Source organism: Myodes glareolus, chromosome 10 (assembly GCF_982192425.1).
Source record: "Myodes glareolus chromosome 10, mMyoGla1.1, whole genome shotgun sequence".
In the NCBI taxonomy this organism is placed as follows: domain Eukaryota; kingdom Metazoa; phylum Chordata; class Mammalia; order Rodentia; family Cricetidae; genus Myodes; species Myodes glareolus.
In genome coordinates, this window is record NC_142035.1 from 26,644,493 (window position 1) to 26,714,125 (window position 69,633).

Sequence of the window (69,633 nt, forward strand, 5' to 3'; positions counted from 1 at the left end):
TCTCAGTGTTTACACTGTGTAAAGATGTGTCACTGTCTGTGGTTGGTTAATAAAGAGCTGAATGGCTAATAACTAGGCAGGGGAGGTAGATGAGATTTCTAGGGAAAGAGAGAGAGAGAGAGAGAGAGAGAGAGAGAGAGAGGAGAAGAAGAAGGAGGAGGAGGAGGAAGAAGAGGAGGAGGAGGAGGAAGAAGAGGAGGAGGAGGAGGAAGAGGAGGAGAAATCAAGGCGCATGGATTATGCCCAAGAGACAACAGGAGATGTAGAACAAATCAGATGTACAGAAATAGAGAAGAGGTTTAAAAAAAAGCCATCCAGAAGAACATAGATTAAAAGAAGCATATCAATTTTAGTTATAAGAGCTACTGGGGGCAAGCCTAAGCTAAAGGCCATCCATGCTCCTCATAATTAATAGGAAACCTCCATGTTATTTGTGGGCAGTGATGAAAAAGTTTGCTCCATTCCTACCTGGAGGAGGTACAGGGGAGAGGGTGACAGAGAAGAGAGACATAAGCCCGGTGCCTGCCAGGACCCGCTGACTCTTCTTCTGAGGAGTGTATTATGACTTTCTTGATTGGGCTGATGGTCTCCTGACTGCCCACTCTACTGCCAGGACCTCTCTGAGTCCTGTTCTAGAACACAAGGACTGAGAGTGCTGCTGGGGACCAGAAGGGGCGCAAGCGCTAGAGACCAGTGGCGCCGTGACTCTGAGCAGTTTTCTCTAGAGACACAGCAAAAGGAGGTAAATTCCACTTGTTAGGCACTCAACTCCTGTTCCCTCTCAGCACCCGACAGGGCCTCTACCCTTCTTACTTCCGGCGCGAACATTCTCCTCTTTCTCCATGTTCTCATCTCTGACTACCCATAAGCCCTGGTCTCATCTCTCCTGCCTCCTTCCCTGGATGCCACCTTTCCTTTTGTCTCTGACTTGGGGACCCAAGGTCTGCGGCCACCTCTCTCAGTGTTTTCTCCCTGACCAGAGTCCTATAGTACCGGATGTGGTTGAACTTGATCAGGAGCGCACACTGGGTTCAGGGGAAGTCACGCAAGACCCGTTCTCCTTGCTGTCTCTGTTCTCCACTGTGGGTACTGCCAAGGGCGACATTTCTGCCATAGCTTTCATTTTCTTCCTTTCCCAGTGGGATCCAGAATCACGTGTTCTTTGACTGTCTCTCCTCCCGTGGGGTGAAAAGGCATACTTGGACCCCTTCCCCTCGCCTTTGCCTTGTACCTGTTATGCCTCTGGGTGACTCCAGAGGGAGGAAATGTTTTATGCTTCACTTTGCCTTCCTGGATCTAATATTTAGGTCACAGGACCATTAAAGGCCAGAGGACAGCTTTGTGGAGTTAGTTCCACCTTTCTGTGGGTTCTCAGATCAAACTCCGGTCTCTGGGCTTGGACGGTGGGGATCTTTACCCACTGAGCCACGTTTCTAGCCACAGATCTTCCTCTCCTTCTGGAAAATCCTGACCTCTTTAAAGCTGTAAACTGGATCCCAAATCTTGTGGGCAAGGCTGCTCTAATATTTATGTACTTGAGGGGAGCACTGGAGAGATGGCTCAGGGGTTAGTGCCCTGGTTCCTTCCTCTTCCAGAAGATGTGGGTTCATGCCTTAGCACTCACATGGTGACTTGTCAATGTCTATAACCCATCTCCAGGGGATCCAACACCCTCTTCAGTCCTCCTAGGGCACTGCATACATGTGGTGCATAGACACAGACATACAGCCTGGCAAAATATACATAAAATATACATAAAATAACCAGGTTTTAAGAAAAATAAAAAACCTACATGCTTAGCTGATTCAAAATCCATAGGAAGTTAAACTAAGTACAAACTGGTTTTATTGTGAAATAAAGAGCGAGGACTGAGCCAATGACCTGGGCTAGAGCAGACCTGAGACAGTGAACTCCACAGGAGCAGGTACAGGGGAGCAACTGCTGAGTGAGTGGGCCAGAGCCAGAGACCTCTGCAGGTCCTGGTGTGGATCTGGAACCTCCAAGTATCTAGGCCTGAGCCAAGTCTGGGCATCAATCTGGGACCTTGGAGGGAGGAGATTGGAGCCAGAGTCCTTTGCAGGACCAACCCCAAGCCAGGAACCTCCACAGGAATGGATCCAGATCAGGGACATTTACAGAAACAGGTCTGACCTGGCAACCTAGGCCAGAGTGGGCCTGAGGCAGTGAACTCCACAGGAGCAGGATTGAGTCAGCGACCTAGGCCAGAGCAGGCCTGAGGCAGTGAATGCCACAGGAGCAGGACTAAGCCAGCAACCTGGGCCAGAGCGGACCTGGAGTGGTGGACTCCACGGGAGCAAGAATGGATCTAGACCAAGGACATTTGCGGAAACAGGACTAGGCCAGTGACTTAAGTCAGAACAGGCCTGAGGCAGCGAGCTCCATGGGAGTGGAGCAAACCCTGGGAATGCTGAGTGACCTTCAGGAACACAGAGTGACCAATTGGGTAATTAGAACTGTAGCACTGACTGTACCATGAGGAACAACCATCTGAGCCTTGGATCCACTGACACCTAGAAGATTAATCACCAGAGTCACAGACAGCCCCAATAACAGCAATTAGAGGAAAAGATGAGTAGACAAAGTAAGAACACATGCAACACCACAAAGAGCAACACGACACTAGTAAAATCCAGAGACCCCACAACAACAAGACTTGAACAACCAAATATAAATGAAGCAGAAGAAAATGACCTAAAAAATAACTTCAGGAGAATGTTTGAGACTCTTAAAGAGGAAATGAGAAATTCCCTCAAAGAAATGGAGGAAAAGACAAACAAAAAATTGGAAGACATCAGCAAATCCCTTAAAGAAAACCAAGAAAAAGCAATCAAACATATGAAAGAAACTATTCAAGACTTGAAAACTGAAATAGAGACAATAAATAAAACACAAGTCAAAAGAATTATAGAAACAGAAATCATGAGAAAATAATCAGGAACCAAAAATGCAAGCAGAATACAAGAGATGGAAGAGAGAATCTCAAGCAATGAAGATACAATAGAGAAAATAAACTCATCAGTCAAAGGAAACATTAAATTTAACAAAAGCTTAACCAAAAATATCCAGGAAATATGGGATACCATGAAAAGGCAAAACCTAAGAATAATAGGTATAGAAGAAGGAGAAGTTCAACTCAAAAGCACAGAAAATATAATTAACAAAATCATAGAAGAAAACTTTCCCAACCTAAAGAAAGATATGCCTGTGAAGATACAAGAAGCTTACAGAACACCAAACAGACTGGATCAGAAAAAAATCCCCTTGATACATAATAATCAAAACACTAAACATAATACTCCTGTATTGCTGGCGGGAATGCAAGCTGGCACAGCCTATCTGCATATCAATATGGTAATTTCTCCGAAAATTAGGAAACAACCTTCCTCAAGACCCAGCAATACCTCTTTTGGGTGTATATCCAAAGGATGATCAATCGTGCCACAAGGACATGTGCTCAATGCTGTTTATAGCAGCATTATTTGTTATAATCAGAACCTGGAAACAACCTAAATGACCCTTGGCTGAAGAATGGATAAGGAAAACAATGGAGTACTACATAGCAGAAAAAAATAACATCTTGGAATTTGCAGGCAAATGGATAGAGCTAGAAAACATCATTTTGAGTGAGATAATCCAGACCCAGAAAGAAAATTATCACATGTACTCACTCATAAGTGATTTTTAAACACAAAGCAAAGAAAACCAGGCTACAAATCACAATCCCAGAGAACCTAGACAACAATGTGGATACTAAGAGAGACTTACATGGATTTAATCTACATGGGAATTAGGAAAAGACAAGATCTCCCTAGTAAATTGGGAGCATGGGGACCTTGGGAGAGGGTTGAAGAGGAGGGGAGAGGCAGGAAGGGGAGCAGAGAAAAATGTAGAGATCAATAAAAAACAATAAAAAAACCTACAAAAGAAATAAAGAGCATTAGATATAATGTTTCTTGTTTCTCGCAGAAAGGGAAGATCACTTTGAGAGAAGACTATTTCCTCTTCCTTATCCATTTCATTCCTGATGCACAGTGCAGAAGGCAGTGGCAGCTCATTCATTTGAACAAATCCATGCACAGTATAAGGAGGTTTAGAGCTCTGGGCTCAACCTGCCATCTCTGCACTCAATGAGTCTCTGGTTCAGCCACACCACTGGAACCTTTCTCCTTCTTCCCTTGGACTTGCAGGAGAATGTAACCATTTGTTATCTCCCCTAGTTCTTCATGGGAGCGGATGCAACTTGTTTCCCAAGCTGTAATCTCAGAATTAATGTATAAAGATGTTTAGCTCTGTTCTTTCCTCCTGCCCTTTATCATGAGAGAGTTGATTGTCCAAGGTCATTGGAAGCCCCTGTGTGGCTCAGAGATTGCTGGGATGTAACATCTCAGGCTTTTGTAGGATAAAGAAAAATCTTGTAAAAGAATTTAATAATATCCAAGCATCTATCCAGTCTACCCAGCAGGAATAAACAGGACTTAGGGAGACAAAAGCCTTACAGTGTAGTCCCTGAAGGATTTCAGGACTCACTTCCTAGAAGTGAGTATGTTGGTTAGCCAGGGCTTAGTGTCCGAAAAGACTACCAGTCCCCAACTCCCACCCTGGTTACTTCAGTTGGACCAGAAAGATAGGTAATGGTGGCCGAGGAAATGAAATGTAGAGACTGGCAGTGGCAGTCTTCAGCTGGGCCAGTTCAAGGCCCCAACAAGTTGCAATGAACAATTGAAGATGGTGGACTCTGTCTGGTTCAGTTCAATTCAGCTCCAGGGACTGCCTCACCAGGAGAGCTGGCCCAGACCTGTTACCCTTCTCCCTAGCAAACTTTGCAATTTTAGGGACCCCTTAAGTCCTGTACATATTCTTGAATCATGTGTTTACTTATAACAGACTGATTTTTTGATAAAATGGGTTTCCAGGAAGAGCACACTGGTCTTCTGGAAGTTTCCACCCTAGAGGAGGCACAGAGGAGAGGGTGACAAAAAGAGATAAAAGCTCCATGTCTGCCAGGGTCAGCACCATTGCTGTTTGGCTCAGCTGGCCCTTTTCCTAGAGAGTGCATTGTGACCTCCTCGGCTGAGTTCATGAAACCCCTAGCTGTTTGCTCTACTGCTGTGTCCTGTCTGAATTCTTCTCTTTTGGGAGAATGGGAATGAAGACTGCTTCTGGAGTCTAGAGTGGAGAAAACGCAAGACTGCCTTGTCCTAGCTAGCTTTTATCATAGCAGAGCTATGATAAAAAAAAATGACCAAAAACAACTTGGGAAGGGTTTATTTGTCTTTCAGGTTCACAGTTCATTATTGCAAGATATTTGATTATACTGTGAAGTTATATTACTGTGATTGGTTTAATTAAAAGCTGAATGGTCAATAATTAGCTAGACAGGATTTCCAGGCACAGAGGATGCTGGAAAAAAAGGTGGAGATGTCAGGAGATGCAGAGGAAGCAAGTCATGTAGGAGATGAGGTGACAAGCCATGAGCCACATAATGGATATGGGTTAGTTTAAATTATAGGAGCTAGCTAAAAATAAGCCTAACTTATCAACTGAACTTTCCTAATTAATAAGAAGTCTCTGTGTGGTTATTTGGGAGCTGGCAGGAAGGATGGAGAAAGGACTCCTTACAGTCCATCATTGAGGGAAACCAAGGAAGGAATTCAAGGCGGGGCTATGGAGGCAGGAGCTGAAGCAGAGACCATAGAGAATGCTACTTACTGGCTCTCTCTCTCTCTCTCTCTCTCTCTCTCTCTCTCTCTCTCTCTCTCTCTCTCTCCTTAGCTATCTTACTTATTCAGCCTAGGGATGACATTGCCCACAGTGGGCTGGGTCCTTCTATGTCAATTAACATTCAAGAACATGATCTACAGACAGGCCCATAGACCAGTCTGATGGACGTAATTCCTTAACTGAGGTTTTCTCTTCTCAACTGTGTCGAGTTGACCACCAAGATTAGCCACACACACACCTTGTAACAGGAAGTTCTAAGGCTGAGTGGGGACATATCATTAAGATTCTGTGACGCCAACTCCAGGACGAGATCTAAGGCTGCTATCAGCAGTGGCAATGAAGGGCAGTCTGTAGTTAAGAAGGTTGTAAAGAGATTGAAGACTGGTGATCATGGCCGTGGGACTCTGTAGGCTCTGTAGGTGTAAGCCCAATTAGTTTGCTCCACATTGGTGGCAAAGCCTTAGATTTCTATAGACTTCCATTTTCTGTGTATTTTGAATGTTCAGGGAGCCAGACTACTGAGTTTTGGGTTGAGTTTTACAGGTCCTGGGCTCTAATCTGCTCACTAATGAGACTGAATCGTAGAGAGAGAATGTGATTCGTTCTAAGGTCACACAACTAAGTGGCACAACACAACACTGGGACAGTGACTGGACAATTTCAACTCTAGCTTTCTTGGCTTCAATGCCAAAGTTCTTGTGAAAACTGCGAGCCCATTTCTTTGATAGAGAATATTTTGCCATGCAGTGGTGGCAAACACCTTTAATCCCAGCGCTCAGAGACAGAGGCAGGCCAATCTCTGTGAGGGATTAAATCTCTTAAATTGTTTTAAACTAGCTCATCTAAGTTATGTTAGAATTCTGATAGCTGTGGATAGTTACCCTCGATGATGTAAGACTTCAAAGTGTGTGTGTGTTTACAAGTGTTTGGATTTGTGTGATTGTGTGTGTGGAGCCTTGTGTTTTGAGACAGGGGCTCTCACTTGCTGGCCAGTGACAGTGAGCACCAGGGCTTCCGAGTGCCTGCCTCCTTTTTCCTAGCACAGGGGTTGTAAGTATGTATCACCACGACTTTCTTTCAGATTTTTTTTTTTTTTGAAACAGCTGTGTCACTATGAAACCTTGGCTGTTCTGGGACTCCCTATGTAGATCTGGCTGGCCTCAAACTCACAGAGATCCACTTGCTTCTGCCTCCTGAGTGCTGGGGTTAAAGGCGTGCACCACCACACCCCGTTTCTGCCTCTATTATGTAGATTCTGGTGATCATACTTGGGGCCTCATGCTTGTGTGGCAAAAGCTTTACCAGAAAAGCTACCAATGTAGGACTTTGTAGAGCGTGGCAAGAAGTGTGGAGTGTAGAGGATTTTTAAATATATTAACATTTTAAATATAATATTTTAGTTGATTATTTAAAAATTTTACACACGCATATGATGAATTTGATTGTATCCACCCCTACTTCCCCTGATTTCTCTTAGATCCACTTCCCACCTCCCTACCGTCCTCCCAGCTTCAGGTCCTTCCTTCTTTGTTTAAAAAAATATACATTTTATTATTGTGTGTATGTGGGTGTTTTGGTTGCATGTATGCCTGTGTGTCACGTGCATACAGTGCTTACAGAGGCCAAAAGAAGGCGTGGGATCTGCTGGAACTGGACGGTTGTGGACTGTCATGTGGATTCTAGGAGCTCAAGTGGGTTATTCTGGAAGAGCATTCAGTGTTCTTAAACACTGAGCCATCTCTCCAGCCCCACCTTTTAAAAAACAACCCAATGAATCCTATTTGTGCCGCCCATAGACTCCTGGATGTGCAGCCGTTCACCGGAGCACAGTCAATCTAGCAGGTACCACACTCTGAAAGACAACTGATCACCCCCCTCCCCCTGCCCCAGCAGCTCTCAACTGGGAACAGCTTCTCATTTAGCGGGAGGGGCTCATAAGTTCTTTTCCCTCCAGAGTAGAGGATTCTGGGCAGAACTGACAGAAACCGACATATACTTCTACCCTGACCATCGGATTTAATCTTGCTGGTCATTGAGCGGATAAAGGGAGTGTCTGTGTAGGAGTATGTGGTCAGTATTGTGGGTGTAGAGGCCTAGCCACAGGGAAGGCAGCTGGCTCAGGGCAGACTGTACACACAGGTCTCTGAGGACAAGAGTGCCAGCTGGATACAAGGATCCAGAACTTTCTCCCACTGCCCAGTACCTTTCCAGACAGCCAACGCCTCGGGATTCCCAAAGTCATGAGGACTGCAGTGTTAGCTATGGCTCTGCTGCTGCTGCTGTCCCAGGTCATTCCAGGTAACCTAGGGCCCTTCAGCGGGACAGAGCTGGAGAGTGGGTCTGGCCGCGTATTTAGGGCCTGAGTGGGTGACCGGATGTCTGGGGCAGTGGGAAGAGTCTCAGATCTTGGGATTAGAACCTGCGAGTCAGGTTACTCCTTTGCATTTATGTTTTCTCGGTTTTGATTTTTACGTGATAAATTTGACTAAAAGGCCAAGGCTGGGCACACTGAAATTTTGGTGTGCAACAAAAGCAGCTTCTTCATTTTCTGTAATTCGTCCGAGAGTCCCCAGGAACTTCCATTCTGCTAGTAGAAGTTGGGAGTTAGATGTCCAGGGATTACATATAAACCTGGAAGCCAATTTCATCTGTCTCTTATGATTTGTGATACAAGTCTGCCTTGGAGAAATGACTAGGCCGCCAGGACTTCTTCAATCCCCCCTTTATTCTGCCCACAATAGCAGATGGATTCAGGAGACAGTGGATACATCAAGACTCAGTTAAATATGATTTATTTATTTAACTTGAATTTTCAAGGCAAGGTTTCTCTGTGCAATAGCCTTGACTGTCCTGGGATTCACTTTGTAGACCAGTCTGGTCTTGAACTCACAGAGATTAGACTAATGGTTCTAAGCCGCATGCTAAATCTGTTGCTGCCATCCTTCCTATTGCAGTCCAAGCTCCTAGTCTCGGGCAGTGTGAGAGTCTTTGATCTGAGGAGTCGATCTTTCTGATAGAGCCCTTCTTGTCCTTGGTAGCGTCTTCTGTCTCTGGTGTCACAGAATGCTTGCTTCACACTTGTTTTGTAATTTCCTGATCAAAACTAGTTTCCATGCTTCCAACTTCCAAGAATTGGTTACTAATTTCTACTGGCTGCTCAGTGTCTCTAAGCTTTGCAGTGTCCATAAACGGAGGGAAATCTATTAAAATCAAACACTCATGGATTCCTACTGATATTTCAGATTCGGATTCAAATTTACAACCTACCTCTATATTCTTTTCTTTTTTTTTTCCCGCAGTGGTGGTGATGGAACCCAGTGCCCTGTGGGTGGGAGGAATCTGCCACTGAGTTATGCACCTGGCCTGCTGGGGAAGAGGGACTATACCCTACTTCCTTATTTCACTCTCTCTTACCACAAACACCTCTGCGGTAACATGTTCTCAAGCCATGGACAACTTCTGCTCATGTTCTCAGTATACTTCCGTCTTCATAGTGTGCTGTAGGGCTCTTTCATCAGAACACATGGCCACTGAGTCTTTTATGTACTCATTTTATTTTTATATTTTTGTCATTCATGCTGACCAGGCACTCTGTCACCGAGCTCTGATGGCCTGACTTTAAGTTGTCATTTAGTTTGTGTTTCTATAAGGCACTGCGTATTTAACAGTTAATTCTCTGTGTGATTTACTGGTCTGGAACTCTTGCCCCATCAGAGTCTGTAGGAAAGGCAATATTTGTTCAGCTTCAGATGTGAACAGTTCCTTGCTGGCCTTTGTCCTTGGAAGGCAGGAGTATCTTAAATACAAGACACCAACCTTTATTCTAGCATAAAGCATTATCATCAATAAGTTTTAGTCTAGCCCTGCCCTCTCATGGAGAGGGGTGTGTGTGTGTGTGTGTGTGTGTGTGTGTGTGTGTGTGTGTGCACGCGCGCAGCCTGATTGCCCAAAACATTTTTGTTTTTTTTGTGTAATGTCCAGTGATGTTGCTACAATCACCCCGTTTTGGTTCAGCTCTCTCAGGCACACTCTATGCCCTTTTGGCATGCCTCTCAAGTACTTCTCCATTGGAGGAAATGTTATTGAACATAGTTTGATGTGTCTGTTGTGTCTCCTTTGTTTTACTTAGTAAAATTCAACACCCTTGGGTATGTTGAATCTCTTACCAATGGCTGGCACTTTCCACGGCTTATTCTTATTCGATTTTATTTCTAGTGTCTGGTGGTCTAGTGGTTAGGATCCATTCTTCCTTGTTTTTTATTAAAATACTTTATATTTTTTGAGAATTTCATGCACAATGCTTTATGTAATTTCCACCTCTTTTCTCCTCGTTCCAACTCCCACTGTGTCCCCAACACTCGATCTTGAATTTATGATCCCTTCATATGTATGTATGTGAATATATCTATATTCTACTGGATGTGGTCATTCATACAGTACTGCTCATATGCTTGCGTGTTTAGAGTTGACCATCTGTGGTAACTTATCAGGGAGCTCATCTCTGGAGAAAACCGATTCTCCCCCTCTCAGCGGCCAATTATTGCCTGTGGCTCTTCATCTAGAGGGTGGGGCCTGGGGAGCTTTTCCCCATCCACACTGCCATATCTATTGGTGAGGTCATGCAGGGCTTGTATGCAGCCATATTGTTAGGGTTTCATGGGAATAGCATCTCAGCCATGTCTAGAAGACAGCAGCAGCCAGTGGCCTGGTCCTCTGCCTCCTACGGTCTTTCCTCTTCTCTCCTGTAATATCCCCCAAGTGTTGGCTGGATGGGTACTATAGATATAGTAACTGGGCCAGACTCCCTATGACCATTAATTCTCTGTGTTTTGACCAGTTGTGGGCTTTTCTTCTTTATTTCAATATCCTTTCAACTTTGCTTTCTCTTACGCCATTAGCTTTCACTTTTGACTAATGTGTTCTTTCTAGTTCAGTTTTTTCCTCGTAAAATAACTCAGACTGCTCAATCTTTGATGAGGTTCTATCATTTCACAGCTAGATTTATTTAATATTAATGGTTTTGCACAAATTAATTAATAATTAGTTTTATTTTACATTTTTATTTTCATTTCTTTTGAGACAGGGTCTTATGTAGCCGGAGCTGGTCTCAAACTCACTGTGTGTCATTGAAGATGCCCTTAAACTCCTGATCCTCCTGTCCCCAACTTTTGAGTGCCGAGATTACAGATGTGGCCATCATTCCCAGTCTATGTTATGCTAGGGCTGGAGCCCAGGGCTTCAAGCATGCTAGGCAAGCCCCAACAGAGCTACCCCCTCTACACTACAGCAGAGGCATCTCCATTTTCTTGAAGAAAAGAGGGAACAGATTCTTAAGAAGGAAGCCACCATCTCAGGGTCTACCAGCTGATTTGGGAGACAGACAGATTTCAAGTCCAGGGTATAGATTTTGATGTTCGTGTTAGTCTCATAAGACACTGTGCTGTTAACTCTTGCCATCCACTACACTCCCAAGGGAGCGTTTATGAAGGCTGAGATTGGGATGCAGTGCCCACAGAGAAAATGAGATGGTATGGATGGTATGACCTTCCTAAACCCCTAGAGGTGACAGCTCCTTCCATGCCTTCTCTCTGCTCTCTACCTGGAACCGTGAGTCTGATTCAGGTGTCCTTGTTTTCACCCTGGACTAGGGAACCCTGAAAGGTGCTGGAAATCACAAGGTGCCTGCCGCGAAGAATGCACCAAGCACGAAAAGTTCTACATCTTGTGCTGGAGTGGCAAAATGTGCTGTGTGAAGTCCCAGAAGGTGCCACAGCTGTCCCAGGATTTGGATTAGCCCTGTAAAGCCCGAGGTGACAAAAATGAAGGTGGACCCACCCGGAGTCTGACCTCGGCTGTTTCCCGAGCTTCATTAAAGCAGCACTGTGTGACTTCCGTGTTTGCGTCTTTGTGTGCGTAGCCAGACGTCAGCAGAAGGCATGTGGTAAAGGGTGCATCTGTGCGGTTAGTTCACCTTTCCTAGGAGCTCCGTGTCTGTGGGGCTAACAAACTGCGGGGCAAACATATTCAGAGCAAGTGTCAACTTTACTGGTGCAGGCTACCTTTTTGTGTTGTTTGTAAACGATATATTCAAGAACTATATACATGGCATTTACACTGTATTAGGAATTATAAGTAATCTAGACATGATGTAAGTATAATCATTCCTTGTGGTCTATGGTTCTGCAATCCCCGAAAATGCCAAAATATGTGTACCCCCAATTCTCTCACATATAGTATTATACTGTTTGTGTGTAACTTATCCACACCCCCAGGTGCTTAATTTGTTACATATATTATTAGTGCACATTGATTTGCAAGATAGTGGACTTTATTGTGACATTTTCATCTGGCATACAGTATGTTTTGATCATGTTCACCCTCGCTTATTTCTTACACTTTTCCCCGAACCCCTTTTACTTCCCTAATAATCCCTTTTCAATATTTGCGTCATTTTTATTTTCTTCTTAAGATTCCACACATGAGAGAAAGCATGCTTGTCTTCCCAAGCCTGGGTTGTTTCACTTAACAAGACAATCTCTCCTGCTTCCCATTCTCCTTTAAATGGAATGGTTTGATCCTCATGATTGACAAACACTTCATTTTCTATGTAGTCCACAGCCCCACCCCCACTTCCTTACATTTGGTTTCTGACATAAGGTCTTACTCTGTAAGTGAGTTCGGGCTACCCTGGAACTCACTCTGCAATTCAAGGTGCCTTGAACTTATGGCACGCCTCCTGCTTCAGCCTCCAAGGAGTGGTGATTGCCAGTATGAGTCACTAGGCCCGGCCAGTCCACATACTCTTCATTCATTCCTACGATGTCTTCGTGACTGGGCTACCGAGTGCAGGGCTGTGATAACCACAGATACGCAGGAAGCAGTAACACTTGCTGATCTGTCTTCCTTCGGACTGTGCTCAGGACTAGGATTTTTTTAAAATATTTATTTATTATGTGTACAGTATGCCTGCAGGCCAGAAGAGGGTACCAGATCTTATTATAGATGCTTGTGAGCCACCATGTGGTTGCTGGGAATTGAACTCAGGACCTTTGGAAGAGCAGGCAGTGCTCTTAACCGCTGAGCCATCTCTCCAGCTCTCTAGGATGTTTTTTTCAGCTCTATTTATAACTGTTTGCAGTAGTTTCATATGTATTTCAATGAAAATGTAATTTATATTCTCAGAAGCAGGATTTAAGAATTCTGTTTCCCTTTCACCCTCTCCAGGATTTTTATTTTTCTTCAATGATTGCATTTTCTTTTGGGGGAGGCGATGTTCAAGACAGGGTTTCTCTGTGTAATAGCCCTAGCTGTCCTGGAACTCACTTTTTAGACCAGTCTGGCCTTGAACTTACAGAGATCTGCTGCCTCTGCCTCCTGAGCATTGTGTCACCACCACCATCTGACTGATTGCCATTTTTAATACAGAACGGAGAGATGTCTGACAGAGGATTTGTATCCAGAATATATAATAACTCAAAAAGAAGAAAAATTACCAATAATTACATGAAAAAAATGACCAACATCTTTAGCCATCAGGGAAGTGTAAACTCAAATCCCTTGTGTGTTCTGTCATCTCTGTTACTTGTCAGGCCCGATGGAATGGAAACACACAGAAGTGGTGTAGAAATGACCGTATATATAGCCAGGAAAGCTGGATCTACTACATATTAGGGGCAGCGCAAGCTTTTAATCTCAGCCATTCCGTAACATGTCTTTAAAGGGTTAATGAGGTCGAAAGGTCAAGTAAAGTCTTGAGTACTTACACTGAATGGCGTGGTGATGACTGACACCTGCATTGTGAAAGGGTTAGCACAACTCGGTTAAAAAAGGGTTTAGGAGACAGTCAGTCATGGAGAGGAAGACATCACTGGCCAAAGGGCCTCTAAAGTCCACAAGCAGTGTGAGGTGAGTGTTGATATTCACTTCCTTCTCCCCGAGGCAACTGCCTCGTTTTTTAGTGTGGGACACCATGGAATGACGCCACTCACATGCAGGATGAGCCTTTCTGCCTCCGTTAAGGCTCTCTGGAGACTCCGTCAGAGACACATCCATTATTCCTCCTCAATGCCCCATGCTTCCTTAATCCAGTAAAGCTGGCTCTCAAAATTAACCCTCCCAAGTATACTGCTCATCCACCTGACAGCCAAACCCACAACATTCCATCTCTGGTCGTCAAAGCCTCATGACCATGTCATAAAGCAAAATGTGTTTAGTTTATCTGCAAGAGTCCCCGCATCTGAACCCAAGGGTGCTTGCCATGCCTGATGACCTGTGTTTGATTCCTAGGATCCACACGATAGGAGGCAAGAAGCAACTTCCCACGGCGGACCTCTGGCTTTCATGCTCGAACTTAGCACAGGCGTGCACATAAACAAACAACAAAGAAATAAATGTAAATTAACTTTTGAGCAGACTTTTCTGTCCTTCAATTTGCAGCTCAGCTGGGGTTGTGGCTCCATGTTGTCTTGCCTGTAATTTCCTGACTGAAGAGTTTTGCTGTTTGGTGCTGACGCTGTAGCAGAAGAGCGAGCTCTGGAGAGTTCCCCTGTCAGCCACCTGGTCTGACCTTGGTGATTACATAGCTCACTAGCAACAGCAGTGTCGCGGCCACATCCAACCATGAGAGGACCAGAGTGCAACCCTGCACTAGGCTTAGGAGCCCAGAATGACCATATAACGAAAACCCCGAGAGTGGCTGAAATTCCAGCTCTGTATGCCTGTACGCGGGAGAGAACTCTGGAGGCGATCTCTAGTTGGTGTTTATTTAACAGCCATTTCTTGAGTATTTTTCAAAGGTTATGGAGCTTATTTTAAAATGCTTGTTTTGCTGGATGTGGTGGTAGCCCTTGGGAGGTAGAGGCAGGAAGATCAGGAATTTGAGGCCAACAGGGCTACTGAGACATTGTCGCAAAACAACCAGACACGTGAGATGACTTGTTTTAGGACAGGAACTCTCAAGCCCTTCCCCTCCCCAGCATCTTTGTCCTGGGCCTACAGGTAACTGGATATAAGTTGATTGTCTGCTTCTCTATTTTTTCTATTTGCTTTTACAGTGGCCGCGCAGTTTTTGTGGGTATGAGTTAGAAAAGTCGACCCCTAGAAGAGGGAAGCATTATCTGCCCCAGGAGGTCAGTGGCTGATTCTGGGGAACAAGACAAAGGAAGGATTAAGGAGTGAAGTCTCCGGATGGGGAGGCTGAAGTGATAGGAAGCCACGGGAGACCTGGCCAGAGGGCCAGGGAGTGTAAGGAAGTGATAACCTTCGGAATGCGCCCAGATAAAATGTTAGCATCACTGTCTCCCATCTTCCACGGGGCCCCAACAATTACTCTGTGTCCACTCCAGACACAAAAGACGGGGGTGGGGGGGTGGCCTTGACTTCAATTCTGGGTAAGCAATCTGAGCCTTAGACTTTCAAAGCTTGAAAATGTCCAAAATGAATTGGAAGATGTGCAGTTAGGAGTCTGTGTCTCTGGCACTGGGTCTAAACTATGCTCATGAGGGACGTAAGCCAGGGGGACACTAGGGAAGGAGAGGGACCAGCAGCAGAGACGCCGAGGAGTCAGGAAGGTGAGCTCTGAATGTTAGCGGCAGTGGTGGTTAGCTTCCAGGGCCCTGGCTGTCCTAGGAGGCTGGTCTTGAACTCACAAAGACCCACCTGCCTCAGCCTCCTGAGTGCTGGATTAAAAGTGTGGGGCAGTCAGGTCAAAGTCTTTAGCACCTTCTGTAGTGGGAGACGAGTGTTCTTTCCACAAACACACAGAGGGCAGAGAGACTCCCAGATGGAAAGAATGTCAGAAGCCGAGTTTGAAGAGGAGCCATGACCACTGAGCAAACAGTGCTACCAGCACTGTTTCCCTTTGCCCGAGCCAGGCCTGGCATAGATGCCTTGGGCACAACAACAAAGGCTGACTACTGGGGTACCATTACTCTTGGGGAACTTTCAGACTAATGCTTTCTAAAATGTCACCCCTTGGCCGCATGTCTCATTGCACCCTAGTCCTAGCCAAGGGTGACCCTCCCACTTTTGCCATGATGGGTATGAAACCCAGGACCCTTGGCCTTCCACGCACTAGGCACTGTTCTGAACTACGACTTCGGCCCTAGGCGGCAGCTTCTCTCACTAAAGACAAGGTGTTCTTGTCTTTAGACCAAGATTGGTGTGTATTTTTTTCTTACTTTCTTTTTATTCATTCTTTGTGTCTGTCACATCATGCCTCTCAATCCCATTCATTTCCCCGTCCCTTCGCATCTGCCCTCTACTCTTGCAACCCCTCTCCCCGATAAAATAAAAATTTAAGAGGAAAAAAATGGCAAAGAGGAAAAACCTCGCCATGGAAGCTGCGGTGTGGCACAGTGAGTCACGCAGTAAACGGTTTTGTCCCTGTATCTTCACCTGAATGTGTTACTGGTCTGCTTCGAGTCCTCTGGTTTCTGCTACACTATTGTTGCTGGGTGCTAGCTGGGACTCCTCTTGGGTATCCTGTTGTTGCCCTGTGTTGTGGAGATCCTGCAGCTTTGGATTTCCACCAGTCCCTTCATATGCTTCAGCAATTACAGATGGGGTGGTGGTTGGGGTAGGCCAACTCATAACCCTGGTTCTGGTCCTGGGTAGGTGCCACGTTGGTCATCCCACCAGCTCTCCCTTGACCTCACCACCAGGGTGAGCTCTCCAGCATTGCCCCAGCTAGTTCACCCCTTCCTGCAATAAGCAAGGGGTGAGGCTAGTTCTCCTGCGTTCACACCCTCAGGGTTAGCTCCTACACCTGGGCTGTCAGGGTCAGCTCTGCTGTGCTGCCCAGGTGGGGGCTGCAGCTGGTAAGGGGGAGAGTCAACTCCCTCGCTCACCACAGGTGGTAGGGGCAAGGAAGTAGGGTGTCGTTCCCTTGCCCTCTCCACCAAGTGGCAGACGCAGGGGGTGTGGTCAGCTGTTCCACTCTCCTACCCTCAGGGCCAACTCACCTGAGCCTCTGCCAGCTGGGTCAGCTCCACCACGCTGCCCAGGTGAGCATCAGGGTCCACTTTCCCGAGTGCTGCAGGTGGCAAGGGGTGAGAGGGGCGAGGGGAAGAGGGCATCTTTCACCCATGCCACCACACGGCACACGAGAGGGGCATGACCTGCTCTTAAGATTGGGGTGTATTAATAATACTGTGAACGTGTGTTTACTGTGTTTTTTTTAAAATAGTGTGGAAAAGGGACAAACTAAGAATTTAACAGAGGGGCTGAGGATGGCTTAGTGGTGTTCGCTGCTCTTGCTGATGTCCTGGATTCCAATCTCAGCATTCACATATGAGCTCACAACCCTCTGGAACTCCAGCTCCAGGGGTTCAGACACCCTCTTCTGGCCTCTTCTGGTGCCAGGCAAGCACACAGTGCACGTACATACATTCAGGCAAAACACTTACACATATAAAATAAACACAAATAAATCCTTACAAGACTGTCATGTAGTATCTGCCTGTGATTTTTCTCTGTTTTATTTGAGTAGGCATAGTGAAAACATCATCCATTCCTGCTCTGTCTGAAGGAGAAGTCAGACCTTGTGTTCTGAGTGGCCTTCCTTTTTTAATTGGGAAACTGAAAATGTGTGTGTGTGTACGTGCGGTGCGTGTATGTGTGCATGTATATGCGTGCGTGCATGTGCACATGTTCCGGGAGCAGCCAAGACTGCTCCTTGCCTGCCCACTCTCTTCGTTAGGAATACCTAGGCACAAGGAAGCCATTTCAGGTGGATGTCCTCTCAGGCATGACCGCCTGATCAGGGATTCTCAAAGAGGAATTGTCTGCTTCAGGTTATCCTGTGGACTGTGGCTGCATCTGTAGGGGATGCCCTTGACTGATGGGGGAAGGCCCATTCCAAATGCGGATGGCATGGTCTGGTAACAACCCAGATTGAAAAAGGGAAGGGAGAAGGAAGGTCGTTTGCTGTTGACTCCTTTGCTGACATTGGAACCAGCTTCTTCTGCCTCCAACACGGACTGAAGACCAGTGATTCTCCAGAAACCCATGAGGCCATTGGTACTAGTGGTCACCCAGCCTCGTGGGACAAGCAACTATTGGCTTCTCACCCTCTCAGCTGCCAGGTAGTTGGTTCCTTGTATTTTGTAACTCAATATAGTAAATCCACATCTAAAAGACAAGCTTGCATATTTGCCCTTCTCTTTGGTTTCTAGAGCACCCCAGTTAAGACATGGAGGCTGGGACTCCCTGAGATGAGCGAGGGGGTGGGTTTGACTGTGGACGGCGGAGCTGTGGTGAGAGGGAGCAGCCTGTGCTTTGGTGGAACTTCACGGACAAGCAATCCTGCAGCCTCTTAGAACCTCCCAGGGAGCAGTCAGAGGGCCTTAGCCATACCCTGATTCCGAGAAGCAAAGAGACAAACACCAAAGTTGCTGCATCCCAGCAGACTTGGTTCTAGAAGCTGACGAGTGTCAGCAAGGGCGTGGAGAAAGGACAGAGAAGCAGACAGGTACAGAATCGCCGGGGGCAGGTGGGCCTTGAGCACTTGGATGGAGTGGCATTAATTACCTCAGCAACCTGGAATCTCAGCACATTTATTACCCTTAGCACAGGAGGAAGGCTTAGCTAGGCTTGGTGGGAGGTCTCTGTAGGCGTGCAGTCTCAGAAGGTAAACTTCTAGGAGGAGGAAGCTGCAGTTGCAAGTCTTTCCATGTACTGGTCAATTTTGTAAACACTTCTGCTTGGACCAGAGAAAGGCTTTGCCTTTCCAAGTTTCTGGGGGTCAGAGGTCTTGGTCCTCTGACCAAGTCTGTGTCAAATAGGGAATGTATATTCACTCAGGCCTTCATCCCATCTTTACCCATCCACTCAAGGCATTCTTGACTCCCTATCCACGGTCATGGCTAAGGACTGGGATCCATGTTCCTAGACAGGGGAGGTCCTGGGAGATCAAACTGAGAACAGACGTGCATGAATCCAATAATAATGAACAATAAACATCTTACTGGGTTAAAGTAAATAAAATCAATATAGCATTTTCTAAGAGGTGAGGGTGATGGGTTACTCTTAGTGTTTCTCCTACTGTTTTGAAGAATTACAGAAAAAAAGGCCTAGAAGTGTGGCCAGATTGGTAGAACACCTGTAAACTATGTACCAGACCCTGGCTTCAACACTACACACACACACACACACACACACACACACACACATACACACACACAGAGAGAGAGAGAGAGAGAGAGAGAGAGAGAGAGAGAGATTTGTAGACAAAATACTTTGCTCTGAGATCTGTGTCTCTCATGGAGAGGTGCTGATGGAGGGTTGGTTCAGATCCTGGCCTTTCCATGATACTCTCACCATGGTTTCTGAAACCTTGGCCATCCATGTTGTCTCCCCCTGGGCCACAGGCCCCACAGGACCTCGGACAGATAGAATGTGCATGCACAGAGGGGAAGGGTCTTTGTCAGAGACTTCAATTGTTGCGTTCTCATCTCTTTGACATTGTTGTTGACTTAAGGGCTTTGGTGAGAGGAGCCCGTGAAATCAGGCTAAAGTCCGTTGCAGGCCCGTTTGTGGGACCTTGACAGTCAACGTCCTCTCTTCTCCTCCACGTGGGACTCACAGCTGCCCAGACTGGATGGGCGGAGGGTGGGGAGGCCTTCAGAGCCAGCCAGGCCAGGCTGTTCCTGTGTGGGAGACTTTTAAAGTTGGCCCCTGCACTTTGTTCTCATTCTGTCTCCCACAGACACAATGCAGCAATCACTATCAAGTTGTTCTCTGGCCAAAATTCACCTCCTCCATTATTGCCCCAGGTCTTGCCTCCGGTGGCAGCCCCTGCTCCCCACATTTTATCTGCTCCTCCTAACTTTGTCTCACTTCTCCAGCTCAGTAGGAGAATTCCCAAGCCTCTGTCACATTTCAGAGTCACAGGGTATAGTGGAACCAAGGTAGTGGACACCATGTCTAAAGGTCTGAGAACAGAGGTGTTTGCAAACACCTACTCAGTCACCGGCTGTGTGTCTCCACACAAATCACTTGGCAGTATAAACGCACACAGCCACATCCAGCACATATGTCACACACAGGATAGACCTCAATATGTACCATTTGAGCACACACACTTACATGTGCATGCATGTGCACGCGCACACACACACACACACATACAAGCACACATGCAAGCACACAGGCAAAATGTAACTTAAAAATTTAAAAAGAACATAGCAAACCAGGAGGCAGACTCTGCTATCCCCAAATCTAGTGAACTGCTTGGCCCTTGGAAGGGCTCTGTGATCACTCTCATGGCACCAGCCAACACAAGCTATTGATTTTCTATGATCATTTACTCAGTGGAGTAATAGTTACATTTATTAGACTTGCCAATGCTTATTAAATATTATTCTGTATATAAAGCCAGGTTCTAAATATCCCTAGTTCTCCTCAGTGTTGGTCCTTTTATTAAGTCAGACTCTGACTTTTAACAAGCTTTTATTGCCCAGACTAAAGGAAAATATTCTCAGCGTATTCCAGAGCTGGCTTTGGTGGGAATGGGTTCTGGCCGATGGACTGAAAACAGCATGTGCCACTTCTGAAGATTTCCTTCAAAGAAATAGCATCACACTTCACCACACTCCACGATGGTAGGGACTGGAACTGCTCCAGCAGGTGAAACTGAGAATATGTAGAAGGACCCAAGCTCCCTGCTGTCTGCGACACTTCTGCACTTACCTGCACTGCGCACAAAAATAGAAAAAACAAAATCAATGTATATGTTTTGGAATTGTTATTTGGGAGGAAGGCCTATTAAAATAGCTGGATTAATATCTGAATATGACAGGTGAAATCCCATGCTAGGGTTAGAAACCATAAAAATCTGTTCTCTGTTTCTATTATAAAATATCAAACTCTGGAAAGCAAATTCATTAGAACCACCATTTGGGAGACAGAAACTCTTTGATTAGACAACCGCATCTGTTCCATCTCACTAAGGGCCTTGTGGTGGGTGACATCCCAGTGGTGAAGATCACATGGCAGAGCAGCAATCCAGAGATGACCAGTGGTCAAGTTCATTCTTGTTATAACAACCCACTTTTTTGGGATCTAAGCATAGTCCTTTGATGAAGGCTGTTTGTTCATCCCCACCACCCAGACCCAAAATAATCACACAGAAACTATATTATTTGCAATACTGTTTGGCCAATAGCTTAAGCGTATTTCTAGTTCACTCTCACATCTTAAATCAACCCATTTCTATTATTTTATATATTTTACCACAAGGTTTGTGGTTTACTGGTAAGGTTCATTGGTGTTTGTCTCCTCTGACAGTTACATGGCATCTCAGACTCTGCCTACTTTCTCCCAGCTTCAGTTTAGTTTTCCCCACACCTAGCTCTATTCTGCTCTGCTGTAGGCCCAGGCAATTTCTTTATTCATTAACCAATAAAAGCAACACATATACAGTAGGACTTCCCACATCATTTCCCCTTTTCTGTCTAAATAAAAAAGAAGATTTTTAACTTTAACATAATAAAATTACATATGAAAACAGGTATAAAGCAAGAATTAAGTTTACAATATTTATATCTATTTTGTCTTTTATCATAACTAAAGAAAACTATAACTATAAATTTGTTAACTCCACCAAAGACTGCAGAAAGATATAATATTACCTAAGTTAGCAAGCAGTGCAGTGTAAGCAACTTCTAAAACTCTAAAATTGACAGAGACATCTCACTGCCTGGACAGTCACCCAAAGTTCTTCTGTACCATTGGGGTATCCATCTTCATCCTACAGGCCTATAGTATCTGGCAGACTTTTCCCCAAATCAGGAAATTTCAAAGAGAGTTTCGCCTATAGTGATAGTTTGTCAGTCACTTTCTTCTGTGTCCTGCAGAATGTCTAGCAGACTCTTTCATGAAACAAGAACTCCAGAGGATTGTCTCACCTTTAGGCAAGTTCAGCAGTCATTTCTCTGTGGGTCCTGCATGTCCAGTTTATACAGAATAACATTAAGAAGTTCAGGCAAGAGCAGTTTCTTGCCCAAATATCTAGCCAACTTCATAAGAAGCCTCTTTGATGCCCGTCATCCTCTTGAAGTAGCAGTGTGGTTGCCTCAGCCCTAGATACTGACTCTGCCTCTCTGGGCCTTTCAACATGTCAGAGGTAATTCACTGTTAGCTCTGGGATCACTGGGAGGCAGCTGCACACGCCACCTCAACTCTGGTAAGCAATTGGCTCATGCTGCCACCAAGTAACTTGCAGCATGCTGCCCACAAACCCCATTTAAGTGCTCAGCCTCCTGAAAGAGCCAGAATCACCATTTCTTATGCTGAATCAGTAAGCCTTCTCTTAAAGGAGTCATGGTGCTCCTGCCCACCGCCAACAGAGACCATCCCCCCTCCAAAAAAATGTGGCTACTAAGAAACTGCTTAACTCTGTTCTTTTGTGTCTAGAACTCCTTTCCAAGATCTCTCAGTTTTTATGTGGATGTAGTCAGCCCTGCGTTGGGTGCCAATCTGGTGACAGAGGCTGTTTGTTCATCCCTATTGCCCAGACCCAAAATAATCACACAGAAACTGCATTAATTACAATACTGTTTGGCCAATAGCTTAAGTATATTTCTAGATAGCTCTTACATCTTAAATTAACCCATTTCTATTATTCTATATTTTACCACAAGGCTCGTGGTTTACTGGTAAGATTCTCCAGAGTCTGTCTCCTCCTGCAGCATCTCAGACTCTGCCTGCTTTCTTCCAGCATTCAGTTTAGTTTTCTCCAGCTAACTCTATTCTGTCCTGATATAGGTCCAAGAAGCTTCTTATTTATTAACCAATAAAAGCAACACATATACAGAAGGATTTCCCACATCAGAGTCCCCCACATCTTCTAGCTGTGAAATCCTGTGATCTTATTACCTTGCACTAATCCGTGCCTTGGTGTGTGTGTGTGTGTGTGTGTGTGTGTGTGTGTGTGTGTGTTCAATGACAGGTGTCTTCCTCAATTGCTCTCCACATTATTTTTCTTAGTCTTTTATTGAACCTGGAGTCATTGATTTGCCTAGACTGGCTGGCCAGTCAGCCCTGGGGTCACTTGCTATGGCTTCCCCAGCTCTAGTATTACAGATGTGTGCCACTGAGCCTGGCTTTTATACGAGTGTTGGAAATCTGAACTCAAGTCTTCATGTTTATGCAACAAATATTTTACCCACTGAGCCCTCTGCCCATCTCTAGGTGGCCCCACCTGTTACAGGCTCTACTATCTCCCCACACTGAGGAATTTCCAGCCCGTGACTTTCTGAAGAGCACAGCTAGAGCCAAGTTCCTGGCAGCTCCATGAGAGAAATGAAGATGAAACATGTACAATAAAAATGAAAATCCCACAGGACTCGATGAAGGCCACAAGAGAACTGATTCCATTTCAGAGCAGCCATGTCTGGAAAGCCTAGCACCCGTGAGAGACACCTGCATTAACAGGCAGTGACAGCAGCCATTTGAGGAAGCTCAGAGTCCCGCAGAGGGAAATGCAGCCTGAGGCCTTGGTATAGAACATATGGGAAGGTTTAAGATTTCATGAGACAAAAATCTGTGGTGGAGGGAAAAGAAGAGAAGAAAGCTAAGACTGAAAAACTCTTTTTTTTTTCTTTTTTCTTTTTTTTTTTTTTTTTGTATTTTGAGACAGGGTTTCTTTGTGTAGCTCTGGCTGTCCTGGAACTAACTTTGTTGACCAGATTGGTCTCAAATTTATGGAGCTCCGCCTGACTCTGCCTCCTGAGTGCTAGGATTAAAGGCATGCGCCACCACCGGCCAGCTACTGAAGAACTCTTAAAACTTAAATGTTTCTTGACACATGTTCATCTGTTAATTAATGAACTAATTGTGGGTCTCAAAAGTCCAAACATCTTACTTCACTCTCGTCCTTCCTTGAAGAAAAGTCATGTCTGGCACAGGTGCCAGTCGCTTTCCCACACTCTCTTGCCATGCTGAGACATTGGCTGCACACTGTGCTTTGGTCTGGCTGACCTTGGACAAACCCCTCCTGTTTTCATCACTGCCCACGGCCCTTGATAAAAGGAGGTTCTTCCTTGCCTCGGGGAACGCTGCTCCTGTCCTGCAGTCCAGCTGCCTTCTTCACCCGGGTACTGCCACCATGAAGCTGTTGCTCCTGCTTCTTGCCATATTTGTGGCAACAGAGCTGGTGATGTCAGGTAACGTGGGTTCTTTTAGGGTCTGGGGTCCTGTCTCTGGGTTTCTCTCTTTCCTTCACTCTCACAGGGTCAACGCTTAAGTCTTTTCCCATTTCACACAGCTTCAAAGGGTAACCCAAGTTCTTGTCGTGCATTTTGCGTTCTCTCTCTCTCTCTCTCTCTCTCTCTCTCTCTCTCTCTCTCTCTCTCTCTCAAAATCTGTTTTACTAAGTAGCTGCCAGGGTCTGGTACCTTGCGGGCAAGAGTAGAATTCTGGTGAGTACTTAGGAGATGGATGAGGAGTGAAGGATTGGGTTCGGGTTGGGGACTTGGTTAGGGGTAATTCCTGCTGTGGGAACACTCGGGCTAGGGTGACAGAGAGTCAGCATGAGCTGGAGGCGAGGATCTGGATTTCCAGGTGGCCTGGAATAAGATGGAGAGGGGAGATTTGGCTTCAGTAGAGCTGCTGCTGGCCTTGGACTGGACTTGGGCTGAGGGTGGGGTAGGCATCTGGTGTGCTGGGTGCTCGGGTGCAGCTTGGTGGCAGGGAGCTGACTGGTGACTTGATGAGAATTGGGTTTGGGCTGGAGTGAGGCCTCAGGGAGCATTGAGCTGAGCAAGGTAGGAAGCTGACTGGGACTTGAGTTTTAAGTAGATGAGAATGAATCAAGGGGACTGGACGCTGGGCTGAGGTCAGAGCTGAGGTTTGCTGACTTCTGTCACCCGCTGTTGAGGAGCTGGCTCTGTTATGATGTAATTGAGTCTCCTCTGTCCACTAGCGCCTAGATGGACATTGTCCCTTTCCCATCATTCCCAGGTTCCAGGTGGAACCCTCATTCACACACACTAATTCTGGAGAAAGGACTAGGAAGTTGGGGAGGGGGCAGGGCAGGATGATCGATGGGGAGAAACTTTGAAAAAAGCTTTCCCTTGGCTGGATGGGTGGTGCATGCCTTTAATCCCAGCATGAGAGGCAGAGGCAGGTGAATCTCTGTGTTTGAGACCAGCTAGGAGCTGAGACCCTGTCTCAAAAATAAAAAAGAATTTTCCCGAAAGCTTTCTCTCCCTCTCATGGCCTGCTCGCCTTTCCTGGGACCCGGGTCAGCACTGCTCACTCAACTGTGTGTCTCTTTTTCCCCCCTGTTCCCCTGTCATCTGCTGCTTCTTGTCTGTCATTTGGGCAATACTAACACACGCCTAACAATTGTTCCTGTGCCCCAAAGATGCGTGCTGGAAGGACGGACACTGCCGGGTGATGTGCAAGGACGGGGAAGACAGTGTCATACGCTGCCAAAATCGCAAACGCTGCTGCGTCCCTTTGCGTTACCTAACACTCCCTACCATGACCGTTGATGGAGTCCTTGGCTGGACCACTCCTACGACATCCTCAAAACTCCATAGAAAGAAGAGACGTCCCTACAATTGGTAGAAAGGATGTTGCTTCTCATCCTTTAAAACTCACCACATTAAAACTCACAGAACTGACTTTTGTGTCTGTCAGTCATAATGGATTGGGGTGGGGAGATGGAAGGACAGAGTTCAGAGGCAGTGGAGAGAAGCCATCAGGACTGGACCTTGGCAATGGGGTGAGAAGCACAGTGTTGAAGATGGTGTCACCTGCCAGCCCCAGGAGTGGCTATGGAGACATAAACTGAGGGAGCACAGGGTGGACGGAATCACAACCTTAAAGGGACCTTAGATGCCTAGAGTATTGGTTCATCTTGGGAGGGAATAGGTCAAAGGTGGCTGAGTGGAACCTAAATCTTTGGATTTCCCCGGAAAGACCTTGTAATGCTCAAGGACTCGTAGCCCAGGGATCAGAAAGTTTCCAGATACGGAGAGCACCTGCAGCTTGTCCACTCAGGGTGAGCTTGTCCATTTTTAGCTTGCTCTCACTCATTCATCTCGGCTCTGTCTCTTACCACTAATGCATCCTGTTTACAACCCTGCCAGAGCTCCAGCATCTTGCTTTTGGAAAAGTTGAACAACAACATCGTTTAGCTTAGGGTTACAATGAGCAGGGCGGCGGTGGCATAAGCCTTTAATCCCAGCACTCAGGAGGCAGAGGCAGGGGGATCTCTGTGAGTTCGAGGCCAGCCTGGTCTACAGAGAGAGTTCCAGGGCAGGAACCAACTCTACAGAGAAACCCTGTCTCAAAACAAAACAAAAAGAAAAGGAAAAATAGAATTAAATAGGCAGGGTCCAAGGGCTTGGTAAACACCATCTGTGGCCATCTTGTCAGTTTCTGCAGGCCTTTACAGAGTAGGCACCGTTGGTCTTCCTTGGCTCTGGCACGGGATGGCAAGGGACAGAAGTCCACACCATTTGGATGGATTAGCATGGGTGAGACTAGAAATGGGGAATTTAAAGATCCTGTTGGAAATCTGTGGGACTGGATGTCTTCACATCCTGGTCTTGGGGCCTCATTTACACAGCACAGTTGTTCACCCCTGAGCTATGTTGTAGATGAGGCCAAGGACAGGGGGCGGGTTTGAAGCATGACACATGCCATCAAGATAGATAGGAGTTCTATGATACAGAAAGAGAATGTTCTAGGAACACAGCCCCCTCCCCCATCCTGCCTTTCCTTTAGGCTTCCTCTAAGCTCCTCCCCACTGGGGGATGAAATATGGGGCCAGTGATGCCCACCCTACCTTCAGGCTTGCACTTTGCTCAGTGGGGCCTGGTGCAGTCTGTCCAAAGACTCTTTGAGGCTACTTCCTAAAGCTATGAGGTCTGTTCCCTAGGTTCAGCCACAGGACCTTCTGGGATGTGCCACTAGACACGGGGAGAAATGTCAGCTACGTACTGTTTCAGGGGCCATGGCCAAGCTTCGGCCACAAGTTCTCATGAGCTATTTCTTGGTGGATGCAGATCCGAGGATGTGGGGGAGGAACGCTGGGTTGAGGGTGGGCATCTTCCCTAAGGCTGCCATGTTTCTACAGGAACTCTGAGGAGTCCAAGAATTATGAATCTCAATGGGGTCATCCCTGATGGTTGCTTTACTAAAGAACATAGAATAGATTTTACTTACATATTTCTCTTGCTGACTTGATTCATCACTTTTAAGTATCCAGACATATGGTGTAAGGGCTTTTATTTGTATTCTTTTCCAAGATTTTGATCTGATCTTTGTGTGTGTGTGTGTATATGCATATGGCGAATGCGTATATGTGCAGGTGTGTGAGTGTCCATTTGTGTGTGTGTGTATGGTGAGTGCATATGTGTGAATTTGTGTTTGCGTGTGTTTGTGTGCACATGGTGAATGCATGTGTGTTGTGCATATGCGTGGGTGCACATTTGTGTGTGCATGCACATAGTGAATGCATATGTGTGATGTATGTGTTTCTGTGTGTGCACATGGTGAATGCACAAGTGCGCCTGTGTGAGTGTGCATTTGTGTGTGTGCACGTGGTGAATGTACGTGTGTGTGTGTTTCTGTGTGGTGCACATGGGTGAATGCAGATGTGTACATGTATGTGAGTGCACATTTGTGTGTGTACATGTGGTGAATGCACATGTATGCATGTGTGTGAGTGTGCATTTGTGTGAGTGTGCATTTATGTGAAAGCAAATTTGTGTGTGTGTGTGTGCACATGATGAATGCACATGTATATATGTGTGTGTTTCTGTATGGTGCACATGGCAAATTCAGATGTGTGCATTGTGTAAGTGCACATTTGTGTGTGTACACATGGTGAGTGCACATATGTGCATTGCATGAGTGTGCATTTGTGTGTGCACATGGTGAATGCAAATGTGTGTATGTGTGTGAGTGTGCATTTGTGTATGTGTGTGTGTGTACCTGGTAAATGAAGATGTGTGCCTGTGTGTAACTATGCATTTGTGTGTGTGTGTGAACATGGTGCATGTGTATGAACTCACCCACAGGTTGACATGTCAGGTGTCTTCCTTTATCAGTGTCCACATTTTTTTTGCTAAATTATTTTTAGGTTTTTCAATTTTATTTTGTGTGTCTGTGCACCACAAACATGGCAAGTATCCTCAGAAGTCAGAAGAGGGCATTGGATCCCCTGGAAGTAACAGATGATTGTAAGGCAGCATTGTGGGTTTGAACCTGGGTCCTCTGCAGGAGCAGCAAGTGATCTAACCACTGAGCCATCTCTCCAGTCTTTGAGCTCATATTTAACCAGAGCGCTGTAATAACCCCAGTTTGTGGGTTAGAGAAGTGGTTCGGTGGACAAAGGGCTTGCTGTGCAAGCTCACGTCTGGATCCCCGGGACCGCACAAGGCTGAACACGCTGGGCTGAGTCTGTCGTCTCAGTGTCAGGAGGCCAGAGACAGGAGGATTCCAGCCAAAACCACCCAGGTCAGGTTCCACTGAGAGACCCTGTCCCAAAACACAAGGTAGACAGCGTCTGAAGACAACACCCGAGGTGGACATCTGACTTCCGTATGTACACACTAGAGAGACTGTGCTACGTGCTTCTGCGGGGTGCAGTTTAGGATGAGCAGGAACGAGCCATCAGTGCTCTGAACACGGAGGGATCACGGGTTTGGCTTTTTTTTTTTTAATTTGGCATATGATTATCCTGATTCTGATGAGTGATTTTAATCGAGACCTGGGCGTTTTATGTAGTATAAGGTTCTGGCCTATGTTCTGACATGGAGGCAGGAGCGGGGAGTGGCTTCTCACTGCCATAGCAGGCTTGGAGGTTTCAGCTCTAAAGTCTGTGTCCTTTGGTGCCACCCTAGCCAGGAGGGGCATTCACTCTTCTCTGTGTCCTTCAGGGGCACTGAGTGGTCTGGTGGCCCTGGAAGGTGCTGCATGACCCTTTGGGTCTACACCAGGTGTATATCTGGGTCACGTGATCGCTCTAGTTTCCGCTGTTCAGGAAACCTCCAGCTGGTTTCCACAGTGGCTGCACCAGTTTCATTCTTACCAGCAGTGGGCGAGGGTCCCCTTTCTCACATTTTCTTGATGGCTAGCTATGGATATTAAATGCTTTCAAAAAGACTCAGTCATTTATGTTTCTTCTTTTGATAACTGTCAGTCTGCAGAAGTTCATTGGCCTATTTATTGAGTGACAGTTTTGCTTTTTGGGGCTTGAGGGTGCTTTGAAAATTTGGTGCTTAAAATTTTTTTTTTTTAAGATTTATTTATTTTATTTTATGTTTGGGGGTGCTTTGCCCACATGCATGCCCAGTGCCCATGGAGGCCAGAAGAGGGTGTTGGACCCCCTGGAACTGGAGTTACAGATAGTTGTGAACCATCATATGGGTGCTGGAAATCAAGCCTGGGTCCCCTAGAAGAGTAGCCAGTGCCCTTGACCACTGAGCCATCTCCCAAGAAGCTGGTTTTCCCCACTCTATATATTCTAGATCGTAGCCCTCCATCCACGGTTGAGCTGATGCAGATGGTCCTCCGCTCTGCTGACAGTTTATTTCGTTGTGCAGGAGATTTTTAATTTAACCCCATTTGTCAGTTCTTGGGGTTATTTCCTGAGCTGTTCGGGTCCTACTGAGGAAAATCCTGGGTCTGTATCCTCAAGTGTTTTCTCCTAACACTTCTAGGGTCTCTAGCTTTACATCGAGGTCCCTGTTCTGCTTAGAAAGGACTTGTGTGCAGACTGAGGGATTCAGATGTAGTCTTCATCTGTGCAGCTCCAAACTCAGGGCCACCAGCACCAGTTACTGAACATGCCTCCTCCTCCCAGCGAACATTCGGGACCCCTTTGCCAAAGCTGGGTGTGTCTAGCTGTGCAGGTTTGCTTCTAGGTCCTCTGTTCTGTTCCGTCCCCCCGCCCCCATCTGTTTCCGTACTGTCTTCCTCACTCTGACATCCAGAGCCTTGAGCTGAGTGTAGCAGGAGAAGTGGAAGAAAGGATGCTGATGCTGCCTCTCTTGGCTGTGATGCTCGCTGTCACCTTTTAGGTCTTTCCTGTGCTCCTGACTTCCCCTTTGTCACAGGTGAGCAGAAATTAATTATCATCATTATTTTTTGTTTTGTTTATCGGCCAGGCAAAAATACTGTCCTCCAATGCATGGGTAACAGAGGCTTCTGTAGGTCCTTCTGCAAGAAGGATGAGCAGCCCTACTTCTACTGCCGAACTTATCAGACATGCTGCCTCCAGCCCTACGTGCGGATCAACCTTGCCGGCGTAGACGACAACACCAACTGGTCTTATGAGAAACACTGGCCAAAAATACCATGAATGCTGGCAAACACCACGCACAAGCTTCCAGAGACGCCCTCTCTGCTCTCCACCTCCTTATTAAAGTTCATGCACTTGCCGTTGCTTGCCTGTCTTTCCTCCACTGGAGAGAGATTGGGTTTTGCAGGGGGAGATGTCTGTCCTGTCCTGGAAGCAACCTTGTGGGAGAGGGGTCCGGGTTCCTGAAGGACTTTCAGAGAGGAGCCTGAGCAGCCACCGGAGGTGGGAGAGTGCCTTGGAGACCAGGGGGGGAAGGATTTGGGATGAGCCATGGCAATCTATGCCATGTAGGACTCACAGGCGGGATGGGCTAGGTGTGTAGTCTTGCGGACGCAGTCAGTTAAGCCTGGACGAACTTCTAAGCAGAGCTGTTGGATTTGGAGTAAGCTGTCTGGTCATGACCTCAGGTTGTGAGGCTGGGATGGGTTTGGTGGTTACTACAGAAGGAATTTGAACAATACGTGCCCTTCTCCATGATTGTTAAGACCTTTTAATTCCTAAAATTCTAGAGGGCTTTAAAAAACTATATTTCTAAACAACTCATTCTTATTGTGTGTGAACATGATGTGTGTCCGTGTAAGAGTGTCCTGTCATGTTCATGTAGTGAGTGGACGACAACTCTGCATAATTGGTTCTTTCCTTCCACCTTCATGTGGGTCCCAGGGATTGAACTCGGGTCATCAGGCTTGCAGTGAAAGTCCCTTTACCCATTGAGCCACCATGCTGGCCATAATGCTTACTTTTTATGTCTCACTTTCCACTGATATCTTGTTGCTCTTTCTTTAATTCTAATTAATGTCAATAGGAGAGTTGCTCCCCAAGGCCACATCTTTCTCTACTTCTCTGACTGTGGCCTACACCAATATGCAGCTGGCTTTGGTATAGCTTCTTTTCGGGAGCTGGCTATGATCCAACCTCTATTAGATTGCCTGTTTGGAAGTTCCAGAAGTGTGCCTCTAGGTAGCACTTCCGCCATTGCTGCCTTCTTAGGAAGGCTAAGGTTGCTTGCTCTTTGTGATGCCCCTTTTACCTTTGTTTCCTCCTGAGTTTAGAGCCTCCCCTACTCCACCCCTGTTATCTAGGGAGCTTCATTTTCTCTTAGCTGGTCCTTGCAGTCCTCTGGGGTTACTTCTCTTTTCAAAGAGTTAAACTCTCTCTCCTTTCCTAAGAAAAGGTTGGTACTTCTACAGCCATGATGGCTTGCGAATACTCTGGAACGTTCTCAAGTTTCTTTATTGCTCCATGGGAAGTTTCTTGAGTGACCTCACCTCTGAAAGCAGATAGTCCCTGCTGGCATTGTGCTTTGTAGTGCCATCCCAGTAGGCTCTGAGTTTATTGGTGGAAACATTTGAATGCTTTACACAGTGGTTTTTTGTTTTTTGTTTTTTTCTTTTTTAGAATTACACAATCAGGAGGGGGTGGTAGCTCATGGGTGTTTCAATGTCTTATATATACAACATAGTCCGTCACTCTTGGGACACAAACGAGTGACCTCTGAGACGTCAAGAACTATCATAGACTCCAGAGATAGAGCTCTCCAGCCACCTCTCTGGTTTTTTTGTTTTGTTTGCTTGTTTGTTCTTTGTCTCCACTCCAGTCTCTCACATCTAAGTATTTTTAATATTTCCCTGTATATTTATAAATTCCGAGTTAAAAATCGAAGTCCATTGTAAAGGCTGCAGAGGCTGTAGAGTCTTCAGGGGTTGCCTCAGTGGTCCCGGTGGTCCAACCGACAGCGACGGAGACCTTTCGCTTGCGCTCCCTAGTGTCTGGAATGCAGCAGACTCTGCGATATTTACACGTGTCCCAAAACATTTCTCCATCTTTGCAGTTTTTCCTGCAGCTCCCCAATCCGTTCAAGCATTTTTTCTCACCACCATAGGCTAAATAATCAAAGGAGAGACGGGTCATTTGAAGTTATTGTTGCTTCGTGACTGTAGATCCGGCATTCCACAAATTACTTTGGGCGGTGGCAGAACTGCATCCCTAGGCTCCTCCCCGCAGCTCGGTAGTCTGTGTTTTCTGCCCACGTTTCACTTTCCCCAGAGTGCGATTATCACTCAACAATGAAAGGAAACTTGCTGATTACAAGGCAATGGGGACAGCCATTACAAAACTCCCCAGACCTGTGTCAAGCTACCCACATCAAGAAACTCACCTGGGGTTGCTGAGATGACGTCACAGCCCTTGCTGCTAAGCCTGGTGGCCCTGAGTTTGGCCCTCAGACCCCATCCATGGAGGAAGAGGACTGACTGGTTCCCACGTTTTTTTGTTTTTTTTCCTCTGACCTCCATGAATACACCGTGGCGCGCACACACATGTGCTCTTCTCCTCCCCCCAGTAAAACTAAGTAAATAAATACACACGAACAATTATATTAAAAATTTCACCTCATGACGGCGGCTTAGTTATTTGCACTAGGCTGGCTAATTTCTCCAAACACATTAAGACACTGTAAAACCACGCTCACGTGCACATAGCAAATATTTGCGGTTTTAGGGATAATGCAATGCATTCCTGCACAGCTACACCAGGAGCATTCGCTGGAAGCGTGGACTGGCGCAAGGATTTGACTAGCGAGAATTAGACTAGTCAGGAGGCTTTCCCCTGGGATCCTCAGGCTGGGGCTCTAGAACTCTGAGATGCGAGATGCACTCGAATAGCTAAGTGGCTTATTTTATGAGACTTGCGTCGTCTTTGTTCTAAAATGAGAAAGGTGTAAATCTAGTTTCTTAATACAGATTTAAAATTTTTAAAATGAAATATGAACCAATGTTCATTGAAAATAAATTAATATAGCACCATCAAGTAGGATTCAACCCCAGATGCCAATAATGTTAATGTTAGGAAATCTACTAAAGAAACAACTTTTGTAGAATGAAGGAGGTAGTCATTTAATTATCTAGATGCAGAAAAACAAGGTAAATTTTTCTTAATTCTTTTTGAGACAGGGCCTCATTATGCAGTTCTGACTGGCCTAGAACTTGCTAAGTAGACCAGACTGGCCTCAAACTCACAGAGCTCCCATTTGCCTCTGCTTCCCAAATGCTGGGATTAAAGCGTGAATCACAACCAGCTGGATTTTCCTCAGTTTGGTGATGTTTGTACATCAAATCCCAGAGCTAGTATTATCTGATGGAGAAACTTCCATTTCTATTGAGAAGTGGAAAACGAAACAAGCTCTGTTATCACTACTGTCCAAATAATAGCAGTGGACTGCATCACTATTTAGAGGAGAGGAAAAAAGTGCATAAGAATTAGAAATAGAGATAAAATTATTACACAGTAGAGCAGCCATGGCTCTAATATCTTAAAAACAAATAAACAATTGTAATTAATTTGATTTGTAGGAATTTGCAAGAATTAACAGTGTTTCTGTGCACGAACAGAAGCAGGTGCTCTTCATAACTTTATCTTTTATCATTTATTTATTTATTTTGGTGATAGTGGTGGACACAATTTCAATATGTAGCCTTGGCTGGCTTGGAACTCACTATGTAGACCAGACTGGCCTCGAATTCACAGAGGACCCCCCCCCCCCACGCCTCTGTCTCCTGAGTTCTGGGATTAAAAGTGTACACACCAAGCCCTGGCTCTGAGGCATTTTCTTTTAAATTAAGATTGCACACGACTTCTCTGGGGTTTCTGTTAAGACTCTAACCATGAAGACATGTTCTCTCTCTCCCATGGAATGACATGATTGTTATAAGGACTCATTATTTCCCAATGTAATCCACACATTTAGTGTAATTCCCTTCAAATTCTAGTGGGAGTTTCGGGAGGCTCAAGTATTTCACCTCAAATTCATAATTAAAAATAATGATCACTGGCAGCCAAGGTTATATTTTTCTTTAAAGTGAAACAGAAATTTGCCCCTCTTGACCCTGACTCACTATAAAGGTATGGTATTTGACACACACACCATTGCCAAAAGAGTAAATAGCCCAAGCAGACAGGATAGCACACTCGGATGCCTGCAGTAAGGAGTCCCCGGAAGGGAGGGAGACAGTGTAAACTATTCCACATACTGTGGAGAGCCGGGAGAGCTAACCCAGTCTTCGGGGAAAATAAAATGGATTATTTACCACATCTGGCAGCTAAAGGTCAAAGTGTGGAAAAAGAGTTAAAATGTTAGAGAATAATGACAGAGGATCCTTTTGGGTGTGAGGATCAGGAGGCGCCTTTTACAAAATCCCAGACACTGCGTATGAGACACTGTGTGGTTGAACTTTGGGCAAAGTCCATGTCCTGAGAGGCGACAGATTGCAGACGATACGTCCAGTGGCTAGGGCCGACCAGGGCATTTAATCACAAATACGTAAAGAACGCCTGCCTGCATGCTGCATCAGGCACGCATGTTAAGCAGCCGGCTACTGGAGGGAGGAGAAGCTGCTTCTGTTGACTTTGCGCATCTACTGAAACACTGAACCGTTGTTTGCTGAGTGCCTACAGTGTGCCAGGCACACCGCTCAAGATGCAAGAGCTGGCAACTGCTAAAGACAAAACAGATCAGACATGCCCTTCTCGTGGGTAGTTCAGATTTTATATGATGATAGGAGAAGCATGTTTAACAGTTAGCTGTAGATATGCATTGTGGAAGGAAGACGAGCAGATGGTGGGGGTAGGCTATAAGTGGTTAGCAAGGAAGAGGGGAGACTTCTCTTGAGAGGATGTGAGAGAGGGAGTGTAATTAGGGGAAGAGCATGTCAGGCAGGGGAACAGCAAATACAAAGACCCAGAGGCAGGCTGACCTTGAAGTTTTCCAAAGATCAGCAAGGAAGCTGTGGTGATTGCGAAGTCAGTTAGATGGGGAAGTAATAAGGCTGAACTCACAAGGGGACTGAAGGTCTTGAGAGGAAGCCGTTTGCAGGGGTTGACCCCTGGGGAATACACACAGGTTGAAACAACAGGGTGAGACACTTTTATCCGTCAGACCTGTAGAAATAACACCAAGTGCGGTGGCGATCATGATGAAGGGTCCTGAAGATGGGCCTCACGCCCTGTACTTGAGAGGCTCAGGAGGTCCTCCTGTCACCAGTGACTGATTTTTGTCATTTCTGAAGTAGGGGGGTGTCCAGGACAAAGAAGACTTTATACTCCTTCCTTGTCCCAACTCTTGCCTTCAAGGGTCTGGCTAGAGACACCCCAAAGTGTGTCATACAAAGTTCCTTCTCTCACTGCGTGCCCGAGTTTCTGGGGCCATGGACTGCTTTTCCATCCCCATCAGAATGCAGGGCAGACACAGCTGGGTCTCCTAAAGATCCCAAAGAATTCTCCCTGATTCTGTCCTCTGCCGCAGCTGAAAGTCACTCAAGGCTCCGAAAGCCAGCGACTCCTACTGGTGGGGTCCTGACGGGTCTATAAGGGAGGAATTCGTGAAGTGAAAGAAAAAGTCAACTGACCTTTAGCATGACCGTTTCTCTTTTAGGAACCTATCCTAGGTAAACCCTTATATATACCCACACGGGGAAGTATATCATACACTCCTTCTCATGGGTGGCTAAAGAGGTTCTAAATGATTTCATATAAATTTATGGTTTTTTGATTTTAGGTTTTGTTTATTTGTTGTTTTGTTTCTTTGTTTGTTTGTTTGGTTGGTTGGTTTTTAGATATAGGTCTCACTCTGTAGCTTTGGCTGTCCTGGAACTTACTGTGATGTAGACCAGGCTGGTCTGGAACTCACAGAGATCCACCTGCCTCTGACTCTGCCTCCCTAATGCTGGGAGTCAAGGCGAGCACTACTATGCCCAGCCATGGTTTTTATTACAATAGAATTTTTTGAATTTGTAAGGAATGAGGCAGAACTCTAGGTAGTCACAAAATATGAAATGAAACAAGAACGTTGTATAATCATGGGGATGGTATATTTAGTTTTTTGAAACAAACTTGCAGGTCACTTTAACGAGTTTACCAAGTTCTGAGATCTGCCTTGGGAGATTTGTGCAGGAGCTTTCCAGAGTGATAGAGTCAGGGTTCCAGCTGTGTCTTTGGGTAACCTTTTAAAAAACAGTGGTTATCACGCTCTAGACTTTCAGGGTACAAGGGAGAAGAAAGCCAGCTCTGCCATCCACGTAACAGCTCTGCAGACGTTTTGAAGAACAAGAGAAGACAAAGGGTCTCCTGGGAAAGCAATAGAAAGACATTGAGAAGACCAAGATGCCATAAGGCTGTGGGTTTGGGAGGTGTTTCCTAGAGTTCCACAGGCCAGGAAGAGAACGGAGGAGGATGAAAGTCTAACCTTGTTCTTTAGGTGGACACGTGGCGCGTGGAGGAACTCTGGCTGTGGAGGCTTCCCTGAGGATTGCCTGACTGACCTCCATCCCACCCTTGCAGACACTGTTTCAGCGAGGAATGTGGTGCTGGCTGTGTTAGGAGAGCAGCCGCCCACTGTCCGCCACCCACTGTCCCCCAGAGGCCAGGGCCCATTAGACCTTCACTGTGGTCACTTCCCTGGCTTCTGTTACCTGGGATCACTTGGGGTAGAAGAGCAAGGACAGGAAGAGCCAACAGCAGAAGCCTCATGGTTCTCGGGAAGCAGTAGGTGGGAGATCCAGGCATCCAGAACGCTGGGCACAGTGTGAATCCGATCAAGATTTTTATTGGGTTTTTCTGGAGTGGGGGCAGAGGGGTGAGCACTGAGCCAGAGAGAGATGTAAAAGCGTATCCAAGCAAAACATCAGCCCCTTGGCTGCTATGTGGACTGAGCATCTGAAACAGGCCCTGAGAGCATGTGCCAAACCTGTAAGTCACAGGCCTTGAGCTGTTCAGTAGTCCGGAGAGGGAGAACTCACACTGGGACTCTATCCTCAGCATCTCCAGCCCTCTTGGTGGCCCGCCCCTTACCCATCGTCGCCCTCACTCTAGTCTAAGTCTGCTCTCAAGAGCGCTCTCCTCCAGCCAGGTGGGTGGCACACATCTTTTGTTCTAGCGCTTAAGAGGCAGAGGTAGGCAGATCTCTGAGTTAGGGGCCAGCCCAGTCTACAGAGAAAGTCCTAGGACAGCCAAAGCTACACAGAGAAACCTGTCTCAAACCCTTCTTCATGCCTCCCCCATCCCAAAAGACCTCTCCTTCTCAGTGTCTGGACAAAGCCCCTGATACACAAAGCACATGGTCAGCGGAGGTTCATGGAAACCAGAGATAACAGACATATGTTCATATAGAAACTGAAGAGCTCACCTTGCCTACACTCCGTCGGGGAAAGACACTTGATAGTAGAGTTGGCTTACAATAACGGGTGAGGAATTCAATGTATAGTGTGACTCCAACAGGTGGCCATACAAAGTTACCCGCTGTTGCCAAGAACACTCCCTGTCGAAGGCACTCATGGTAACTTTGGGTGTTATTGCTGACACGGGCACCCTGGGGGCACTGGAGGTCTGGGCATTGTTTGCAAAGGCCCCGACTGTAGAAGGCCGCAGCCACATTCTCCATCATCAAGATGGCGCTGACATCCGGCTTCACCGCCAGGTGAACGCACACGTGTTGGTATTTTTCCATTACTGTCCCCGCCTATTCCCGAGGCATTTACCTGGGATTATGGACAATTGACCAATCCAAGAGTGACACGTCCGAAGCAGGGTCTGTTTCCTATATAAGGGATGGGTTCCATCATATCTGGGTCTCCGCCATATGGCTTATGCTCTAGCTCCCAAGAGGATTAAAGCCATTTCTGCAGAAGGATCCTGTGTCCCGCGTGGTTCTTGCAGGCGAGGCCGAGCGCGGGGCACCCGACATCTAGATATGACTTTGGGATACAGAAGACTGGTCTAGCCTTCAAGATAGCCTAGACCCATAGCCCTACAGCCACTTCTACCGTGGCACTGTGTTTACCACAGGGCTATGGAGGTGGAGGCGGGGCTCGTGTTGCTCTTGGTTTTGAAGATGGTGTTGAACTTCCTGCCAATGGAAGAGTGGTAGGTGGGTAGTTCATTGACATTATAATTAATTCAACTGTGACCTTGGTGGCTCGAGATTGAATTACAGAAGCAAAACGCCTCAAGTACAAACCGAATCTGGCCACCTCAATGGTGGTGGTAGAAAAAAATGACCACAGAGATTATGGAGTAAGAAGGGTTTTGAATTCAGTGTAGCCCCCAGAAAACCCTGGCACACTCAGGCCTTAGATCTTCCAGAAAGAGTAGTCAGAGAATCATGAAGACCACCCTTGTAAAAACTCAGACTCAGATTTAATAAAAAAGATTTTTGTTTTAATTTTTATTTACTACCTGTATTTGTGGGTGCTTGGGTTTGTACACAGGGTGCAGTGCCTGAGGAATTCAGAAGAGGGCATCAGGTCTGGAGCTGGAATTACAGGCAGGGTGACCACCTGACACAGGTTCTGAGAATTGCGGTCTCTTTGAAGAGCTGTAAGTGCTAACCGCTGAGCCGCCGCTCCAGCCCCCAGACTTCAGATTTAATTGTGCAGCTTGGTGGGACTTTGGGGCTAGCTCATTCTACAAAGTGTGAGACTCCTAATTCCATGGTTTGTAGAACTTTAGTGTAAGCGTAATACCCCAACTCAGTTTTATCATGGGAAAACCAAAGCTTTAATGAAAGACGAGGCCCTGGCACACAACGGGTGGGCTGAATCACATGAAATGGAGAATTTGGAATCTTTGCGGTCTAGAAACCAGTCAGTTTGCCTGGGAGCTTTCCTCATGACTTCCGGACCTAAAGTCAGCCATGTAAATTTAATGGTTATTCTCTTAGACCCATTCCAACCACGCTGGGGTCAGAACTCAGCATGCTTACCCATCTGGGTTACAAAGTCTATCAACTTCTGTGTGAGAAGAGCTGAGACTGCTAATTTCTTTAAGTATACCTTGCAAAATATGTGTGGGGCCAGATTCTACAGTTTGCTGTTTTTTTTCTTTTTTGTATAGTTTAAAATATTTATTAATTTACTTTATTATTATTATTATTATTGTGTGTATGCATGTGTATGTATGAAGCAGAGACAGAGACGGAGAGAGAGGTGGGTGTGTGGGCACATGTGTCTTGGTGCACGTGTGACGGTTCGAGTCCACTTTGTGGAGTCAATTCTCTCTTTCCATCTTTATTTGGAATCCAGGGATCAAACTCAGATTCTTAGCCTGGCCAGCAAGCACCTTTACCCACTGAGCCATCCCACCAGTATGAGTCTACTGGTTACCACCCTGCCCCCAATTAAACAATAACCACCATATGGGTTTTGGAATCAAGACCCACAAGAGTGAAGCCTGGAATAAATTGAGGCTTTGTTCTTCGTTCTGGTTCATGTTTCACTGGATCTATTCAGGCACCTGGCGTGGTGTTTGGGTAGACACGTCCCTCCTGAAGTCACTGGCTTCTGTTCTGCCACACCTCAGTAGCTGCTTAGAGAATTCATCAGCAGGGGCGATGGTGTTTCCACAGAGACAGTTTTAGCACCGGATGGGATCGAACTTGGCAATTGTTGAGTCGTTTCATCCCTGTAAGTCCCCCAGCCACTACACAGCTATGGCAAGGACTACATGCTGGCCCACACACCATCCTCCCACACCTCTTTTTATGTACACAGATTTTGAAAGGGTAGCTCCAGCCCTCTCCATTCCTCTTCTGCTCATCTTAGTAAAATGTGGCCTGAATGATCAGCCTGTCACTATATGACTGCGGTCACTTCTAAATCCTTCATGGTTGTGTCTTTCCAGCATCCTCTTCTGCAATTTGAGGGTGGTGTGGTGACTGATTTCACAGCACCGTTTACTCCCTCCTCAAGCCCTGCCTGTCTCCCTCAAGTCTATAGCTGCTCTCTCCTAACTTTTTGCTAGCTTTGGGATGTTCCTTTTCAGGCATCTTCTGGGGAGATGTCCTTGATATCCAGCTACTTCCTCTTTTCCCACCCTAAGTGCCCACCTTGTGTTATTGCTGGTCCAGTTTGGGAGGGGAAGTCAAGTTTGCTTTTAGCGGTTTTCTAAAAGCCAGGCTCTTAGCGGAGTGCACAGACTCTAAATCCCTGGATAAATACTTAGAAGTTGGGCTGTTGGATCACTCTGTAATTTGATTTTTACCCTTAGTTTTGCTTTTTGCTCCTCCCCCAACATCTATCTGGCTGTTTTCTGTAATGGCCATCCTAATTTAGACTCCCAGCTGCAATGTGAAGGATTTGCCAGCCCCCCCGGTTTCTTTTGAGTTTATATTTGTCTTATTTCTGACATTAGTCATTTCAACAGGTGCAGTGACATCTCAGAGTAGTTTAACTCTCATTTCTCTGCTGATTTGGAGCATCTTTTTTTTTGTATGCCTGTTGGCCAGTGTGTGTTCTTTAGAAGAACGTCTGTTGAGACCCCTTTCTAGTTTAAAACCCACATTCATTGTTTCCTTTCTATACAGAGTTCAGTCTTTTATAGTCTGAGAATCGATCCCTTCTTATCTGGTACATCAATGCAAATACCTTCTCCCAGTCTGTAGCTTGTCACCTCAGGCTTCCGGATGTTGTCTTGACTGTACAGAGGCACTCAGTTTGATGTAATCCCCTCTGTCTATTTCTGCTTCTGTTTCCTGATATTTTGAGGAAAGTTTAAAGCATCATGGCTTAGACTAGGGGCTGTGTTTCTTTCTACCATGCTTTCTTGCAGTCATTTTGTAATTTCAGGTTGATGCTTAAGCTGTGTGGGGTTGGTCTTTGGGAGGGATGGTGAGGCAGTCGGACTTCATTCTTAGGCATCTGTCTATATCATCTGGATCTCATGTCTATGTTTAATTGTATCGATCTCCAGTTTTCCTGTGTCATTTATTAAAGAAACTGAAGGACATTTTGTATTATCTTCCAGCATGTTTTCTGTCTGTCTGTCTGTCTGTCTGTCTGTCTGTCTGTCTGTCTCTCTCTCTCTCTCTCTCTCTCTCTCTCTCACACACACACACACACACACACACACGACTGAATAGAAAGTCTCACACAGGCCAGGTAAGAGTTCTGTCACAGAGACATTCCCAGCTCATTTTTCTTAAGCCAAGTGGGCAGAAGGATTTCCCAGGCCCATCTCACTTGGGCAGGATGTAAGACAGAAGTCTAGGGTGAAAGACAATCTAGTGATACATGGGATGGACTAATTATAGGTATTTTCCATGTTATGTAAAGAACTCTTTGTGTCCTGGTAGTTGTGGGTAACAACAACCAAACACCTAGGAGTTTCTCACATCAAACTAGAAAACAAGGGTAACACAAGAGTGTCCTTAGTGACTTCCCCATTACCCCTTGAAAGGCAGACACTCAGATGGGGAACATGGAGCCACAGATATGGGGTACAAACAAGGAGGCCCAGAAGAAATGGCTTGTCTTGGGTGAAACAATTTGGTATTTATGTTTGAGGAAGAGTGCCGGAAATTTTCTATTTCTATCTAACTCTTGGAATGTTCAGCACTGGTTTGTTACGTGCATTGGCACCTCAAGGCCTGCCACCAGCCCCGAGAGAGAGCAGAGAAGAAAGACAGCAGAGAGGAGGTCACACATTTAATGTGCCCATGGGAGAGACTTGAGCTGGCATTCCCTGCTCTGCAGAGGACCAAATTCTTTTCAGCTTAACCCTATTTCACCATTGTCCATAAAGGCCATGACCGGCATGGTTTTGTGATAGTCCTTGAAATTCTGCCTAACCGTTTTTGCGGGGGGCTGTGGCAAAGACTCCACCTTGCTTGAAGTGCAGCAGTAGTCCCCGTTGATGCATGGCTTCTTCACCTGCTCCCCAAATCTGCAATACTTCCTGCAGTGTCCTCTGATGACCCAGCAAGCTTTGCGGCACCTGCAGACTGACAAGAGCAGAGAGAGGCCATTAGCCGAAGCTATGGGTGCTCATCCAGAAGATCCACTGGGTCACTGCCTCAGCTATCGCCACAACAGCCCCGGACTCATTAAAGAAGATCATGCAAGCATCGCAAAGAAAGGTTGGGTTATGCCATAGTCTCCAAGGTCTTACCACCAATGCCAAAGGAGCTCACTAGCTAGTGGGAACTGGGGTTACTCGGTAAGAAGCTGTGGGATCCTGTAAATTATGTGCACAATAGACTACCGTCACTCTGTGCCAGCTGAGTTATTTTCACAGATACAGAATTCTAACTTCAACATGCTCTATGATTTTTTTTTAAATTCAAGACAGAGTTTCTTTGTGTAGCCTTGGTCCTGGAACTAGCTTTGTAGACCAGCCTGGCCTCTGTCTCCTGAGTGCTGGGATTAAAGATTTGTACTACCACTGTCTGACTAGGTTCTACAGTTGTTGTCAGAAGCATATTACTAACCTTTGCTTCAGGAAGAAGGAAGCTTTGGAGGTGACAAGTGGGTTTATGGTGCTGTGGTGGTTTGAAAAAAAAATGGTCCCCATAGGCTCGTATGTTTGGATGCTTGGTTCCCAGTTGATAGAACTGTCTGGGAAGGACTAGGAGGTGTGGTCCTGTTGGAAGAGGTGTAACACTGGGGTTTAAAAAGACCACGCCATTCCTAGTTAGCCATCTCTCTTCATAGCTGTTTTCTCAACATGAGTGACCTCTCAACTTTAACTCCAGTCCTATGCCTGCCTGCCTGCCTGGTGCCATGCTCTCCCCATGATGGTTGTGGACCAACCCTCTGAAACTGTAAGCCCCCAATAAGCTCCTTTGTCTATAAGTTACCTAGGTCATGGCATCTCTTCTCAACAATAGGTAAGTAATCAAGACATATATAGACTGCAATGATAATCTTACACTCGCCTTTGAATCCACCTGCTAGCACATATTAATACATACTGCTCCATTGTATCAATCATAGCTTGATAAAGTGACTTCAAATATGAGATGGCAATATAATTAAATCAGCATGGGGTACCCCAGAAACACAGCTGTAGAAAAACATGCAATGATCCCCACTTTAAGGCTTGCTAAATCATAGATTGCTGGGAGCACCCCTAGAGAGGTTTGGATTCAGCCAATCAGAAATGGACTTGCAAATTAGGCCTTCTGATGATTCCACAGATGATGGGGGCTGGGAGAATCTGTGTGCTGTAAATGAAAAAGATGCTATAGCATCTGTGCAAGACCATCTTCCCAACAGTAAATACTTAATTGACGGCACCCTTTTCAAAGAGCCCAAGGTTGAAACAACAACAGGTCTGTGAAAGGCTTGTTGGTAACCTCACAGGAAACACCTGGGTGGTTCCAGTGCCCCCAGATCTCATGGAAGTTGTTATCAGCACCCCATCTGTCAAAAACCTGTCTGTTGCTGCCCTGGAGAGATGACTGAGCAGTTAAAAGCACTAGTTCCCAGCACCCACGTGGTGACTCATGATTGACTATAACTCTAGTTCCCGGGGATCTGGTGCCCTCTTCTGGCCTTCCATCCACACACTCAGGCAGAACAACCATCTACATAAAATAAAATAAATAAATCAAAAATTTCTTTCTAAAATCTGGCTGTTGATTATTAAGTGAACCTAAATGGACTTTTTAATGAAACACATTTTAATTAAGAAAAATGAAATAAATGAATCGGAAAACACATCCAATGTCATTGTCCATTTGCAGCACCCGAATGTTGTATCCTCAGCCACAAAGTTTTCTCAGAGTCACAGTGGTTTCTTATCGACGTCTGTCCCCCACACAAAGCGCTGGCTTCACACTAGAGACGTCTTTCACAGTGATCATGGACTCTGAGTTTAGCAGTCTCATTCCGGCTCCTTAGTTCCTTCCCTCCTTTCACTCTCCCTAGAGTCTCCTCCCTTCCCTTGGTCTCCCTCAGCTTTCATAGCATCTGACAGATAGAGACAGTTAGTTTATGCAATTATAAAAAGTTGTAAGACCCACACACGAGACAAAACGTGTGATATTGTTCTATTTTGTGTATGACTTCACAAGATTCCAGTCATTTTCTGGAAAACAATGTGATTTGATCCCTTGTAATAGTTGTAGACTAAACTCCATGTGTATATCTGCCACACTTTACTTACCTTCTGACAGAGATCCAAGCTGATCCTGCAACCTGGCTGTTCTGAGCGACTGCATTAAAACACCCCAGTATGGATATCTCTGGCGTGCTGCTTTAGAGTCCTGCAGGTGTGTATCCAGAAATGGTGCAGCTGGGCCATGTGCTAGGTCGGGTTTTAGTGTTTTGAGGATTCCTCTTATTGATTTTCATACTGGCAGCATGAACTCATCTTCCCTCCAACAGTGTACATGGGTCCCCTCGCCCGCATCCCTACAACATCGCACCAACTCATCTTCCCACCAACAGTGTAGATGGTCCCCTCCCCACATCCCTATGGCACTGGTTGACATCTGTTGTCCTGTTCTAAGATGAGATGAAATCCTGAACTGTTTTGTTTCCCTGTGGCTAAGGATATACAGGGTTTAGAAAACTGACCTCTTGGAAAGCCGTACTTAACCAGCAGTAGCGTCTATGACTACCTCAGCAGGTATGGTGGTGAGCACCTCTAATCCCAGACTCAGGAGGCCACAGCAGAGGCATTTAGACCCTGGGATGAGCCTGCTGGGCTACATCCATGTGCTGTTTTTAAAAGGAGGGCACAGAGCTGGGTAGGCAGGGAAAGGGGATCTGGGAAGTTAGGGGAAGGGGAATGAATACGATCAAAACAGGCCATGAAAATCCTCAAGGAACTAATAAAAAATTACCTCCCTCCAAATTTACTGCCTTTTGTAATCTAAGAAGAAATACATATAATTTTAATTAAAAAATGTCATTTAAATGTTAGGATGAAAATAGGTAAAAGGAGGCAGCTAGAGAAAAATCTATATAAGTATGTTAAGTATAGGTCTAGCAGATACAGGAACTTGTGCTTATTCCCCCAGTATTTAGGGGGCAGAGGCAGATGGACCTCTGTGAGGCCAGTCTGGGTTACAAAGAGAAACCCTGTCTCAGGAATAGAAAGAAAGAAAGAAAGAAAGAAAGAAAGAAAGGAAGGAAGGAAGGAAGGAAGGAAGGAAGGAAGGAAGGAAGGAGGGGGAGAGAAGGAGGGAGAGAGGAAAGGAGAGAAAAAACAAAACAAAGCAAAAAGAAATAAAATTTGTATTGAGCTTTGAAAGCTGATTAAAAATATAATAGTTTACTACACTTTGGAATGCAGCAGGCTGGATCACCAGAATGCCAACAAAAACCAAAATTTGACTTTGAATGGAAGCATAACAGACTTCCAGAATTGTACATGCATGATGAACACCTTCTCAGGTCACCTAAAACACTAGGAAGGGAATAACTTCTTCCAGATATGTAGGTCTCAAAGGAGTCTCTGAAAAAGTACTCATAAAAACTTAAATCATAAAGTTACTCTTGACCTAGCAAGTTCACCTCTAGAAATTATTTAGAAAATTTCACCCAAGTTTGCAAAAACTCATTGTTAGTTTTTGCTCGCTTTATGAAAGATCTGGAAATACTTAATTTTATCCCCAATAAGGAATAGATGTATACACTTTCAATAATCTGTATGATGGAATAACATATGACTTCTAGAAGCATCAAGGCAGATATGCATGTGCCAACTACAATGTTGAGTATGTTTGCCAAGGTAAATATTTTTAAAGCAATGGACTTACATTTTTACCAAAAGGAACTCCATTCCCACACATATTTATGTGGATTTATGTGCACACCAAGAATGGGCTTTCATATATGAGAAGAAGAGTATCATCTCTTTTCTAAAAACCATCCAAGTCTGTACAAACAGTAATTCCAAAACTATGACCATTTCCTTATGAAACTGTATTGTAAATCATTAACCAAGCATCAGACGTCTGTGGCTGAAAAGATGCAGTGTGGTCTACATTCTCTTCCACATGACCGCTCTGTGGACTCTTTCATCCCAGAACAGAATGGGGACTTCATGGGAAGTAATTATAGAACCCAGCATCTAAGGAAGGCTTCAGGGCGCACCGTCAGAGAAGACTGGGAAAATTGCTGAAGTAAGACAGCCCTCTGGCTGGATCATCGGAGCACTGATTGAAGCAAAGTAGTAGGGGAAAGAGCTGGATATGAAAGGGTTTTCTTAAAAGACACTCTGCCCAATCCCACAGCTCCAGAGATGCTCGCCAGACACACTCCCAAGCATTCTGCTCAGCTCACGTAGTCTAGCAGATTTCAGCCACACCAGAGAACCATGCCCACAATGGATGGAAGGAAAGCAAATATCCTACCAGCAACTCCACCAGCCTAACTCTCTCATCCTTTTCCTTGGTTCTGTTTACCTGGAAACAACTGGAACAGGATAAAAAATACCATAAGAGTCAGGAGCAAGTATTTCATGATATTTGAGAAGGATGTGACACATCCAAGAGTCCAGAACATTCTGTGATGGGGCTCTGGACTCAGGTTTTATTTACTTCCATGGGGTGGAGTCCAGAAGGTGAGCTGTGAGTGATGAATGATGCAGAGAGAAGTATTAAGAGCATTGGTTCTTGGCAAACAGCCGTAAGTGGTTGTTCACTGCTCAACACAGTTTTTTAAGTACTTGGAGGGAAGGTAGAGAAGGGAAGAGACGTTCAAAAACATCATGGACGTATACACAGAGAGGCCATGCACACTAGAAAGTCTTCCTTGCATGTGTGGGCGTGTCATTGTGTATCAACATGTGTGACATTGCATGGAGACAGCTGAAGATTCCTTGTGGGCAGAAATTGTCCTATTGCTATCTTTCTTGGGATAGAGATGTCAATATAGGTACCTCATGAAAGAATATTTTAACGACATGAATGAATGTATTTTTACATAGTGTTGGGCAATAGAAGCCCAGAGTGTGTTCTTCCTGTAACCATAGCTGAATCCCCTGTGGCCAGTCTTTCTCCAGCCCCTCTTGCCTTTGCTCTTCATAATTTCTGGAGACTAGCCTACTCTCCATGCCATGAGGTCAGCCTTTTATACTCCGCATGCCATTTTCCATCACAGTTGACTGGAGACCAATTTCTCCACATAGTCTAGGGGGTTTGAATACTTGGCCCTAGTTGGTGGAGCTGCTTGGGTGGGCCTCAGAGGTGTGGTCTTGCTAGAGGAAGTGCATCACTGGGGAGGGGCACACAATGCCATTCCCAGTTCACTCTCTGCCCTGTGTTTTGGAGCAAGGTGTGACCTCTCAGCTTCCAGCTCTGGCCACCATGCTTGCCTGCTGCTCCACTTCCCTGCCATATTAGTGATGGAGTCGAACTCCCCGGAACCACAAGCCCCAAACAAAGCCTTCATTCCATAAACTGCCTTGGTTATGGTATCTTACCACAACAACAGGAAAGTGACTAAAACCACACCTTTTACTTCTTCAGTTTAAATGAGTGGAAGATCCTGAGATTGTAACATGTTGGATGGAGACTTTAAAAAAGGAGGAACAGGAAGAGATGGCTCAGCAGTTAAGAGTACTGACTGCTTTTTCAGAGGACCGGGGTTCAATTCCTAGCACCCATGTGGCAATTCACACCTATCTACAACTCCAAGATCTGACAGCCTCACACAGACATGCATGCAGGCAAAACACCGATGCACATAAAATAAAAATAAATTATTAAAAAAGAATTTGTGTTGTATCTGTGCTTCTTCCTTCGATACACCTGGGATTTGGTGAACCCTTTCCACCTAAACATTGACACTTCTCTTCAGTTGTGGAAATCAGTTTCATTGACCATTGTGAGCCTTCTCTCCCATTTCGGTTATTGTTAGCACCCCTTGTCCTTCCACTCACTGGGAGTTTAAACTGACTGTACTGTTTTGAGTTCTAGAAGATCTTTCGTCTGCTCTACCTGTACTTTCTTGAAAGTCATTGTCGCGCCAACATCAAAACTTTCATCTGGTTATTCTATTAGTCTTGCTTCATCGAGGATACAGTAGGAGTGAATGGTTTTGTCGGCACTCCCTGATCCTTTGGGGAGCCGATAATCACAGGACAATAGTTTCTGAAAATACCAGGCAGGTTCAGGCACTGTGATGGGTGAGTTGATGCTGGAATTTGCATCCTGAGCTGAAAAGCAGAGATGGGTGGTCACATGCTCTCATCCTAGAGAGACAGAGAGACAGAGCTACAGCCTCCTCATCTTTGGTCTCGTTCTTCATCTCATATGATAATCACTCTGGTACAAATCAGGGTGAATTGAGCATCTAGAACAGATGGCCATCACTACATCCCCTGGGCTAAGGGCTAGGATTCAGACCCATACCATCTGCCGTCAGAGGTTTAAGACACTGCCACACTCTCTGTGACACACACTTTTGAAAGAGAATGCCAGACCCTTGCAGGGCATCATGTCCCCCCAACAGCCCCGGACCTTTGTTTCATGAATCATCCCCCCTCTTTTCTGGTTTCGGCTGCTCTCTACGATTTCTCTCCCTTTCTCAGAGAGGTTTCCTTCTCTGCTCTTCATCCTTGTCTGACATCTCAGGAGCCCAGAGTTCTTGTACCCTTAAGCACTCTGTGACAGGTTTCAATAATTTCTCTGATAAGCGTTAGCTTCCACTTCAGTTAATCAAATAAGGATCTTATTGTGTTGTTTGCACAAGTGGCCCAAGATACTGCTCTTTGTCTAGCAGATCATGGTGACAAGTTCACAAGAGCAGCTGTACAGAGTACAGAAGTGGACCTCCATCTTGTACAGAGATGCCAGAGATTGCTCCTCTTTGCCGAACTCCTCTCAGTTAGGGGAGTGAATAGCCAGGTGTGCCTTCACCTGTGTGATGCCTTACCAAGCCGAGGCTTCTGATACCTGGGGCACAGCAAGCATATTGAGCATCTACTGCTGTTTTGTTGAATTTAATTAACCATTTAGCTTATTTCTTTATCATATGTGTGTGTGTGTGTGTGTGCATGTGTGTGTGTGTGTGTGTGTGTGTGTGTGTGTGTGTGTGTTGTGGCCAGAGGCCAACTTCGGGTGTCATTTCTCAGGATTACTATCCACCTTGCTTTTTGAGACAGTGTATCTCACTGTTCTGGGGATCATCAATTTGGCTATCTTAGCTGGCCAGTGTACCCCAGGGCCTCTCCAGAACTGGACTTAGAAGCGTATGCCATGACATCTAGCTTTTTGTGTGTGTTCTGGGGACCTCACTTGCCCCACAAGCACCTTCCCCACCGAGCTGTCTTCCTGTCCTCTCTACTGTAGTCTTATAACCCATACCTTAGTGACTGAAAGAAATGGGCTGTAAGTAGACACTCACATCGTTCCCATTGTCTGCGGCTCAGGGTGAGGTGTGATTGGGATGGTTGTTTCTGGCTGTGGCCTTTCATGAGGTTGCTGTTAAGAAATCAGCAGAGGCAACAGTGACCTTAAACCTCAGGGGGAGCGGGAAATTGCTCTTTCGTGTGGACCATAAATTTGTGTTGGCTGCTGGTGGCCGGCCTCTCCTCTCTACCTGAGAATCAGGTACCAGATTTCCAGGGAGTGAAGAGCTTTACAGACTTTGGGATGGGAAGGGATTTTAATGGGCTGCAGGGATGGGGGCGTGGCTGGCTACAGGAGATGGGTAATCTCATCAGCATGAATGGATCTAAAAATCACCTAGCACATTTGTAAGGCTTGTCTCTGCAAGGACATTTCCAGAGAGGTTAATTGAACAGGAAAACCTAACCTGAATGTGGGCAGCATCATCCCATGGGTTGGAGACCCAGCTGTAATAAGAGAAGAATATAGAAGAATCCAGTGATGTACCAGTATCCCCCTTCCTCTCTGCTTTCTGTCCGACAGGTGAGAGCCTTCCTACCCCACCGCCCAATATCATGAGGGTCTTCCTAAGTACTTAGGGCAAGAAACCATGGACCAAGCCCTCTGAAGTTGTGAATTAGATTAAACTTTTCTTCCTTTAAGGGTTCATGCCAGGTATTTTGGTTAGAGTTTTGAATAGCTAAGTGATACTTTCTTTATCCATATCCATACTGAGTGGACTTCCATTGGCTCCATCAGACAAATGCAAATTAAGCCTGCTTTAAGAGTCCACCTGGCCCTAGTTAGAATGGCCATGATCAGGAAATCAAATGATAGCCAGGCATAGTGGTGCATTGTGAATTCAAGGCCACCCAGAGCTACATGAGAATTACTCTACCATAAAGAAAAGTTAAATCATAACATACACAGGAAATATAAAACATCATAACAGGAAAGCAGGTGGTACTGGAAATTATGATGTTAAATGAAACAAACCAGGCTCACATATACACCACTTGAGGAACCCAGCCCCTGCTCCAGTGTGAGTGTGTGTGTGTGTGTGTGTGTGTGTGTGTGAGAGAGAGAGAGAGAGAGAGAGAGAGAGAGAGAGAGAGAGATGAAACTAGAAAGGGAATCATGGGAGTGGGGGGGGGAAGCACCTTAAGGGTTGGGAATGAGAGGTAGTGGAAATGCTCGTGACAGCAAAGTAGAAGAGGACACTATGGGGAGAAAGGGAGCCACCTAGAGGGGCAGGTGACACATGGGAGGGCAGTGGGGGGGCAATCAATTTAGAACAAAGTAGATAAACACAGAATGGACCCAATCAGTTTGCAGGCCAACTTCAAACAGTAGTAAACGAGGGTGCAGAGATGGCTCCGTGGTTAAGAGCACTGACTACTCTTGCAGAGGACCTGGGTTGGAGTCCCAGCAGCCACATGAATTGGCAGGGGGAGATTATAGGGCATTTAGAAGGTGCATGCATGTATATGAGCGGTACACACCTACATGTGCACACATGTATTTGGACGCCATAGTTCATGGTGAGATCTTCATCTGTTGCCCTTCACAGGGTCTCCCACTGATTCGGCTAGAATGGCTGGCCAGTGAGCTTCAGGGAATCCTCCTGTCTCAGTCTCTCTAGCACCAGGATTGGAAGTGTGCACCGTCACACCAGGCTTCTTATGTGGGTGATACGGATCTGAACTTGGGTCTCAGGCTTGCGTTGGAAGTATTTGCCAGTGGAGCCAAGCCCCAGCCTCCCACCGGTTGTTTTAACCCTTCAACTTCCTCATCCAGTTGCTTTTTGTCTAGGGCCAAGTATTTTAACCAGCAGAAGAGAGAGGCCACAATGATTGATACCTGAGGCAACTATGATCTTTTTGATGCTCAACTTGTTTTGATTTGAACTCAAACTGATGCTCAGATGGCTTGGGACAGCAATTCCTTTCAATCTGCTCCCTGTTTCCATTTACCCTGACTCACATATATTCTAGAAGGTTCCATCTAAAGTAACAACTCTGCTTCATCAATATCATGAGTAGGGTGGTTTGTCTTCATTATGTTCAAAAGCGGTTATTGATTGGTATTTTCTTACTTTCTCCATGAATGCAGAGAACACAACACCTCCTTTTTTTTTTCCAATGAAGTTTTGATAGCTTCTAACCACCTAACAACTGATGCCATTCAATAGGCTAACCCTAGCGAGCAGTACAGAGCTGAGCTCAGTAAGTCGTCAAAAGAGGGCAAGATTAATTCCTCTGGGGATCTGAAAACACTAACAGAGCAATTTCTCCAGGAATCTGTGAAGTTCCCGGGGATTCTAAACCGCTGTAGCTGTTGTCGTTTGATGGCTTTTGGTCTGATGTATGTTCTGGGGTGTTTGTATTTGAGCATCATAGTGGCAGGAAGGGAATCCTGTTTTGTTTTGTTTTATTTTTTTTTTCTTCCTGCAGTAACCCCTCTAGGTTTGAGTGATGGTTGGGGTAGGATTTTATCTGCTCCCAGGTAAATGAGTCTTCTTGGTCTAGAGTTAGGGAGCAAAACCCACAAGTGCGCTGCCTCGTCCAATGTGTGGAGCTGCTGCCCCCTGGAGGTCAGTTTCGGAATCACAGGACACTCAGGTTAAGGTGCTGCCTCTTGGAGTTCTCCTTGGTCTCAGAAAGGAGTTTCTATGCGATTTTGAACTTGTCTGAGTTTATGTTTCCTTCTGTTGTTTGACTGTGAGGCTTTCTCTGTGTTTAGACCTGAGAATTGAGAGATAGAAAGTAGGACGCGCGAGGAGTGTGTAACCCAGGTCTCTGTCTCCCTGAGACTGCCTGGGCACCGGACATTGCAGACGCCTTTTCTCTTTGACAGCTGCACAGAAATGTTAACTCCGCGCCCAGAACGTCCTTTCCAGACTGTCTCTGGGTTACTAGAAAGGGATAAAGGTTTGATTGACTCAGACAACACACTAACACATTCCTGATGTTATAAGTTCATAGGAAAATTCTCCTGCCCGGGAAGGAGGTAAGCAATTGAGTTGAGATAAGCTTTTTAACATGCAAATACAGTAAGTCAATTAAAGAACTAAGTTTTCAGAGGCAGTCAGGTGTCTGCTTGAAAAAGTGCTTTGCAAGTAAAGAAATTGCCAACCAGTGGTGGGGCACACCTTTAATCCCAGCACTCGGGAGGCTGAGACAGGCGGATCTCTGCGAGCTCAAGGTCAGCCTGGTCTACAAGAGCTAGTTCCAGGACAGGCTCCAAAAGCTACAGAGAAGCCCTGTCTCGAGAAAAAAAAAGAGAAGAAGAAATTACATTATTATTTGAAATCATATAATCCTTTACTATATCAAAGCATCACAGTACTAAAATAAACACTTTTTAAAACTTTGTTTGTTTGTTTAGTATGCACAAGTGTTTTGCTTGTGCATACATCTGTGTACCACAGTGTGCCTGGTGAAGAGAGTGTCAGGTCCCCTGGAGCAGGAGTTACAAATGGTTGTGAACCGTCATGTGGGCGCTGGGAGTCCAAACTCTACAAGAGCAGCCAGCGCTCCTAATGGTAGAGCGTGTCTCCAATCCTTAAATATATACTTAAAACTCAAAGTGTTTTTTTTTTTGAATAGGTGATGTGGTAGGCTAACCTGACACCACAAAAGGTGGGGAAGATGATTCAACTTTATCTTTCATGGAGAGCTTCCTTCTGCTAGAAATTAAGACATTTTATGATCTTTCAGAAGTAAAATAGCAGATATATAAATAACGAATGAGTGCCGACCCGATCGAAATCTCCAAGATCTTCAAAACCATTTTAATGGCGTCTACTTGAAAGAGATTTCAGATGAGAGAGAAAACTCTAATACTAGTTAATAACCTCACCGTGTTCCTCTGAGGGGACACGAGGAACACAGACGGGCCATCGCTAGGTTTATGAGTAACTGTAAATGCCATCACGATCTCCCGTGTGAGAATGCATGGTTGAGAGATCGTTAGAGCGATAGTGAGTTCCTATTAATTCTCCCAAGCAGGGGAAGTGTTTTTATTTTTATTGTTTGATGAAGTGTGGGTTAAAAGAAGTCTATATTTGTTCTCTTTGAATTTGTCTCGTGGGAAAGAGAAACACAAGTAAGAGGTTTTTACTTTGCCAGAGACTTTTAAATTGTTCATCATTTTGCAAACTGGTTGAAGTAAATCCCCAGAATTCTCATAGCGGGCTTGTAGATTGGACAGGGTTTTGTCCGTTATAATAAATTATCAGAGTATAGGAATATAAATACAAACATAAACAGGTTTTTGAGTAAACTGCATCATGACTTCAGTATATGGTGTTTATGAACTTGGCTCTCATAACCCTTAGGCAGTATTTCATCTATACGCACGTTATTAATTTGGGTATTTATGCCATTGGGTAGAGGTAGGCTGCTGCATTGTTTCTTTGCTGTTTTGAGTTTTGTTGTTCTCTTTTTCTCCTGCTCTGCAGCCCCAGCTCTCCTTGAGCTTGCATCTGCCGTCCTCATTGTACCTGCTGAGTGCTGATTCCATCCGTGAGCCACCTTGCCACCTCCGGGTGCAGTTTTATGGTGTCCTTTTTTCTCTGATAAGTTATTGTTATGAACAGGCATGGCTTGACAGAGATCCCAGTGCTCGGGCAATTTGGACTGACCCTCCACTGTCCTTGGTGGAATTTGCGGCACAGCTCTTGCCCGTGTCTTTGACTCCTTGCTGTTAAGGGCCCCTCACCGAAGGCTAGAACTGAGACAATGTAACAATTCTTATGCAGGCTGATATTATAAGAATAAAGCTTATGGTGTTTCCCTGGGAGAGTTAGCTGTACAAGAAATTGAGTCTTCTATAGAATTTACTGTTTAAGTGGTATTAGTAAACATAAGACAGACAACCTGGCACAAATCATTAAAGAAGAGAATTTCAGGGAAATTTTGAAGCTGGCGAACTATGAGTGAATCATTAGGTTTTTGTGTTTTGCCTCAGAAACACGGAACTAGCACAGACAGGAAAAGATTCTTGATTATAAAATTAATGACAGGCCTTGGTACCCTCCTGGAGGTAAAGTAAGAAGATTTAGGAATCTTGATGCTTCTTTACCTAGAGACTAGATTGAAACAGGAGTTTATGATAGAGACACAAAGAGAAACATTTGGCTCAGCTGGCTGCCTGGGCAGTCTTGTCAGATCAGACTTCTCTGATTGCAGGAGGACTAAAGAACAGAACACAGTATTTCAGAGGTCAAGGGAAAGGATGGCGGACTTACGTCAGACATAAAAGGAAGAATTTAAACAAGGGACTGAGGAATTAGATTTCCATGGAAAGGTCAAATATTCATTGTAATAGATCAATAGAATAATATAGGAAAAGTTTGCTATAACAGGTAGTAGGAAATGACTTCTGATAAATAAACTTAGTCAAATTTAAATAAAGACATCCTGTCTAGCATTTCTGTAACTGCAAGGCTTTAGGACACCAGCTTAAAGGAAAAAGATACTTTTAAAAGAATTGGTTTTATCATGTTAGATTTTAGTTCTCATGAAGTTTGTTAATTGCTCATATTGCTTCTTTTACTTTGAATATGCTTATGCATTCACAGAAGACTTTAGAAAAAGTATGTACCATGAAAAGACTTTGTAATCAGTGATTAAAGTATACAAGGAAATGATTTTGTGTGTAGGTAAAGCCTGTGAGATACAGGTTGTCGGAGTCGGTAAAGCCATACTGAGATGTGCTTCCTCTCTGTCCATCTCTGGTAAAACAAAACTCAGAGGTGTCACATGTCTGATTTCTGCATTGCTGCTCTTGCATCCACCCATCCTCAGACCCTGCCCTTATCTGGAGCTGGACTCCAGCAACTGGCGCTCAACATAGGATCTAAAGATGGGGTAAGATCCCGCCTCACCTTTTGGTGCAAGAAGGACCTCACCAAGGTTCTCCACCCCAGCCCCATATAAGGAAAGGCTGGGAGAGAAGACTGTGAAGTAAATTCTATAAACTGGGGCAGACTAACTCCTCTGAGAGACAAACATGTACTGATATTCTTAAAAGTTTCCTGAAAAAAGAAAGGTATTAAAGTTTAGGAACACAGTTTGTCAAAATTTTCAGTTTGTGCAAAAGACTAGTCCTTGATTTTCAGACCGATCTGTGAGCCACCTTGCCAGCTCCAGGTACAGTTTTTATGGTGGCCTTTTTTTCTCTGCCAAATTATTATTATGAACTTTGATTTCATTGTCCTTTAGAGTTAACTTAAAGATATCCTCTAAAATCTGTCTCTGATTTAAGATCTTCAGAAGAATTGGGTGTTTTGACAATTGGGCCAAGCTCTACCTTGATAATTTTAAAGCAATGTAAATGCAGAGAAACAGATAAAGTAACAGCTGCAGTGTCTGCTTAGATTCATAGGCTTTGGAAGACTTATGTATTCTCACCGAAATACTTTTATCTTATTACCCAAATTACCTTTCTCTTTCTTTTTTTCTATCTTTTTTTGATTTTTTTTTAATTTTTTGAGATAGGGTTTCTCTGTAGCTTTGGAGCCTGTGGATTCCTGGAACTAGCTCTTGTAGACCAGACTGGCCTCAGACTCACAGAGAGAGATCCACCTGCCTCTGCCTCCCAAGTGCTGGGATTAAAGGTGTGCCCCACCACCGCCCAGCTCCAGGTTCTCACAATTTTAACAATTAAAGATAATCAAGTTATCAAATTACATTTAAATGTGTTTGACAAAGCATTGGTTTCAAATATAATTTTAAGCTTAAGTGATGTTCATTCATAGTTGATTAACTATATACAGTATATGTATACATAAAAGATATTAAAACTATTGATAAAATTTAGTGAATAAAGGAAAAAAACTGATAGAAGAGCCAAAATAAAGTTGTGTCTGGGGCTGGAGAGATGGCTCAGCAGTTAAGAGCACTGGCTGCTCTTCCGGAGGTCCCGGGTTCAATTCCCAGCACCCACATGGTGGCCGCAGCATCTGTAGCTCCATTCTCAGGGGATCTGACACCCTTTTCTGTCCTCCTGGGGATGGGGCGTGCATGTGATGCACTGACATAGGTTAAAACTAAATACCCAAACACATAAAAACCGTAAACATCTTTAAAAAAAAAAAGAAACACTGAACCTATGAAGTCCTCATCGCGAGCAGGGAAATATCCCACAGTGTACCGGGCTTTGTACAGGCCAACAGAGCAACCGTGATGACTCTCATCAAACATACAAAGCATTTCACAATTTATGGCTAATCGCTGTGCAGGTACCCCTGAGACCCTGACCAAATCTGGGTCTCCCAGGTTTCCCTCAGCTGAATTGTGGAGGCAGTTTTGTCCCATTCTTTGAGAAGCACTGGCTGCAGGTTTCATTCAGACAAGAAGTGGCAGCCATTTTTTTATTTTTATTTTTTTTATTTTTAGCACGAGGGGCGTTTCCTAGAAACCGTGAGTGCTGTGGCAGCCAATGGAGTAGATGCTTCAGTCCTTCTGGGGACTCTAGAAGGCGCACCATGCCATAGTCTAAGAAGGAATCCTCTTGGTGTGACCTTTTAGACCTGGTAGATAATCTGAAGAAACCGTGAGTAGTTACTGTGACCAAGATGTGCATTGTCCGACTGGAAGAACAAGCCTCCTGCTCCATCTCTTTTATTTTTTTTATAAGGTTTATTTATTTCTATTTTATGTGTATGAGCGTTATGCCTGGATGTATGTCTGTGCACCATGTGCATACCTGGGTCTTCTGGGTTTGAAGTTACAGATGATTACCAGCCACCGTGTGGGTACTGGGAATCGAACCAAGTCCTCTGCAAGAACAGCCAGTGCTCTTAACTATTGAGCCATCTCTCCAGCCCTCCACAATATTCTTTTTGAAGCCACACAATGTGCGGTTCATTCATGACATATAGACCAGACGGGTTTTGGTTTTGTAGCTGATACTGACTTTTAACCCACAATTTCCAAATTCTCACCTCAAATGAGCATCCTGAGGGAAAAACAACATGACGTTAATTATGAGACCAATCTCTAGGACGGATTCGCTTATGAAAGCAACAGGAGCAATGAGGATGACGAAGACAGGACTTTAGGAAGTCTCGAACGTGGAAGAAGGAGAGTAGGGGATGAAGTGCAGGTGGGCTCTGGAGGGGTGGGCTGGGTCAATGGATTCCGAACAACTGAAGACGTTTTCAATAAAGAATAGAAAGAAGTCCAACTAGGTTGAGCTGATAGATTGCATGTCTATCTTGCATGAAGCCCCAGGTTTCACTGCCAGCAACACAAAAATCAGGTCTGGTGGTACATCCCTGTAATCCACAGCTGGAGGCAGGGAGATCAGAGGTTTAAAGTTAGTCTCCCCTACCAGTGAGTTCCCTGGAAGAGGAGAGAGCAAGAGGGGGAGGGAGGGAGAGGGATAGAGAATGTTAGCCTGTACGCACGCACGCCACGGACAACTTTGCTGATAGGTACTCTCCAGCTCTTATGTGGGTTCTGAAGATCAAACTCAGGCTCAATCCTGACAAGCGTTATACCGTGTGGAAGAGTTTGTCCCCCCACGTCGTTTGTGCTTTCTTATCTTTAATATGTACAGTATTGTGAGGATGCTGAAGAGATAACTCCAGCAGCAATGCATACTCTGCAGCCTTGACCTTCTAAGAGACTACAAAACTCCACCTCTGCTGGTTTCAGTGGAGCGCAGCATGTTGGGAAGAGTATGGAGAGGAAGCAAAGCTGCTACTGCAAATTGAAGTGTGAGATGCAGCGCTACCTAGTGGCCACAGAGAGGAACGTCGTCAAGGTGACCGGTTTTTTTTTATTATTATTATTCATTTTACATACCAACATCAGTTTCCCCTCCCTCTCCTCCTTACGTTCCCCCCACGTTCCCCTAACCCATCCCCAATTCACTTCTCAGAAATGGTAAGGGATCTAGAGTCCGTAAGCTCCCACGAGCTCGGGTCAACTCTTTCTGTGGGTTTCCCCCGTCGTGATCTTGACCCCTCTTGTTCATATAATCCCTCCTCCCTCTCTTCTACTGGACCCCTGGAGCTCAGCCCGGTGCTTGGCTGTGGCTCTCTGCATCTGCTTCCATCAGTTACTGGATGAAGGTTCTATGACGATAGTTAGCTCTCCTAACCCCAAAATGACTCCTTCTATCAAGACATCGCTTTTACTGCTCTCCCACTCCGCCCCTCCCCCAACTCGACCATCTTGTTCACTTATGTTCCCATCCCCTCGCTCCCCTAACCTGCTCCCCCCCCCCGGGTTTACCCAGGAGATTTCACCTATTTCCCCTTCCCAGGGTGATGCCTGCATCCCTCTTAGGGTCCTCCTCGTTACCTAATGTCTCTGGAGTTGTGAACTGTAGTCTGGTTATCCTTTGCTTTACATCTAATATCCACTTATGAGAGAGTACGTACCATGGTTGCCTTTCCGGGGTTACCACTCTCAGGATGATTTTTTTTTCTAGTTCCGTCCATTTGCCTGACAAATTTCATAATGTCATTGTTTTTCTACAACTGAGTAATACTCCATTGTAGAAATGTACCACATTTTCTTTATCCTTTCTGCTATTGAGGGGCATCTAGGTTGTTTCCAGGTTCTGACTATTACAAATAATGCTGCTATGAGCAAGGGTCCTTGTGATAGGACTGAGCATTCTTTGGGTATATGCCCAAGAGTGGTAATGCTGGGTCTTGAGGTAGATTGATTCCCAATTTTCTGAAAAATCACCATTTTAATTCCCAAAGTAGCTGTACAAGTTTACACTCCCTCCAGCAATGGAGGGGGTGTTCCCCTTATCCTTTTCCTCTCTAGCATAAGTTGTCATCAGTGTTTTTGATCTTAGTCATTCTGACAAGTGTAAGATGGCATCTCAGAGTCGTTTTGATTTACATTTCCCTGGTGACTAAGGATTGAACATTTCCTTAAATGTTTTTCCGGCCATTTGAGATTCTTCTGTTGAGAATTCTCTGTTTAGATCTGTACCCCATTTTTAAATTGGGTTATTTATTATTTTGATGTATAGTTCATCCACCAATATCAGGTAGGCTTCATCCCAGAGATGCAGGAATGGTTCAACATACAAAAATCTGTCACTGTATTCCATCATATAAACAAACTGAAAGGAAAAAAACAAATGATCATTTTATTAGATGTTGAAAAAGTCTTTGACAAAATCCAACACCCCTTCATGATAAAGCTCTTGGGAAGATTAGGGACGCAATAATATACCTAAACATAATAAAGACAATATACAGCAAGTCAACAGCCAGCATCAAATGGAGAGAAACTCAAAGCAATTTCTCTAAAATCAGAAACAAGACAAGGTTGTCCACTCTCTCCCTATCTATTCAATAGAGTCCTTAAAGTTATAGTTAGAGCAATAAGATAACAAAAGGAGATCAAGGGGATACAAATTGGAAAGGAAGAAATCAAACTATCGCTATTTACAGATGATATGATAGTATACATAAGTGACCCCAAAACTCCTACATCTGGGTTTTCCATTGTTAAAAAAAAATCACATGTTTATTTCTATATTTCAAGTTTTTGTTGTTTTGGTTTTTCGAGACAGGGTTTCTCTGTGTAGCCCTGGCTGTCCTAGGACTTGCTCTGTAGACCAGGCTACCTCAAACTCAGTGATCCACCTCTGCCTCCCAAGTGCTGGGATTAAAGTCACGGACCTCCACCACTCATCTGTAATATGAGTTTAAAGCCACATTTCCCTCCACTGAGGCAATCAAAAGATGCTGTCCCACGATAGTATCTGTGATATTTTATCTTGTCTGGAAGATGAAACATCAGAGAGATGCACTGGCTCTTCCAGCTCCTCCCTACAACAAAGAATAACCAAGCAAAATGACCCCAGAGAGTTCTAACCTAAGCCCAATGCTGGGCACATTTAAACTCTTAATGATTATAAAAATATGGGTACAACTGTATCATTTGATTCCTGTCTTAATGAGGAAAACGTATGTTGTTCAAGATAAAGCTAAATCCCCATGTGTGTTCTATGTGTGGGTGTAGTGAGGGACTGCGGGCAGACCTGCTTTTCATCCTGCCCGGCTCCTGCATGGTTAGCTTAGCCCCAGAAATAATAACACACAATTGTATTCATTTAAGCACTGCCTGGCCCATTATCTCTAGAGAGTTAGTTACTGACTAACTCTAGTATCTTGATATTAACCCATTCCTATTAATCTGTATCACACCACGAGGTGCGGCTTACCGGGAAAGATTCAGCATGTCTGACCTGGTGGCTGGCTCCATGGCTTCTGCCTCATAGCCCTCTTCCCAGCATTCTGTTCTGTTTACTCCGCCTACCTAATTTTCTGTCCTATCAAGGGGCCAAGGCAGTCTCTTTATTGACCAATGAAAATAACACAATAGACAGATAACCCTCCTCCATCATGTGGGGCCCTGGGGAAAGTCAACACAGTCCTCCTGAGCCCGTCCCCCTGCATCTGTAACTCCAGGCACTCAGGCCTGTGCCTGGTCCTCCTGAACCCATCCCCCTGCATCCGTGACACTGGGCTCTCAGGCCTGAGAAAGTCTCCAGAAAGACTCTCACAGCTAAAGGGGGGCAGTTTTTCATTTCCAACATTCTCCTCTAACAGTAAATATATGTTCCATTTCAAAAAGCTAGAAGACGGCGTTCTGAGTGTTTTCACCACCAAAGAGATAGTGATTGCTTGAAAATGGATGGATTTGTTTCCCCTGGCTTAAATACTGCACAGAGCACCGCAGCATCGGAACATCTCATGGACCCTAAGAGATGTACTATCTATGTGCTTTTATGTATCAGTTAAAAATACACCAACTCACCCCCAAACTTTCCATGATTGCTTATGCCTAACTGGAAAGGACAACTGCATTTTTAAAATGATTACGCTGTTTTTGTTTTTTTTTTTTTCAATTTGACAAAGGCAAATTGGTGCAGCCCTTATACGGAGTAGTTTTCAGGGCATTTGGAAAAACTCAGAACAGCTATTGTATGATTCAGGAGCCCAAGTCCTGAGAATTTACCCAGAGAAAATGCAGCCAGTATCTTCAAAAGACATTTATTCTCTCACGTCATAGTGGTCAAGACATAACAAACATCCTGCATGTCCATTGCAGGTGATCCAATAGCAAAACCCTGGGAGCGTGTGGCATGGAGTAACAGATACGATCAACTCGAGATTATCCATCCATTAAAAAGAAAGAGAGCCTGAATCTGTGACAACACAGATAAACCCAGAAGACAGCGTGCTATGTGAAGTAAGCCAGGCAGAGCAGAGACGAAAACCTCCTGGTGTCCCCTCTCTGTAAAATCTATTGTCAAGCAGACTACACAATTGCCAGGGAGGGGGAGAAAGAAGTGGGGAGATGCTGGTTGGGGTCACAAAGTTTCAGCTTTGCAAGATGAAAAAAGTTCTCAAAGTCTGGAGACGGAGAATAGGGGCTATAAGCAAGATTGTGGGCCTGCAGTGTGCTGGTGAATCTGAAGTAGTCTCATCCCCCCAAAATGGAAGAGGAAAAGAAGAAAATGGGTCCCATATGAGTCTTTAAGTGTGCTGTTGTCTGGATTGTGGGAAACATTTTGCAATGTATGTTAGCATCAAACTTTGGGTTTTTCTTTTTCAAATTTCATGTTACAGTCCAACTACAGTTCCCCCTCCCATCCCTCCTCCTGCTCCCCACTCTCCCCCAATCCACCCACCCCTATCCATTCCTCCCAAAGGGTAAGGCCTCCCATGGGGAGTCAACAAAGTCTGCAGAATAAATTGAGGCAGTACCAAGCTCCTCCCCTCTGCATTAAGGTTGGGCAAGGAATCCATCCCACCATAGGGAATGGGCTCCAAAAAGCTAGCTCATGCACCAGGGCTAGATCCTGGTCCTACTGCCAGGGGCCCGTCAAACAGACCAAGCTACACAACTGTCTCTCACATGCAGAGGACCTAGTGCGGTCCCATGGAGGCTCCACAGCTGTCGGTCTAGAGTTCATGAACTCCCACGAGCTTGGTTCAGCTGTCTCTGTAGAGCATTAAACTTTGTAAAGCTGAAGAAGATGAAACCAGTCACTAAAGCAGTCTATATAGTAAGATTTCATTCCAGTAGTGCATTCCAGTATGCACCGGAAGAGATGCCTGGTAAGACGTAAGTAACATGTGCTGGCTGGTGAAGTCTAGACAATAGGGAAAGGTGCATTCATTTGGCCTTGGCTGTATTTTAATATATACATTGCATTTTTAAACCACTGTTTAAAAATTACTCGGGAATTAAATTTTAGATTAGAAAAATAGCAATGAGATGTAATTAAGCCTAGATACGGCTTGAGCACAACCAAACCATTGAACAAAAGTTGTCTGCAAAACTAGAGGCACCCAAGAAAAGGAGGAACAAAACCTGAGTTGTAACTCTTTCTAAATGTAAGTAAAATGGACAGATTCCTGACATTTCCCCAAGAGAAGAATGAAGACAAAGTTAAAAACAACAGAAAGCTGGAAATAACTAGATAACCACCAAAATAAAGAACCGCAATCTCTATGATGAGTAAATATGTGTAAGAGAAGAGCAGGCTGCAAAGAGAAGCCATCCACAAAGCATTACCCTGGAAGAGACACAACCCGCCCCGAGAGGAGAGGCCTCTGCTCTCATCCAGCGCCACACCCGTCCAGGACTAGCACTGAGTTCTGGCTGGTTCGGGTGAGAATAGTCTCTCTTGCTCATATATATATATATATATATATTGCCCTAGCACAATTATTAATAATACTCATTTATTCTCTATTATGTCCTGCTTACATAAACTGTAGATGAATTGTGTGATCACCTCAGATCTAGCAGACTTGGAAGGAACGACTAATTCCTGGGCTGAACAAACTGTCCCAGAACACGGGGAAAGTGCACAAGCTGCCCAAATGAGTGTAGGAGGTTAGTGTTCCTGCGATTTCTGAGACAGATAAAAACAGAGAGGCCCCAGGGCAGGACCTACCACCACTGGTCTGCTGAACAGAGTACTATCAAACCTCGGTCAGAATTTGTACCTCCATAGCCGCAACTGACCAGAACAGAGAGAATCAGCGACCAGGGAGTCTCAGTCACAAATGGGACTATATCAGGACCACCCCCAAGCCTCGGGAACCAGGAAGAGAGAGGGGTTAGAGAGGCTGAGGACAACTGACGTGCAATAGTGTCACACTCGAGCACGCAGTAGTGCGGCTGCTGCGCAAGATCAAGTAGATCAAGGTTTTAGTACTGGATTGGGAGGGGCTCCGGAGTCCCCGAGTGAGAAGCTATCGAGATTAGGTGGATTCTCCTGCGGGGGGTGAGGTGGGGGGGGGAAACCAAGTCAGTTTTCTTAAGGATGTGGTCTCCGGTAGGTTGACTGCACACCAATGGGTGGCCCACACCCAGGAGTATGGAGACAACATGGATTAGACTTGATGGGTTTTTTTTTGTTTTTTTTTTTTTTTAAAGATACAAAGTTGGGATGGGCAGCAAGACTGGGTAGAAGCATGCATGGTGAATGTGATCACAATGCATTGTATGAAATTTTCAAAGAATTAATAAAAATATTTGATTAGAAAAACAAGAAGAGACAGTGGGCCATGTCTCCTCTAAAATCTAGCTAAAGCCATAGGTAAACACACCTGACCAGAGGTTAATATGCTATCACCAATTGGGATAGAGATGGAATGTGGGAGGAGGGTACCATGCCAGAAAAATCCAGCAATGCACCTCTACGCCTCAGTAGACAAAGGGTGAAGAAGCTATGACAGACAAAGCTGCTATGAACATAGCTGAGCACATGTCCTTGTGGCACGATTGAGCATCCTTTGGATATATACCCAAAAGTGGTATTGCTGGCTCTGGAGGAAGGTGGTTTCCTAATTCTCTGAGAAATCTTCATGCTGACATCCAAAAGGGCTGTACCAGCTTGCACTCTCACCAGAAATGCAGAAGTGTTCCCTTTTCCCCACAACCTCTCCAGCATAAGTTGTCATCAGTATTGTTGATATTGGCCATTCTTACAGGTGTAAGACGGAATCTCAGAGTTGTTTTAATTTGCATTTCTCTGATGACTAAGGATGTTGAGCATTTCCTTAAGTGTCTTTCAGCCATTTTAGATTCCTCTGTTGAGAGTTCTCTGTTTAGGTCTGTACTCCATTTTTTTTATTGGTTTATGTGATCTTTTGGTGTCCAGTTTCTTGAGTTCTTTGTATATTTTGGAAATCAGACTTCTGTCTGATGTGGGGTTAGTGAAGATCTTTTCCATTCTGTAGGCTGTCATTTTGTCTTGATGACCGTGTCCTTTGCTTTAGAGAAGCCTTTCAGTTTCAGGAGGTCCCATTTATGAATTGTTTCTCTCAGGGCCTATGCTCCTGGGGTTATATTTAGGAAGTGGTTCCCTGTACCAATGCGTTCAAGTGTACTTCCCACTTTCTCTTCTATGAGGTTCAGTGTGGCTGGCTTTATGTTGAGGTCTTTGATCCATTTGGACTTGAGTTTTGTGCATGGTGATAGATATGGGTCTATTTTCATTCTTCTACATGTTGATATCCAGTTATGCCAGCACCGCTTGTTAAATATGCTTTATTTTTTCCATTTGATTTTTTTTTGCTTCTTTGTCAAAAATCAGGTGTTCATGGTGTGTGGATTAATATCCAAGTCTTCAATTCGGTTCCATTGGTCTTCCTGTCTGTTTTTATGCCAATACCAGGCTGTTTTCAGTACTATAGCTCTGTAGTAGAGTTTGGAGTCGGGGATTGTGATGCCTCCAGAAGTTCTTTTATTGTACAGGATTGTTTTGGTTATCCTGAGTTTTTTGTTTTTCCATATAAAGTTGAGTATCATTCTTTTGAGGTCTGTGAAGAAATTTTTTTGGGATTTTGCTGGGCATTGCATTGAATCTGTAGATTGCTTTTGGTAATATTGCCATTTTTACTATGTTAATTCTACCTACTCAAGAGCGTGGGAGATGTTTCCACTTTCTGGTGTCTTCTTCAATTTCTTTCTTCAAAGATTTAAAGTTCTTTTCATACAAGTCTTCCACTTGTTTGATTAGAGCTATCCTGAGATATTTTATGCTATTTGCGGCTATTGTGAAAGATGATGCTTCTCTGATCTCTTTCTCAGCTCATTATCATCTGTGTACCAAAGGGCTACTGATTATTAGTTTTTTTTTTTTAGTTAATCTTGTATCCTGCTACTTTGCTGAAAGTGTTTATGAGTTGTAGAAGTTCCTTGGTAGAATTTTTGGGGTCACTTATGTAAACTATCGTATAATCTGCAAATAGTGAGAGTTTGACTTCTTTTCCTATTTGTATCGCCTTGATCTCCTTTTGGTGTCTTATTGCTCTAGCTAGGACCTCAAGAACTATATTGAATAGATACGGAGAGAGTGGACAACCTTGTCTTGTTCCTGATTTCAGTGGGATTGCTGTGAATTTCTCTCCATTTAGTTTGGTGTTGGCTGTTGGCTTGCTGTATATTGCCTTTATTATGTTTATTATTTTTTTATTATATTCCTTGTATCCCTGCTCTCTCCAAGACCTTTATCATGAAGGGATGTTGTATTTTGTCGAAAACTTTTTCGGCATCTAATGAGATGATTATGTGACTTTTATTTTCAGCTTGTTTATAAGGTGGATAACGTTGACTGATTTTCATATGTTGAACCATCCCTGCATCTCTGGGATGAAGCCTACTTGATCATGGTGGATGATGGTTCTGATGTGTTCTTGGATTTGATTTGTCAGTATTTTATTTAGTATTTTTGCATCAATGTTCATGAGTGAGACTGGTCTGTAATTCTCTTTCTTAGTAATGTCTTTCTGTAATTTGGGTATCAGGGTAATCATAGCTTCATAAAGGGAGTTTGGCAATTACAATGTGAGTCCTAAAAGCATCTTGAGCCAGAGAGCCAGGAGCAGGAAACCCCCCTGAGGTTAGCCGTGAACATAGAATGGCTAACTGAGAAAAGACTGTATTTAGTTACAAGGCAAGGACAAAGTCAAGGTTCTCAAATACTTCTGTTTCTCAACCCGAGTGGAGACTCCACAGGTGTGTTCACAGTCACTATGTGTGGTGACCCAGCTTCATCTGGGTAATTCCCAGACTGCATACTTCCTACTGGTGCATTTTACTAAGTATAGTTTATATATTTCAATAAGACAGTTATTTTTAAAAGTTGTCAGTAAAAGTACTATGTCAATTAGCTGTTTTAAATTGTGACTAACAGGGGCTGGTGAGATGGCTCAGTGGTTAAGAGCACTGACTGCTCCTCCAGAGGACCCGGGTTCAATTCCCAGCACCCACATGGCAGCTCGCAGCTGTCTGTAGCTCCAGTTCAAGAGAATCTGACATCATTATACCAATGCGCATGAAATAAAGTTAAATAAAGTTTTTAAAAAATAAATAAATAAATAAATTGTGACTAACAGTTATATAAAACAATAACAGTAGAGTTTGGTTATATAGCACTTGTCTAGCATGCACGAGGACTTAATCTAATTCCCAGCATTGCAAAAAATGGGAGGGAGCAGCAACAAAGTCACAACGTTTTAGCACACACACATGCACACACATGCACACACGCATGCACACACATGCACACACATGCATGAGAAAAACGAGATATGATTTTGTTTTGTTTTGTGTAGCCACAACTGTCCTGGAACTTGTTTGGAGACCAGGCTAGTCTCAAACTCTCAAACCCACCTGCCTTTGCCTCCTGACTAATGGCATGTCTCAGTACATCTGGAGAAAAAAACGTAGATTTGATTTGAGGGAAGGATTTATGGGTTAAGTTATTCTAACACCCTAAAAATGTTTTTTAAATGTACATGTGTGAATATATGTACACATCTGTAAGTTCCCTTAGAGGCCAGAAGAAAAACTGGAGGTTCAGGTCCTAGGAATTGAACTCTGGTCCTCTGGGAGAACAACCCCTTTTCCAGTCTTTGTTTAAGGATTTGCAGTGATGGCCCTGGTTTGGATTCTTTCCAAAACTGTATATAATCTTCCCCGCTATCCCACTGTCCTAGCCATGGCCCTAAGCTGAGCCTTCTGTAATGGTTTTCTGTGATAGAAAAACCAACTATGTGCAAATACAATAGACTGGCTTAGTAGTTGTGACAGGAGATTTATCTCAGTTAATTCTCCCAGGAGTGTAAAAACTAATTACTAGACTTTAAACAGGATAAATACGTGTGTGCTTGTGTGTTGGTATGTGCATGCATGTACTGTATAGGCACACATGCACTTATGTATATAGACAAGAGGACAATGTTGGGTGTCTTCTGCTCTCTTTCTTCTCTAGTATTTGAGGCAGGGTCTCTCACAGAACCTGGTGTTGGTCGTTCATCTGGACCGGCTGGTCAGCGAGTCCCGGGGATCCTCCTGGCTCAGCCTTCCCAGCACTGGGACTGCAGGCACACTTGGCCTTTATGTGGGAGATGGGGATTGAACTCAGGTCCTCACACTTGATCAGAAAGCACTTCACCAGCAAGCCGTTTTTCCATCACCAAATCCACTTTAAAATGTTATAATGGCTTTTTGTAGAAACCAGTCCTACTGCTTGGGCCTAGGTCATTTTCCTTTTCTCCGTGTCTGTTTTCAGTTTTTGTTGAACTGAGAGACTGCAGAGCTACGAAAGATTAACAGTCAGAGCCTCGTGGGATCTTTTCTGAGTATAATTATACTCAGTTTGGTTAATTAACAATTCCTTCCAACTGGTACATTCTTAAACCCCATGTTAGATGATTTCATGTATTATTTAGTATTCAAGCAATACTTATTTCTGTCTGTGGGAAAGATATGAAATGCTCTGTTGTCTTTAAATATTAACTGCAGACTCGGGTCTGAATATTACAGACAGGTGAAAAGATTTCATAATCAGAACAAAATTCTGTAGGATTGAAACACTTGACTTTTTCTTTTGTTTGTGTTTTTGAGTCAGGACCTTGCTGTATAGTCCAGGCTGCTCTCAAAGTCTAACTCCTCCTGCCTCCTGCTGGAAAACGATGCTGTTTTCTTTTCTATCAACCAGACGCGTCCTCAGGAGTGTTATTCCACCATGTGGCCACACGATGGTGTGATGAGCCCATGGAATAACGAAGGTTTTCCTTTCTGCCTGAATCGAGTGATAGGCTTCGCTAAGGGGAACACTATGCTTGCTAAAGAGAGTCAATCTTAGTTTTTCATAGAATTAGCAATAAGACAGTGGCTTGATTCAACTTAGTCAAATGGTTGTTTAGGATAAGAGTCATTCACCCCCTCATTAAAAACGCTGGAGACAGGAAGCCACCGAACGTCACTGATGTTTGTGGGATTTTGTTGAACTCTTTGATTTACTGTAGAAACAAAGTCCCATTTACCATTCCTACTGTGCAAGAATTTCAAAGATTGATGTGATGGGAAGGGAGCAGGCAAAAGCCCTTGACCTGAGTTCCGCCATTTTGACATCAGACTCCATTTTCCCTGCAGGGTGAGATAAAGTTCCTGTTTCCAAGTCCTAGGGGAGTTGAGAACTTTCCAATAGCTGATCAACCTCCTCCCGAAGCCATAGAAATAGCTGTTATTCATCTTCAGTTCTTTAGAAACATTACGGCTGTTCCCAACAACAGAGAGGACAAATGAATCTGATTGGTTGGACTGAAAAGCTTGCATTGTATGTCAGCTGACAATGACGGAACACACAAGGAAAGTCCCTACTCTTTGATTTCTGATTAGTCAAAATTGCAACTGTAACTTGGCAACAATGTTTATGATTTTTATGCTTATAAATCCTGTTTCTACCCCACTTGGGGCTGTCCCTGATCAATCAACGACCTGCTTATAGGGTGACTTCTAAAATCTCTGGAACCCATAAGTCTTGTGTCTCCTTCCTTGTAGTACATATGGGCTAGGTGTGACGGATGTAATTCTCTAAGACCGAGATCGCCCTCGTTTGAGAACGTGACATAACATAAAGCAACCCTCCAGCACACGGGCGCCAGACGGTGCTCCTTACCTTCCGATGCTAACTAAACTTTAAGGGGGAAGAACGCTCGTTTCTCTCTAGGTCCCAGGAGGCCCTGTCCCCGGGGATTCCCTGACTTAGCCTAGAGAAGTCCCACAGTGCTGCTGGCCTCTCATTCTGCTTCCCTCAGCTCCTGAGCCCTTGAGATTGTTACTAAAATAATGCCAATGAGGCACACGGAGTGTAGAGTGGAAAGTGGATACAGTTTATTACAGGACATGAGGTCACCTGAGGGGTGCTGGAGAGCAACGGCTAATGGGAGCAAGGAGAGTAAGAGCTGACAGTGGCCAGAGAAACCATTGAGCTAACCTCCATTTTTAGGTAGTTCTGTACTATCTCTAAAGTCTATAGAATAGACAGCTTTCTGGAGGAGCATTTTGCTGTTTGGGTGATTGACAGGGACACTTGGATTGGCACGCTTGAGAGTGAGCAAAGACACATAAAACCTGGGGCTAGGTAGGAACTTTATGTTTAGATT

At 44.9% G+C, this 69,633-nt stretch overlaps 4 protein-coding genes and 1 long non-coding RNA gene across 6 annotated transcripts; 3 read left to right on the plus strand and 2 right to left on the minus strand.

Annotated features, from left to right (window-relative positions):
* Positions 1–7,810: 7,810 nt before the first annotated feature.
* LOC125407731 (beta-defensin 123-like) lies at positions 7,811–11,630 on the plus strand. Its single transcript, XM_048445523.3, has 2 exons — positions 7,811–8,040; positions 11,391–11,630. Exons 1-2 carry the CDS (start codon positions 7,983–7,985, stop codon positions 11,534–11,536), a joined length of 204 nt encoding a protein of 67 aa, XP_048301480.1. The 5' UTR covers positions 7,811–7,982; the 3' UTR covers positions 11,537–11,630.
* An 11,878-nt stretch (positions 11,631–23,508) lies between these two features.
* On the plus strand, positions 23,509–30,140 carry Defb119 (defensin beta 119). Of its 2 annotated transcripts, none has more exons than XM_048445525.2 (2): positions 23,509–23,906; positions 25,109–25,370. In XM_048445525.2, the coding sequence occupies exons 1-2, from the start codon at positions 23,636–23,638 to the stop codon at positions 25,312–25,314; spliced, it is 477 nt and encodes a 158-aa protein (XP_048301482.2). In that variant the 5' UTR covers positions 23,509–23,635; the 3' UTR covers positions 25,315–25,370. The 2 variants fall into 2 exon arrangements, with proteins under 2 accessions (XP_048301482.2, XP_048301483.2); XM_048445526.2 differs by lacking the exon at positions 25,109–25,370 and adding an exon at positions 29,868–30,140 and having other exon boundaries at positions 23,746–23,906.
* Positions 30,141–31,711: 1,571 nt separating this feature from the next.
* On the minus strand, positions 31,712–36,666 carry LOC125407795 (defensin beta 118). The gene is made up of 2 exons (XM_048445642.2): positions 36,526–36,666; positions 31,712–31,944 (listed from the first exon to the last, which is right to left on the minus strand). Exons 1-2 carry the CDS (start codon positions 36,617–36,619, stop codon positions 31,712–31,714), a joined length of 327 nt encoding a protein of 108 aa, XP_048301599.2. The 5' UTR covers positions 36,620–36,666.
* Positions 36,667–41,515: 4,849 nt separating this feature from the next.
* Positions 41,516–46,341, minus strand: LOC146892794 (beta-defensin 127-like). The gene is made up of 2 exons (XM_085697212.1): positions 46,242–46,341; positions 41,516–41,828 (listed from the first exon to the last, which is right to left on the minus strand). The coding sequence occupies exons 1-2, from the start codon at positions 46,339–46,341 to the stop codon at positions 41,596–41,598; spliced, it is 333 nt and encodes a 110-aa protein (XP_085553338.1). The 3' UTR covers positions 41,516–41,595.
* LOC146892795 (uncharacterized) lies at positions 41,695–47,517 on the plus strand. Its single transcript, XR_015004300.2, has 3 exons — positions 41,695–41,963; positions 44,004–44,099; positions 47,307–47,517. It is a non-coding gene; the product is annotated as an uncharacterized LOC146892795 (long non-coding RNA).
* The last annotated feature ends 22,116 nt before the right edge of the window (positions 47,518–69,633 follow it).

Coding starts and splice junctions, on each gene's coding strand:
- LOC125407731 (XM_048445523.3), top strand. CDS start 7,983: ATGAGGACTGCAGTGTTAGCTATGGCTCTGCTGCTGCTGCTGTCCCAG. Junction 8,041..11,390: donor GCTGTCCCAGGTCATTCCAG/GTAACCTAGGGC, acceptor ACCCTGGACTAG/GGAACCCTGAAAGGTGCTGG.
- Defb119 (XM_048445525.2), top strand. CDS start 23,636: ATGTCTGGCACAGGTGCCAGTCGCTTTCCCACACTCTCTTGCCATGCT. Junction 23,907..25,108: donor AACAGAGCTGGTGATGTCAG/GTAACGTGGGTT, acceptor TGTGCCCCAAAG/ATGCGTGCTGGAAGGACGGA.
- LOC125407795 (XM_048445642.2), bottom strand. CDS start 36,619: ATGCCTGGATCTCCCACCTACTGCTTCCCGAGAACCATGAGGCTTCTG. Junction 31,945..36,525: donor TCTACCCCAAGTGATCCCAG/GTAACAGAAGCC, acceptor TTGATTATTTAG/CCTATGGTGGTGAGAAAAAA.
- LOC146892794 (XM_085697212.1), bottom strand. CDS start 46,341: ATGTTCTGGACTCTTGGATGTGTCACATCCTTCTCAAATATCATGAAA. Junction 41,829..46,241: donor CCTGTTCCAGTTGTTTCCAG/GTAAACAGAACC, acceptor TGCTCTTGTCAG/TCTGCAGGTGCCGCAAAGCT.